Below are 72,089 nucleotides of genomic sequence, written 5' to 3' on the forward strand. Positions count from 1 at the left end.
TTTAACTGTATTTCTCTGATAAAGACTGACCATGCTCAAGGAAAACGACACATCAAGGCGAGTACATGTCATAGTATACATGATCGACCCCACAGCCGAAGCGTAAGGCACCCGACTCATATCAGCTATCTCTTCATCTGTACTAGGGCTTTGAGTCTTACTCAATTTGGTATTAATCTGGATAGGTAGCTCTCCTTTCTTGGAATTTTCCATACTAAACATCTTTAGTAATTTATCCAAGTATGTACTTTGACTAACTCCAATTAGTCTCTTTTTTCTATCTCTCAAGATTTTATCCTGAGAATATAGGAAGCTTCTCCAAGGTCTTTGATGGCAAAACACTTTCCAAGCCAAGACTTAACTTCTTGCAAAGTTGGAATTACATTTCCCATGAGTATTATTTCGTCGACATACAACACCATAAAAGTCACTATACTCCCTCTAGCCTTGATATACACACATCACTCATCTTCTCTCCTTAGAGAAACCAAACTCTTTGACCTTTTCATGGAAGCACAGATTCCAGCTGCGAGATGCTTGTTTCAATCCATAGATGGATTTCTTAAGCTTGCACATTCTATTGGGATACTTTGCATCTCCAAAACCATCTGGCTAACTCATGTAAACATCTTCAGCCAACTTCCCGTTAAGGAAAGCGGTTTTTGACATCCATTTGCCAAATTTCATAGTTCTAAAATGCAGTTATGGCAAGCATTATCTGAATAGATTTTATTTTGGCCACTTGTGAGAAGGTTTCATCATAATCAACCCCTGGGGTTTGAGTAAAAACTTTCGCAACCAATCGAGCCTTGAAAGTGTGTACCTTTCCATCCATGTCGATCTTCTTCTTGAAGATCCATTTGCACCCAATTGTCTTTCGACCTGGTACATTATCAACCAAATTCCAAACTTTGTTGTCATACATGGACTTGATCTCGCTGTCCATTGCCTCTTTTCATTTAGCATCCTCAGGGCCTGCCATTGCTTCCGTGTAGTTAGTCGGCTCATCCAAATTTATCAGTGTCCTATCACTGACAAATTTTTCACCATCTATAGTAATATGGAAGCCATAGAACTCAGGTGGCATGCTAACTCTACTGGAACGCCTAAGAGGTAATGACTTGTCTATCGGTTCAATAGGAACTTCTTCATCTGGTTGAGTGATAGTATCATCTAAGGTTCCTTCACCGGTTGACTCTCAAAATTCTTTCAGGTCAATGGTACTCCCACTGTCCTATTTGAATATGAGATCTCTCTCTTCCTCGAAAGACACCCCTCCGTGCTACAAAGACCATGTTCTCACTAGGTATGTAGAACAAATATCCAAAAGACTGCCTTGGGTAACCAATGAAATACACTTCTCACTTCTAGCTGTTATCTGGTCATGAGTCTCTTGTTGAGAGAAAAACTTGAGTAACACACTTGAACAAACCTTAGAACAAGTAATAATGCTGAATGAAGTTTAACTCAGTGGATCATAAAGCTCAACAATAATAATAAGTTAGAGTTAGATAGTTAGATAATTCGGTGTGGAAATATAAGAAAATATAAATGACAACAAGTATTATATCAAGAAGACACTATAAGCTGATTCTTAACAAAGATTGCAGACAATCCAGGTTAGTAAATGAGATCAATCTTAGTGATTAAGTCAAGCTGACTTGCTCCGAAGAGATAACGATCTTAATATTAGAATCTGAAGATCTTTTAAGACGAGAGTATGAGAGAGAATGTGATATTTCAAGATAGAGATAGAATGATCGATTCACATTTCATTAAGAATGAGAGAAATCTATTTATAGAGTCTCAAGGATTATAAAGTTGAATCTGTCTAAATGTTGCCATGCAAGGTACACTGGACAAAGAAGTGTAAATACATAAAACAGATAAAACTAAAAGTAAGGTTGATGACTTTAACTGCGGATGCAGTTCTTGATTGTGGTGTGGAGCTTGACTGCATATCTAGCTGATAGCTTCGGATCTCTTCAAGTTTAAGAGGGTCACTTTTATGTTTCAACAATTTCCCCCTAAGTGACCTCTTTAACTTTCCTTTCATTTGTCGAGGCTAAGGAATTTGATGAGAATCCACCAAAACTTCCTGACTTCCCTGAGCCAAACAATTCTCCTTGAGATTTCAAACTTTACTTCAGCAGTTGTGTGTTTTGACCTGTTAACTATAGTTTGAGTGATATCTAATTGCTTCCGGGTCATGCGGTTCATGGCAGTCATTGGAATGAAGTATTTTGTATCATCATTTAAACGTTTGAAAATAACTCCAAGATCTGGGAAGGTAGTTGCTCCAAGGGATCTTTCTTAAAAGCCTTCGGTCAGGACCGGAGCTGGTTCAAGAGGAGGGAGGTTGAAGTTCTAAGCAAGTACTGGGTGGATGTCCGTGTCAACTCTTGCAAAGTCACACACAGTCTCTTTTAGAAAGGTACATGCCCTTTCATACGCAGTCTTCATCTTTGGGTGCTTCTCACATTTGTTCTGAAATGCCTTTGCAATCAGGAAGATTTCCTCTGGGTTCATGCAAGGGAAATCAGCTTGGGTTCGGATGTAGTCTGAATTTCTTCTGGTGAGAGTATACTGGATGAATTCTGCTTTCATAAACTTTCTGGGCTTGTAGTTCTTGACTGCAGTCGGTCTGTCGTTCGACCAGATTTTCTCGATTGTAGAACCATGCTTGGCATGGAATCTGTTAAGTCTTTCAAATTCCAGTGGCAACCTCTGATTATCTAGGAGGTTGCGGTCAAACGATTCAAAAACGGTAAAGAACTTTGCGTTGGGAGAGATGGGAATGTCCCAATAACAGTTTGATGGAGGTTCCGCAAAGGCGAGATAGGGCTTGTAGTCATCATCGAGTAATCTTCGGATAGGATTAACCCAGGAATTGATGAAGGATTCATCCAGAGTGATGTCGAATCCGTGATCTCTTCATATTAATTCTGCAAATTTAGCTGCTCTCCAGTCAGCTTTCTTCTGTTTGGTTTTGGGAGAGTCGTAGGATTTTTCGGATGACATTTCTAGGGCTAAGTTTCTGAGATGAGGGGGAGTCTCCGGATGCTGGGAAGAAAGATGTTGAACATCTTGGACTTGTTGAACTGGAGATTGATGAGGAGATTGAATTGGACTTTTCTGAGGAGAGGGCACATGAGTTTTCTTTTGTGGAGATGGTTGCGGGGAAGGTTGCGGGGTACGAACCTTTTGTCGAGTGTTGGATGCTGACCGAAGTGGATGGGAGTTTGTAAGTGTTGATGCCGATGTGAATGTTGAGGTGAGATGTGGTATGAGCCATGGTCTTCACTTCCCCCTCTTGAGGAAGGAACATCGGGTTCCTCCTCAAGCCATTGCTTAAGACAATCAATTTTGGAACAAACTTCAGTGAACTGAGCTTTGATAGCCACACTGAGTTACTGATTGGTGGGGATTGCGTTGTTGAATAGTAGTTTGTGGATCTCCTTGGTAAATCTAAGAATCTCCTAGCCATGGAAGTTTGAGGATAAGGAGCGTCTAAGGTTGTTGATGGTTGATTGCAAGACTGAAATAGCGGACTCATAAGCATTGTGAGTTTCCTCAACAAGCTTCTTTGAATGAGCATCGTGACCCGCAATGACAGATTGAAGCTCAGTTTTGATTGCGGTCACTTCTATGATGAGTCGCTCCGCAATGGTGATAAATTGTTGATGATCTGCCCTCCGGCTTGTATCCAGGGCTCGGATACCCATTTCAACCTTGAGAGAGATTCTCTCAACAACAAGTCGTTCTCTTGCTTCCAGACGTTCTATTCTGTCAATCAAGGATTGCGGTCCAGGCATATCTTCCGGTTGCGGTTGGCTGGATTTCACTGCGGCTAAGATCTGATCGATCTTGTTTTCCAGGCTTAGAAACTCTTTCCTGGAAACAACCATTTTCTTCTTCTTCTTCTTTTCCTTGGTCTTTGAAGGAGAATGTTGGGATCCGCTTGATTCTTCTTCTTCATCAAATATCATTATCACATCATCTGATCGTTCCGGTTGGGTGACTTCATTCATATCAAAGTCATCAAGACCAAATGTAGGCCCGGAACTGACTTCGATTGCGGTTCCGTCATCTTAAGAGTCATGAACAGCTTGAGTTGGAGGGGGTTGGGATGGACCTGCACCATCTGGAACGGACTGAGCTTTGTGGATGGTCTCAGCCATTGCGGTCATCCATTCTTGAACTTTGAGAATGTTGGTTACGGTGTTAGCATTGTTGATTGCATCTGCCCAGTACTTAGCCACAATTTGAATTTCTTTTTCTTTTTGTTGAAGCTGTTGTGTTTGCCTATCTTTTGGAGCCTGAAAAGCCCTACGAAAAGCTTTATATTTCTTGATACCAGACTCGGTAGTGGGACGATCCCAAGTGAAGGTATCATCAGATTCATAACCGTCAAAACCTTGATTTCGCACCAAGGTGTCGCTCGGGTTCACGGATCCTTGCACATTTATGCTCAACGTGCCTAAACCACCTGTATGTAAGGTAAGCAGAGTAGGATTTCCTGAGATTCCTCGGTCTCCTTGACCCGTAGTCAAGTTTGGCCTCAACTCAGTTCTGGCAAGGACTGAAGAATTGTCCTGCGGTTGGGAAGGTGTATCAAGTGTTTGGAGTACAAAGTCAAGTATGGAGCGCAACTCCTATTCCTAAAAGAAATGAAGTTTGGAAGCCCTGGAGACCTTAGGGCGAGAAGAACCAATTAAATCCTCGTGGGATTTATCTGGGGGAGAGTCTCCATGTTTTGATGAAGCAGACACACTTACTGTGTCTGAGTGGCTAGGAAGGGTTGAAGCAAGTGGGCCTGCGGGGACCCCAAGGATTAATGGAGTCTTTTGAGAGACTTCAGTATTAGTCCGGTCACGCATTTGGCTAGAACTTTGGTTGGTTTTGCGTTTCTTGAGAACAAGGATGGGGACTGAGTCATCATCAGACTCATCTTCAACATTGACCGCAGGGATCTGAACTGGATCAAAGTCTTCATCTGAAGTGACAATGTGTCTGAGTTTATGTTTCTTGGATGGTTCGACTTCTTTGGATGGAGTGTTATTCTTGGACTTCCCTCGTGAGTTTTTTCTTGAAGAAAGCTTCTTGAGTCTTTGGGCTAAAGGAAGGTTAGAGAGAGTAGTAGAAGATGGAGCTGCGGTATGTGCAGGATCACGGGGTGCAGTAGAGGCAAGTATATTCTGGTTGGGTAGAGGCAGGGTAGAAAGGTATGGGTCAATACCTTCCGTAGCCTCAATGTGATCAGTGACATCTTTTGTCTCAAGGCCAACAGTAGTCAAGATATGTATGGGTAAACATCTTAAAGGTCCAAAAACAGATTGATCTTTGGAAGGAGGGTACCTTTTGAGATCACGAGTGACGAAGAAATTGGTGTCGCTGCCCATGCTGATCTTCGCATCGCGGTGAAGGTCTGAAATGCACAAGGACCAAAACCTTGCAAAAGTGAGCTCGGTAGGATTTGCCCTCGGATTCTACTTAGGGATGTACTGAATAAAGTCATCCCATAAGATCTGACCGTAGTTGACGTCGTGGCCTGTGAAGATACTCCAGACAAGCTCCAGCAGTTTGAGGCCCATGTTATGAGTGCCTCCGGTTCTTCCTGACAGACTGGGGATCACATAGTGACAGACGATCTGCCAGACCGCAGGGAGTTGGTTTTTCTTGAACTCTCATATTCCTTTGAGCTTCTTCTGGTAGCCCATTTGATAGAGTGAAGAGATGATGTCTGTCACGCTGGGAGAGATGAACTTGGTAGAGGGATGAACCAGTAGATTGATTGCATTCAGAAACTTGTCTTTGGTCAAGATAACCAGGGAATCATCCATTAAGTTCAAATGAACTTCTTGCAGATTGTTGAGGGCACGGTACGCCGAGAATGCACATTTGAAAAGTGTGGAAATTGGAACCACATCAGTGAAGGAATCAAAGGGTCCAAACAGTGGGTGATTGGTGATGAACTTGATCATGATTCGAATAGACTCATTGTAGGAGGCATGATCTTCAAAGATTGCCCTAAAGTTGCTTGAGGCAATGGATGGCGATTGGTTCATTGTGGCGGAATCAGAACCAGCGGGTTGAACGGAACCAGCAGCTTTGGATTGCTTCTTTGAGATGCCAGACTTCACCATTTTGAAAAAGATTTTGTAGAACTTGCAAAGAACTTGAGTGCAAGAAGGTGAAGAAGATGAACATCGTCTAAGAGGGTTCAGAAAGCGTAAAGCTTTCTTGGATGAGAGAAAAAAGGTTTTATAGGGGCGGATTTCAAAAGTTTATTGTTTTTACCCTATATGTGGCGGTTAAAGATAAAAACCCTTGAGTTTTTATTTTTAACGAAAAGGTTAATTTCAGCCACAAAAACGATTGAAAACAGAAAAGATTAAATGTTTTTGATTTTCCAAAAAAGTAGCATTTAATGAAGTGCCAGGCTCATTATCACACGTTTGAGGATCGTGTGGTGAGGGGCTTAAGTCCGTTGAATAAAAGTGAAATTTGAACGGATTTGACAGCTTGGGGCAAGATGGATAAGACAGTTTAATGAAAAAGATTTCTTAAAGATTTCTTTTATTGGGAAACTGTTTTATTTGATTTCAAACCCAAAATAGGTCTGACAAAAGGATCATTTGAAAAAGGAGAACTGAAACGGTGATGTGCTATACAAAGAATGTTTTTGAGAATGCTGTTCTAATTTAATGAAGAATCATTAAATATCACACAACGTCCTTTGGAATTTATGAAGTAGTTGAGAGTTCATTCAATGTGACTGCGGATTAGTTAGTCATTGCGGATTGATACATCAATGCTGAGAGATTTGTCATTGCCGTGGATGGTTCTTAGACTGTGGTAGAATGAACTGAGATAAACACTTGAACAAGATCAGAAATAACAAACAATAAGGACCGAAGAAATATAGGTATGATATATGGTTGTGGTACACAAAGTATACTGAAACCATGTATGATAGATATATTTTGTTAGGACCGCATTGGGGACCAGTGATGGTCTGCGGTACCTATCAATTCAAAAAGAACTACGGGTCCGGATTCATCATTCCTAACATTTGTAAGAAACTGTTAAGCTTTGTAGAGTCAAGTGCTTTTGTGAATACATCAGCAATCTCTTCATGAGTGTTAACAAAAATTAGTTCAATGTTACCTTTCAGAATGTGGTCTTTGATGAAATGATACCGTAATTCAATATGCTTCGTCTTAGAGTGATGAATTGGATTTTGGGAAATTGCTATCGCACTCTCTGAGTCACAGTAAATTGGTATCCGCAGCATCTTGTATCCGTAGTCCATAAGTTGTGTTTTCATCCACAAGACTTGTGAACAACAGCTGGCTGCGACCACATATTCAGCTTCTGCGGTAGACAGTGAGACACAGTTTTGTTTCCTTGATGACCAGCTGACGAGTCTTCCACTAAGAAATTGACAGCCACCGGAAGTGCTTTTTCTATCCAATCTACATCCAGCATGATCTGCATCGGTGAAAGCTTGTAGGCTGAAGTAATTCCCTGCGGGATACCAGAGGCCTAGAGTCTTGCTGCCCTTTAAATATCTGAGAATCTGCTTAGCTTCGGTCATGTGAGATATTTTCGGATCGGCTTGGTATCTTGCGCATACACCTGTTGCGAAGACAATGTCTGGTCGGCTTGCGGTGAGGTACATCAGAGAGCCAATTATTCCTCTATAAGTTTTGTGGTCTACTGATTCTCCGGAAGGATCAACAGAAATCTTATATCCGAAGGCCATAGGGACCTTGGCAGAGGAACAGTTGTCCATTGAGTATTTCTTCAGTAGTTCAGATGTGTATTTCTCTTGATGGATGAATATCCCTTGAGGGACTTGTTTCACTTGAAGTCCTAGAAAGAAATTAATCTCTCTATTCATGCTTATTTGGAACTTGTTGGTCATGAGCTTTGCAAATTCATCCACCATCCCCTGATTAGTTGATCCGAAGATGATATCATGCACATATATTTGTACAAGTATAAGGTGATTACCATTTGCCTTTCTAAATAAAGTGGGATCAATTACTCCTCTTTTGTACCCGGACGAGACAAGAAATTCGGAGAGAGTCTCGTACCACGCTCTTGGTGCTTGCTTTAGACCATAAACTACTTTCTCAAGCTTGTAACAGTGATTTGGGAATTCAAGACATTCGATGCCCGGAGGTTGCTGAAGATAAACCTCCTCTTTCAATTCACCATTTAGGAAGGCACTCTTTACATCCATTTGATGTACATTGATATTATTGTGAGCAGCATACACTAAGAAGATGCGTATGGCCTCTATCCTGGCTACTGGGGCGTATGTTTCATCATAATCATCACCTTCAAGTTGACTATACCCCTTAGCAACTAGCCTCGCTTTGTTTCGGACGACCGCACCAGATTCATCCAATTTATTCTTGTACACCCATCTGGTACCAACAACAGTGTGACCTTTTGGCTTCGGAATTAGTTGCCACACTTTGTTTCTTTTAAACTCTTCCAGATCCTCTTGCATCGCAGTTATCCAGTCGGGCTCCATTAATGCTTCTTTGATGGTTCTGGGCTCGACCGAAGACATAAATGCTGCATAGTGACAATGATCGGATAAATCTCTTGAGGATCGAGTTTGAATACCTGCGGACGGGTTGCCGATGATTTGACCTGGTGGGTGGTCCTTCGTCCATACATGTAGACGCGGTTGAAGATGATCAGTAGCCGCGGTGGATGGAATGTCTTCAATATCAAAAGACTCTGCGGCAAAAGACGGCAGTTCCCCCTGGACTTGTGAGCAGCCCGCTGAATTGTCTTGGTCTGGGAAAGTAGGATTAGAATTTTCTTGAGCAAGTGAGAGAGGTTCCCCCTGGATTGCGAATGGGAGTTCCCCTTCAAACTGAGAAGGTTCCCCCTGGATTGTTGAGATAGTGATAACCCTTGGATCAGTTTCTGTGTTAATGTTTTCTATATCTTCGTCGTCTGAATCTGAGGAGACATTTGATGGAAGAGTAATTATGCGGATAGGGACCGGAGCTGTTTCCTCAGGTACTGTAACCTCGATGGTTGTCACTTGATCCGGAGTGGAGCTTTCCCCCTCAATCGGCGAGGTGGAAGTATTGAGTGACACATCATTTGATAGAGTAGGACCAGAAACTTCGGCATGCTGCTGTTGAGCTTCCGGAGACACAAGAACTTCGGAGAGTTGAGCAGTCTTTACGGGGTCAAAGAGATCATCATAGTTTATTTCTACTATGTTTAGGGGACCCGGGGAGGCTGGGATATCACTTTCCAGGATTGCTTTGGTTTCATCTGAAGGAGTAGTGTTGCGGACATAATAGTCATCGAATTTGACGTCGAAGCTTTCCACTATTAGTCTCGTGCGTCTGATGAGAACCCTATAGGCTACTTTGTTTGTTGAGTAGCCAAGGAAAATGCCTTCATCTAACTTCGGTGAAAATTTGTTTAGATGATCCTTGTTGTTGATCACAAAACATCTACACCCAAAGATGTGAAAGAATCTGACATTTGGCTTGCGGTTGTTAAGTCCCTCATATGGAGTTTTGTTAAGACGCTTGCATACAATGCTTCGGTTTTGAACAAAGCATGTTGTGGCCACTGCTTCGGCCCAGAAGTAGAGAGGAAGATGTGCGAAGTTGAGCATAGATCTGGCTGCTTCTACCAGAGTTCGGTTTCTTCGCTCTACTACTCCATTCTGCTGCGGTGTGTAAGGAGCTGAGAAATTATGACTGATACCTTTTGAAACCAAGAAACTGTTCAGAAGAGGATTAGTGAACTTGGTTCCATTATCACTTCGGATGCGGCGTACTGGTAATTTGATTTGAAGTTCGATTTCTTTGATAAAATTGATCAGCATCTGCGGAGTTTCGGATTTGAGTCTCAGGAAGAAGACCCAAGTGAAACGAGTTAAGTCATCAACTATAACCAGTATGTATTTTTTGTGGTGGAGACTGGCTACGGTAGATGGACCGTAGAGATCAATGTGTAAGAGTTACAGAGGTTCAGAAATTGAAGAATCAATTACCATAGGATGGCTTGCTTTTGATTGCTTGCCACATTCACAGGCTGAGCAGAGGGTGTCATTGTTGAATTTGAGAATGGTAAGACCTCGGACGAGTTCTCCGGTGACCAGATTGTTGATATACCTGAAGTTAAGATGGGCTAGCTTTCAGTGTCATAGCCAGCTGACTTCGGATACTGCTTTGGACAGAAAGCACAGTTGTGGTTTCCCAATGATCAGATAAATGTCCAAAGGATACATGGTCCCTTCGGACTTGGATTTGATCAAACAGGTGCTTCTATCGCTTGTTATTATGTAGCAGTATTCATTATCAAATTCAACCTTGTGGCCTGCTTTGCACAGTTGACCTACACTGATGAGATTGTGTTTGAGGCTTTCTACGTAAGCAACCTTATAGAGAAGTTTCATGTAGTAAGTACATCGTATCCTCGGATTATTCCATTCGCATTGTTGCCGAATGTGACATTTCCACCATTGCAAATAGGCCTAAAATCTCGACGGTACTCTAACCTCCCGGTCATGTGCAAGGAGCATGCACTATCTATTAACCACTCCTCTTCTTGATCCTCCTTGCACATTGCCTGAAAATTACACGGTTAGTTTGGGCACCCAAACAAGTTTGGAGCGCGAGGCGACTGGTGGTTTTTTTAAAGATGCATGAGTCGAGGCTGCAGGGACAGGTTTTATGTCAATCTTGAGACCTAAACCTGGGTGTTTGTGAACTTTTGAAGTGTTGTGAGATTTAGAAAAGTTACGTGGTTTTTGAAAAGTGCGAGATTTGACTTGAGATGATCCCTTTTGACAATGACATTTACATGAAAAAATTTTGTCATTTACCCTGACATTCTGCTTGGTCAGTGGTCTGAAGGGTGTGGGAACAGTTTTGTGACTAGTCCGAGAAGAGTGAGATCTGACAGAGGTGCTCTTGGAATTTGAAAAAGTACGATTTGAGAGTGTATGAGCACGTGTAGATTTCCTAGGATGTGATTTCTTAAAAGTTTGAGGTGACTTTAAAAGTGTTGGAGTTGGTAAAATCCCCTTCCATTTTGGATCATCTGAGGAATAGACCTGAAAACCATTGCTTCGAAAAGACTTTACTTTCTTTTGGATTGTGTCAGAAGAGTTTGAAAAAGTTTTAGGAACTATACATCCCTTTTTGTTGGTTTTCTTGACTTCAGAGTTTTTAGAAAAGTAATTTGAGAAAACAAGTTTTTCTGGACTCTTGGGTTTTGAAACTTTGATTTGTCTTTTGTTTTTTGAAAAAATTTCCCTCTTTTGACCACGAGATTGACGTTCCTCTTTGAAGGCCATTTTTGCCTAAGTTTTTGGAGAACCGCAATCATGGAGATTCAACTGCGGTTTCTTAGATCCATTAGATTGCTTTTGAACATGAGGACTTGATTCATCTGAACTAGAATGTTCAGGATTCTGGGAGCATTGACCATACTCGAAATTTTCTATGGGCAAATCTTGATGAATTGGCTGAATGATCACTGAACTCTTAACTGTGGGTTGCGGTAAGGAAGATTGGACTACCACAACATAAGTCTGAGTTGGTTTCTTTGTGGTACATTTGATCAGAGGCAATTTGTCTGACTGCGGTTCAGAATTGCAATAGGTGGTATTGCAGTCTGAAGGCAGTGATGCGAAGTTCATGAGAACTTCGGGTTCCATAAGAATTTCTTCATCAGCAACTGATGAAGTCTGAGAGTTGGGATAAATTGTGCCAGAGATAGAAATTTGATCACTTGAGTGACCCGAAATTTCAGGAAGAATTTCCTCAATAACACAATTATTACTCAGATTATAAAGTCGACCAAAATGATTTTTGATGTCCTCAGGAAAGGTTTTTTCATTGACTGGGAAATGGAACTCTCGGTCAGGAGGGACATAAAGTCGGTCTTTGTTAAACCGGGGTGAGGAATCCTTTGCGGTAGGATACCCATTGGACCAACCCCAATTATAGGTGTTATCTACGGTTCCATTGTTCACAAGATTTTCAATAGCTTCACTTTCATTGAATAGTTTTTCTATTAAAAGATTTAAACGTACAATTTCAGTTTGAGCTAAATCTCTCTGATCTAATGCTATGCCTAATTGAGTTTCACATAACATTCTTGCATCCTTTTCTAATTCTAAGTCCTTTTCTAGCATGGAAACTTTGAGTCTTTTGTCTTCTAATCGTCCTCTAACATGAAACATTCTTGGTATGAAATGTTCTTCTCATCTAAGGCTTTGTTATAGTCTGAAAAGACGGCAACACATGTGTCATTAAGGTTGTCAAGAAATGGTTGACAATCATGCATGCTATAATTAAGAGTTTAGATCATACGTTTTACCTGCTCAACGATGCTTAGATTTCCATCCTTTGCCATGTAGCAGTAATTATTTTCCAGTTTGGTTGATCCATCCTCGTCCGCAGTAGCCGTCATGCAGATTTTGCCTTTTCCCTTGATGTCGTTGATATCTTCATCCTCATCTCCGGATGACCACACTTGATGGTCTCTCTTGACTTGGGCTACATATGCCCTTGCTTTCTCTTTTTCTTCCATTTCTTGAGCCATTCTGAGATAGAATGCTCTATCTTTCACAACATTTTCTTTGCAATCTTTAGCGAAGTGATTTTCCTTGTTGCACTTGTGACAAATTACAACATCAGATTTTTCTTCTACTGAGGTACCGGAGTCAGTTGTCTTGACAGGCTGCGGTGCCTCTTTGGGTTGAGTGTTTTGAGATTGCGGTGCTGGGTGAGGATTTTTAGGATATCATGAGTGAGTGTTCTGAGGATTAAAGTTGCGGTTGAAGGGAGGTTTAGTAAACTGCTGATTTTTGCGAAAATATGAGGGTGGTAGTCTGTTGAATTGTTGACTAACTAGAGCAATAGCGTTTTGAAATTCTTCTTCATCATCGTATTCTGAATCTGCTTCGTATGACTGCGGAGGGTTTTCATACGAGGGTGAATAAGATTAAGTGTGAGGTGCTTGTGCTACAAGAGCGAGTGGTCCTCCGAAGTCAGCACAGTCTTTGAGTACGGTTGATTCTTGTGCTTGCAGTTCACCATATAGTTTGTAAAGAGATAAAGAATGAATTTTCCTATCTCCTTGTACTATCATCTTAGCCATAGTCCAATGTCTACCCAACCCATTGAGAAACTGAAGATTTGTCTCATGGTTACTTCGGATGGTGCCCGCATTAGATAACTTTGTGACAATTAAGTTGAACCTCTTGAAGGAATCTTCCAGACTTTCACCAGCATGAGCTTTCAAGTTGTTGAATTCGTTGAGTGCGGTTGTAAGCTTATTATCTTGAGCTTGTTCTGTACCTTCATATAAGTTCTTGAGAACATCCCAGATTTCTTTGGCTGACCTGCAATTTATGATGATGTTGAAGTTGTCAGGAGCAACACCACAAGATATCTCATAAAAAGCAATAGCATCGTTTTCCATCTTATCAAGATCATCTTTGGTGGGATGATGCATGGCTAGTTGACCTCCTCCCAGTCTAGCTTGAGTGCCATCGTTCTGAACTGGAGTAAGAACAGGGACATGAGGTCCTTCTTCTACAGATCTCCATACATCTCTCCCAAGTCTTCATAGATACCTCTCCATTCTTTGAGACCAGTGATGATATTCGTTTGCCACCAGTATTGGAGCTCTATTCGAACCTCCAACACTGTTGGAAACATTGAGAGATAATGCTTATGCCATATTTCCTTGTTTTTGAAAAGATTTTTTGTTTTTTCTAAGAAATGAGCTCCAATGGTATAGAAGGCCTTTTAAAATCAGAGTTCTTGTTTAAAAAGCAACCACTTTGGCTCTGATACCAATTATTGAGAGAAAAACTTGAGTAACACACTTGAACAAACGTTAGAACAAGTAATAATGCAGAATGAAGTGTAACTCAGTGGATCATGAAGCTCAACAATAATAATAAGTTAGAGTTAGATAGTTAGATAATTAGGTGCAGAAATATAAGGAAATATAAATGACAACAAGTATTATATCAAGAAGACACTATAAGTTGATTCTTAACAAAGATAGCAGACAATCCAGGTTACTAAATGAGATCAAGCTTAGTGATTAAGTCAAGCTGACTTGCTCCGAAGAGATAACGATCTTAATATTAGAATCTGAAGATCTTTTAAGACGAGAGTATGAGAGAGAATGCGATATTTCAAGATAGAGATAGAATGATCGATTCACATTTCATTAAGAATGAGAGAACTCTATTTATAGAGTCTCAAGGATTCCAAAGTTGAATATGTCTAAAGGTTGCCATGCAAGGCACACTGGACAAAGAAGTGTAAAGACATAAAATAGATAAAACTAAAACTAAGGTTGATGACTTCAACTGCGGATGCAGTTCTTGATTGCGGTGTGGAGCTTGACTGCGGATCTAGTTGATAGCTTCGGATCTCTTCAACTTTAAGAGGGTCACTTTTATGTTTCAACATCTCTCGTCTCATGAAAGCTTCACAACCCCAGACTTTGATATGTGCTAACGAGGGAACTTTCCCTGTCCACATCTCGTGAGGTGTTTTGGCAAACTTCTTTGTAGGGACAAGATTGAGGGTGTGGGCGGCTATCTCTAAGGCATACTCCAAGAAGTGAATAGGAAGAGAAACATGGATCATCATGGAACGAACCATGTCTAACAAGGTCCGATTACGTCTCTCAGCCACACCATTCAATTGTGGTGTCCTAGGAGGAGTCAATTGTGAAACTATTCCACATTCCTTTAGATAGTCGTTGAACTCGATACTAAGCTACTCTTTCGAATCTATCGGATCTAAGCATATTCATATTCCTACCCAATTGATTCTCAACTTCTTGTTTAAACTCTTTGAACTTTTCAAAGGTTTATGACTTATGCTTGATTAAGTAGATATAACCATATCTGCTATAATTATCATTGAAATTCATATAAAATCGATTAGCATCCCTTGTGGATAATATGAAGGTTCCACACACATCTGTGTGTATGAGATCCAACAAACCTTCACCTCTTTCACAAGATCCAGTGAAATGTGATTTTGTCGTCTTTCCCAAAAGACAAGATTCGCATGTATCATCTGACCTTAGGTCAAACGATTCCAACACTCCATCCTTTTGGAGTTGGGTGATATGTTTCGTGTTAATGTGTCCAAGACGACAATGCCACAAGCATGCTTTGTCTACACCATTAGACGAATCAATATGAAAGACATTATTGCCTAAATTATCAACACACGTCACAGTTTCATACACACCATCACAAGTAAAACTTCAAATATAATAACACCATTTTATAAGCAGGAATAGAACCATTCAAATCATTAAATGAATATCTAAACCCTTGTATGAACAATGCATGAAAAGAGATAATTTTTCTTGTCATTTCTGATGAGTAGCAACAATTTATTAAATCTAAACAAACACCATTACTAAGCACTAGACTATAAACTCCAATCTTGGTAACATGAGAAGATCGCCTATTCACCGTGATCAAGTTCATTCTACCGTGCTCCACCTCCTCACTTCTTCTTAGACCCTGCAAATCATAACAAATATAAAATCCACATCTTGTATCAAGGACACAAGAATGAGAAGATAATGAGTTATTAGATAAAATAGTGTATATACCTGCAGAAGATGGCTTCACCTTGCCATCCTTGATATATTACAGATACTTTGGACAGCTTCTTTTCCAATGCCCTCTGTCGTTGCAGTAAAAGCAAATTGCCTCTTTGGGATTAGAAGGAGGTGGGGTATCAGAACTGGACTTTCCTTTAGGGCCACTACTGGATGACCCTGCATGAGACTTTCCCTTCCAGTTTTTCATGGGAGGACCTTTCCTCTTTTTACCCTTTCCCTGTCCAATGGTTAAGACGAGAGCACTAGCAGGAGTGGAGGCTAAACTTTTTCCCTTTATTCATGCTTCAACTGTCTGCGGAAGGTTGTGCAATTGAGCCAAGGTGGTCTCAATGTTGTTCAGATGATAGGTCAGAATGAACTGATCATAACAACTAGGTAAGGAGTTTAGGACTATATCAATAGCCAACTCCTCATCAAAATGAACATTTATCCTAACAATGCGCTCCACATAACTTTGCATTCTTTGCACGTGGCCACAAATAGATTCTCCCTCCTTCATCTTGCACGCCATGAGGGACTTAACCATTTTGTACTTTTATTGACGAGCTAGCTTATGGTAATTTTCCATAAGGTCCTTGTTGATCTCATAGGGCAGTAGTCCTCATAAAACCAATGTAACTCAGGGGTCATGGTGGCTACGATGATGCAAGCAACATTTGTTTCATCATCGTAGTGCTTTTGGTAGGAGGCATATTCTTCAGGAGTAGCTTTGCCTTCTTCGACTTCAATGAGTTCCTTTTCGAGAACATACTCTTTGTTCTCAAAACGAAGGACCATCTTTATATTTTGCATCCAATCATTATAACTGGAACCCTCCAATATGACTTTAGAGCAGATAAAGAGCAAAGAGAAGTTATGGTGGTTGAGGAGAAGGAAGCAGAAGCATCAGTTGGAGTAGACATCTGTAAAAGGAAGGTAGTTTTAGTTAGATAAAAATAATCCTTAATATAATAACCCAAAATAAAATATTAAGGCTAGGATCCAACTATACAATTCAGAACTTAGAAAAGGGATGTCGTATCTAATTGTAAATTTTATAAAGGTAGGTAAATGACGATTTACCAATTCCACCAATAGGAAACGAAATTAAGTTAAGTGAAATTCCTAGGTCTTTTGAGATTCATCTATTCAATGGCATGTTTAATCTCATATTATGCTCTTCTATTTGTGATTTGGATACTGAGGGTCACAAACAAGATGTGAATAACCATGCAAATGTACTTGGTAACCTCATTGTCATTTATCATCCCAATTGATGTGTTGGTAAACCACACACGCTCCATCAACAATGATAATTTATGAGATGCTTATTACAACTCTTTATTAGTCCCTATTAGTGTGCTGGTTAACCACACACGCTCCACTAACGACTTATAAAGTGTATTGTGCAATTTCATGGGTTAGCATACTAATTCACATTTTTCCTAAAGTAACTAGATTTGGGATTTTAATAAAAGAAGGTTCTAGTACTTTTCAATATCATTATACTTTTAATGAGAATTGATGTCATATCAAGTCCGTTCTGCTAACGACCTTCCACCAATCAAGGAAGCGGTGGGTGAGAGTGGACACCCATCCAACTACCATTTTATAGGCAGTTTCCTTATACCCACTTATAGACCGGCTTCGTGAATAAGGCATACTAGTGACTTGACTGACTTAATCTTATATATAATATATTAACAATTAATAATAATATATAAGGTGTATTTTAAACTTTTCAAAATACTAGGTTTATTTAAATTTTAAATTTCAAAAATTAATAATTAATTAATTTAAATTTAAAAATAAACCAAATTATTTAATATTTATCCATTAATTAGAAATTAACTAAATATATTAAATCAATTAGGGAATAACTAATTAAATTAATCAAATAATTTAATCACAATCCTTACCGTCTAAATTTTCGAAAATTATAGGTATAAGATTTATCCAATTTTATAATTATCCATTTTAATCAAATTAAACTAACAATTATCAAAAATAGGAAACCCTAATCATTTAGCAATTTTCGAAAACTTAGGGAGGAAGGTTAGGGTTTCAAAACCCTAACCTTAATTTCGAAATCCAAGGGATGGGCTAGGGTTTTGAAAAACCCTAACCATAGTCGAATTTCTTAGCCTTTTAGGGTTTAATTTCTATAAACCCTAATTTGATCGAATTCAACAATTATAGCAATTCAATTGAAAAAAACCAAACGCTCTGATACCACTTATGGGATTTAGGTAAAACAAATAAACTTAAAACCCTTAAGTTCACATGCAACCTAAAGGATCTATGTTTTCACTATTAAGCCTATAACTATGAACATCAAATAGGAAACCCTAACAACCCTAGGTAATTTTCGAAAAACATAAATTAGCGTTTGTGATTACATACCTTAATTGTTATTGTAGTAAATAACAATGATTCCTTCTTGTAGATCTCTTGGAAGCAAGCACCACAAGTGTCATGCCTTTAATGGAATCACACCCAAGCTAGCAACAAGATGTCTTGAGAGAGAGGAGAGGGGAGGCTTGAAATTTCGGCTATCCCTTATGAAATTAGAGTGGCCAAAAAATGAATGCCTTAGGGTCCTTTATATAGTGATACAATGAAGCCTTGGATAACCCTAATTCAAATATAATAATAATATTTTAAATTGGTAATTATCCAACTCCTTATTTATCCACGTGGGATATTCTAGAAACCTTAGAATATCCTCCTAAAGCCATCCACCACCTTTGTGGAAGGTTCTGGAGCCTTTTGTTCAATTATTGAAGAGTTGCACTTTAGACCCTGCACTTTTATTTAATTCTTTTAATCCCGAAATTAATTCCATTTAATTTTTGATTAATTATTAACTAAATAATACTGTTTTTAACTAATATATTATTTTCATAATATATTAATAAACTTTTTATATTAATTTATTAATCACATAATAAATTAATCTCTCTCTCTCTCTCACTCTCTAAAAGTCATCATGTCCAATTGCTAGGTTTGAGGGCAACCCAAAAGGACTGTGCTACTATCAATTCATGTATATACCAATTATAGTTATAGGCTTAGACACTTTATCTAACAGATTGTTCATAGAGATAAACATAGCTAACTCTTGCAACCAATATTGATGACCATGTGAAAATGGAGATTTTAAGTATTGGAGTAACCACGCTTAAAGATTACTTCATGAATCATGTCATGAGTAAATTAAGATGCCTATATTTCTTATTCTTCAAATGGAGATGCATGAGGTTTTGTCCTACAATCTGTTGTATCTTGATTTTTTCCCAATGTTATCAATAAATGGCAGCTATATAGGGTTTGACTAGATATTGCATGAGGAATAGTACTGACCTATGTAGTCAAAGTTTATTTGATCCTTCTGCCAGAAATGGAGAAGTCGATATCTTTAGACCCATCGATGATTTGGTGCTGACATCTAAAGTGCTCAGACGAGCCATGACTAAAATTGATGTTTCAATTTAGCAGTTAGAATCAGTCGTCACAAATCTATGTCGGGAAACATAATCTTGACTTATGTGACTGGCTATTATCCATGTCTCGAATTCATGCACATTTCATGAAGATCAAAGGAATTTTAAGTCAATAGTTTTAGGACTGTTTATAGCATTGTTGTGATGAGTACAATAGTTGCATTGGACTGCCACTCACTATTGTTTAAAGTAAGTATTGTATCGACCAATTGTTAATTCCTAAAAGCAAGTGGGAGTTGATGGAGAATAGTGCTCATAGCCATAACAAGCCCTATAATATTACTATAAATAGCAGTGTCCTTTTGGGTTAAACGCAATAACAAAATAAAGCAGAACTGAAAAGATATTTATTTGAGGGACTTGTTTTGTTAATTAATTAATAGTGTAATTAATTAACAATAAATAAATGAATCCTCCCTAATAAATGAAAATAATTTTTGACAATTGTACTCTTCTAATGCATTATGCCACATGGCTTTTTCTTATTATTTTCATTTTATTTTTTCTCCACAAGTCATTTTATGGTTTTTCCATTTTATTAAATTCTACCTAATATTTAAATGTAATAATAAATGCATATTAAATTCATTAATGGACTTTCCTTCTAATTTTAAAATTACTAAATTAAAACCTCATTAGTTTCCTTTATTTATTTATCCAAATTATTTGTTTAAATTTAAAAGAGAAAAATCACTTTAATTTTAATAATTCAATATTTTTCTATTTTTTTATAAATTTAAATTTCAAATGTTTAGAATTTCATATTTAATTAATAAACTCATGTAATACATAGGTCTCACACCTAGTATGAAATATTTCATAATGATTTGAATACCATAGATAATTATTATTATATTTGGTAATTATCTTCAGGGTTTCAAATCACCTCCCTATAAATAAAGGGCTCCAAATTTGGTTTTGATATATGAGAAAAATACCTTTCTACGAATAAAGTTCGAAACCCTTCATAAAACCCTAGAAAAATGGAAGTCTTGATACCACGACGTGACCTTATATGGCACGACGTGGTGATGATCAGATTCATCATTTTGGATTAGTTTTGTGTTGGTTCTTAGTGGTACTTTTCTGCTTGTTTTTGCTTCTTGGGTGCGATTACAAGAGAGGAACTCTACGTTGGGTTCTCAAGTCTGATCAACTACGTGACTCGTCAAAAGAAGAAACCTACAAAGAAGTCAAAACTATGTTTATGTTCTATTGAGTTCTAATAAGTTGCATAGATTAGTTGAGTTTAGATTCATATGTTTCGAGTGTCAGATTAAACTGTTTGTTGTTTCCGTTGTCGTTTTGTTTGTTCTAATAAGGCTCAGAACCCATCATTTTGTTCAAATCATAATGATTATAAGATTGTGCGGGCATGGAGATGTTTTTTGCCGCCGGTATTATGATGTAGCTATGTTTTCCGGCGGCAAACACCACACCTGGATCCATATTATTGTGGACGACACATTTGAACGATAAACCTTTGCCGTTTTCTCTCTCTCTATTCTTACAAGTTGAATTGATTGACCTTTTATTTTTATTTTTATTTTGTGGATTTGATAGCAAAAAATATATAATATTTTATCAAACGTCATTTAACAACTCACTTTTTCCTTTGTAATTAGATTTTAAAACAATTTTTTTTTCCTTTATCACATGTTATTATTTTCTAGTTATTTGAGGGTTTTTTTTGTCTTTTTTTGAATTCAAATGATAATATTAAATTATAATTTGGAAGACAAGAACATCATCACATCATTTTCATAGACAAATAGTAAAATCTCCAATAAAGTCTTAATATTTTAGGTCAGTTTACGGTTTAATCCAACATTAAATTTTGTTTACAAAAAAAGACAGAATACCGGCTAAAACTTCAGAATAACCATTTGTGGCCGGTTTCGTAGATTTAGCAAGTATTCCTGCTTTTTCGTCAATTCATCAAAATATCGGGACTTTTTCGTTAATTCGGCTAAAACTTCGGAATAACCTTTTTATCAATATATTTAAAATGGTTTTTTTTTTCAAATAGTATATTTTCATTTCTTTTTATACAACATTATATATTCAGTTTTAAAGTCACGAAATTTGGAAAAAGTATCTATACAATGCAAAAAACTAACAAACTTCATAAATTTTCTGAAAAGCTTTACTGGAAAATAAAATGCTCCTTGATTGTAGATGAAATTCATACAAAATTATTGTATATTTTCTTTTGATTTCAACATTGGTCTAAGTACTGAGATAACTACAAAACATATGTAATAATATTAATCGGGTATACTTAAATCTATAGGATAACCTTTCTCATTAATGAACTCCTCTATTCTTCTTCATTCTATTGGTTGTTTAAAACTTTAATCCATCTGCCCTATTTCTCCCTCTATTTCTTTCTATCTATTGTAGAATTGGGAAGGATACAATAAGGGATACATACACACACCCCTTAGATAGATCGTTGTCTTTCTTTTTTATGTGTGCACACACACATCAAAGTTTTTGATCTAGAACATGTGTGCGTGTGTGAAATGATGGTATCAACGTTCACGTGAATCTTCGTTTTGTGGTCTAGCGAAGGCAAGACAGATGCTACCAATATGTTGCTACTGTCCTTGGCAAATTAAGGTACAAGTTCAATATGAGCGTGTTGAAGTGCATGATTCAACAAAAAATGAGTATTAACAAGAAAGGTTATACCATAGATTCAGGTATAATCGATTAGTATTATTACGTATGTTTTATAGTTATCCCAGTACTTAGACCAATGTTGAAATCAATATATATATATATATATATATATATATATATATATATATATATATATATATATATATATATATATACAATAATTTAGTATGAATTTCATTTTGCAGTCATGGAGCACTCTATCTTTTAGTAAAGTTTTTCAGACAAGTTTATGAAGTTTGTTAGTTTTTTGTATTGTATAGATATTTTTTCTAAATTTTGTGACTTTAAAACTGAATATATAACGTTGTATAAAAAGAAATGAAAAAAAATACACTCATTGAAAAACAAACCATTTAATATATTGATAAAAGGGTTATTCCGAAGTTTTAGCCGAATTAACGAAAAAAGTCTCAATGTTTTGACGAATTAATGAAAAAAGCCAGAATACTGGTTAAATCTACGAAACCGACCATGGAAGGTTATTCCAAAGTTTTAGCCGGTATTCTGACTTTTTTTGTAAACAAAATTTAATTTGGAATTAAACCGTAAACTGGTATAAAATATTATGACTTTATCGAAAATTTCCCTAGACAAATATTGACAAAATGATAAATACTTATGTAACACCTAATTTTGATAGAATATCACCATACCGTTTAGCCTAAAATTCTTGAAATTCCTACAAAGACTTTGAAATTGCACCATGTAAATATTATTGTTTTGTTACCACAAAAAGTGAAGCGATTTATCCTAAGCATAAAACATGGAGATTCAATCGATCTAGGCTAATATCATACCGGAGGGTTACTATTGACAACTTGTGACAACCTTAAGGTAATTTTAGTAAAATTCTCACAGGAGAAACTTCCCGGTCCTAGAAAATTCAAACAGGTGGTTGGTGTAATGAAAATAAGGGGTTTCTTGTAAAACATTATAAGATAGGGGACCACTACGTACAGTAAATACAAGTTGAGGGGGCCTAAGATCAAATATCATGATCTTGATAAAACCGCCATAAAGTAAACGACCTTGTATTCCCTTTCGAAGACTTGAGAATTTGTCTCTGACTTTAAACACTTGCACAGAAAGATTAGATATAGAGATCTGTGTGAAATCGTTCATAGTGATTGCTGTACGCCAACCCTTTTTGACAAAGTAAAACAGTTGATCGATTCTAAAGATATAAAACCGCGGGAAAGAATTCCGTTTTGATTTCATGTTTTAGAGAGAAATTAGCGATGGAGAAGAGATATCCCGTTGCAACTGGTGGAATCCTCCACAAAATCAAGGTGAATTTCGTGTTTGTGAAATCGTAGTAATGAATAGTTTTTTTTTTTTTATTTGTCATCGAACAATTTAATCTCATCATTTTTACTCGTTTTGTTTGAATTTTTGGTGTTCCGATCGCTAAAATTTGTGCATAAACGGTTATGATCTTCGAGTTTGGTTTGCTATTCATGTGTATAGTTTGATTAAACGAACTGTAAATTCATGATTTGCTTCCAATGAACACGTATACTTGTTTGTAAGAGTGGTTGCAACGGTTTCACCCGTAATTCATTATCCCTTTGGTTATCGAAAAAATCTGATCTATAGGATAAGATAATTTTCTTATTAGTCTTTTCGATTTGAATATTTTAATCTACTACTTACTGAATTCAATTCGAACATATCATTTTTAACGATAAGAACTTTAATGCTTTTGCAGTTAAAAAGTTCAAAAATTGACGTCTAAAACTCGAAAACGACTTTTATCGCAGGGCAGAAAATATATTTTTATTGTTTCTGGAATGAATGCAGATGAACATACAAAATCATTTACCATATGAATTTTATTGAAATCGAACTCGATCAAAGGCATTTTCGTTTACTCCATTTCAAGGAATCTGTATGAAAATCTAATACAAGTTTATAAGAAAATTAAAGATCTTACAATTTTAGGCTTCACTTGAAACTTGAAATAAATGTTTGATCAATCAACATGTGTTACAACTTCAGAATTGGGATTTTGTACCCTTTTGTTATCTTATACTTGTACATATATGAATAGACATTCTGATTTAAAGTTTTGTCTTTTCCCTTTATTAATGATTCCTTTTATGATGGAATGACAGAAAGCTGCTTGCCTTGATGCATCATCATCTGACACTGGAAAAGGAAAAAGTAAGTCATCTGATAATCAAGTGTCTCATGGATTCCACTTGGTTGAAGGGCAATCTGGTCATGACATGGAAGATTACCACGTGGCAGAATACAGAAACATAAAGGGTCATGTTCTTGGACTATTTGCCATTTTTGATGGCCATTTGGGTGATCGTGTGCCAAGTTATTTGAAAGATAATCTTTTTAACAACATTCTTAATGAGGTAAGTTTCATTTTACATTTCTCCCTTTTATTGTTTCATTCTTATAACACAACAAAATGTTGTGTTAATCTTTATGAATTTCATGAAATGGAATTATGTGTGAGTAATATTTAAATTAGGGAAAAAAGTAACTTAGCAAACCAAGGAATAAATAAAGTACATGATATAGGAAACATAAGGTTGCTTAGGTTATACTTAGCTATGTGATTGTTTATCTTTTCAATATCAAAATTCTAGATCCCAAAGCTTCTATTGTCCTATGGAAAGAGAAGATGTTTAATGTTAAAAATTAAAATAAGCAAAAGTCTGAATATTTTAAGTGAATTTAGATATGGTGATATTTTCCATAACTATGCACAAGCAAGTTGTTATGTATTAATCTATATATGAAGAAATTCCTTTTCAATGGTATTAGTATTGGTAGCAATTAAAGGTGGCAAGTTTAATACATTTACTTATGAATAATTTTATTTGGATTATACTTTAAATTATAACGGGTCCAATGAGCAAAATAAAAAATTGCTAAAATGAAACGGGTTGAATGTTATCCAAAATATATTTTTAATGCATATAACCTGTTGTATAGCTTTCTTCAAGTAGTTAAATTATTATTACTACCATAATATAGATGTTTTGATCATATTTAATATATTGATTATTTACAAAAAGAAAATATACAAAAAGATACTTTCACCTCAAAGTGAAAGCTTTTGTCATATAGGCTAAAAATGGCTATAAAAGAATTTGTTTTGCTTTTTTTTTTTTAGATTTTTTAAAGTCAATCCTCATAATTTATTGGACCCGGATGGAAATTTGGAATTGGTCTACTCCCTCCCCTTGAAGATTTTTTATTTAGTCAATGGCCAAATTTGACTATGAAATTTTCCAAAATCAGTCAGAAAGAATTGCCACGTGGACCATACTCTAGTGGCAATTAGACGAAGAAAAAAAATTACAAGCCTTCAAAAAAATTTAAAAGCCCTCAAAAATTGGTAGAATTTAAGATAAATCGATCATGATCCTTGGATCAAATTTATAGAGGCTAATCAATATGCAATTTAGAAAAAAAAAAAAAAAAAAAAAAAAACTTATTAACTTTTGTATTCTCTTAAACATTCTCTAGCCAAGTTTTTGGAAAGATCCCATGAAGGCAATAAAAGATGCATATCGTTCTACCGACCAATTTATCCTTGAGAATGCCGGGCAGTTAGGTCCGGGCGGGTCAACTGCGGTCACCGCAATTGTTATTGACGGTAAAGATTTGTGGGTGGCAAATATAGGCGATTCTAGGGCGGTCTTGTGTGAGAGAGGTTCCGCCAATCAGCTTACTGTGGACCATGAACCGCACATAGAAAGAAAAAGGATTGAGAAACAGGGTGGATTTGTCACTATTCTTCCAGGTAAATATTGTCCTGTTTTTTAAAAAACAGATAATGTCATAACTGAGTAACGAACTATTATTTTAGGTAAGTAACTGAAAACATTTTTTTCACAAAATGTCATTGTTTCATGGTATATTGTAGGGTTAATCCCATAAAAAAAACTTATATTTTGTGTTTTTTTTTCGAATTAAACCTCAAACTTATTTTTTGTCCGAAAAAGACCTTGTATATTTTCGTATTTTCCGATTGGGCCCTTTTAGTCATTTTTTTCTAAAATTGGAAAATGTGAGGGTTTTTTCGAGAAAATTTGAAAAGTTGAGGGTTTATTTGGAAACATTTAGAAGGTTGATGGTTTTTTAGAAAAAAATACAAAGTTGAGGGATTTTTCGTAAAAAGTAAAAAAAATACAAGTTCTTTTTAAAGGAAAAAATAAATTTGAGGTTTAATCCGGAAAAAAAAACAAAAAAAACAAAAAAACAAAAAAAAAAAAAATAAGGTCTTTTACGATATTAACTCTATTTTGTAAACAAAATAGTTGGTTATATCTGATAGTATATTTTTAAAAAAACTATGGTGTTCTATAAAAAAAAAATTTAGGACTAGACTGGCGATCTAGTTCTTTCTCTCATTTTTCTTTCAGTATTTTCAGGCTCAACAGTCCAGTTTTGTACTTTTTCGATCCGGATCAATTTTTGTTTGTCAAAAAATAAAATATTTTAATTATTTTCCGTAAAACATTTTCTATAATCATTCTCGAGACAAAGTGGTATTGCTATCGGCCACATAAATTTGTTGTTACTATTTTCTTTAAGGTGATGTTCCTCGAGTGAATGGCCAGTTGGCGGTTGCTCGTGCTTTTGGGGACCAAAGCCTAAAAGCACATCTAAGTTCAGAACCCGACGTACGACATGTACCCATCGACCCCACCATAGAGCTTGTGATATTGGCAAGTGATGGCTTATGGAAGGTCCGTTATATTCACTCACTTTTAATTTTATATTATCTGGTTTCGGGGTTGTATACTTTTAGACTGAACAAGGGTTCGAGTCTCAACAGCTACAATGTCAGAGTTTAAGTTTATCCCAACTACTTGAGACAGGGCAATGTAGGTCCACACAGTGTTGCTGGAAAAATAACCTTTTTGTTTTTCTCAAATATCAATGAAAGTACGTTGCTATTTCTACTAATTAACCATTGACATAAGTTTTTATTGGTATAGGTGATGAGCAACCATGAGGCCATTGAGATGGTGAAATCCATCAAAGATCCCTTAGCAGCCGCCAAGCGTTTGACCTCAGAGGCATTAGCAAGAAAAAGCAAAGATGATATTTCAAGCATCGTTATTCGATTCGGTTGATAACACCCATTAACATCTTCTATTATTCGCATATTCGGTAATATCTTCCTTTACTTAGAATAAATATGTCGTATATAATAGGCGATGATTTAGTATTTTATTTTATTTTTTCGTTTTTTCGGATTGTATATTTTATACATAAATAAGAATTGTAGCAGACCATGATGTATAGTGTGTTAGGTTTAATATGTTTGTTTTAAAGTGTGCTTAATTTGTCTTCATGTCTTTTACAAATTAATAATGCATCATCAGATTTGGTTGGACATTTTTAATGGTAAAATAATTAAAGAAAATATAATGAGGAAATTGAATGTGTGTAGCTGGCATAGTGAATGCAGAAAGTAGAGTAGTGAGTGTAGTGTGTATAATTTGAAGAACAGATGCATGTGATGAAGCACATGACTTGTTATAAAACGGTGGGCAGGTATGTATGGGAGCACTACAATTATTCATCTTTTATTTTCACGTGTATTCTACCGTTGCAAATTATCATTTATTATTTACATCAACCCATAATTAAATATAAATGGACGTACTTGAAGATTATAAAATATTAATTATTAATATTTAAATATTGTTTTTTGAACAGATGCATTGTATCATTAAATATATATGTATGGGTATCTAATCTATCTAGTCGGGTTCATTTCTCTAAAAGATTTGTAAAGGTGACATTGCACCATCACAGAAGCAATGAGATGGAAAACAGAAGTTTATTACATTCATAATACATAGGTGTATACATAAATAATAATGAATAAGAATAAGCTAGGAATTCCTAATTTGGAAGCTGAAATTGTACATGATTATGATTATGATTATATCATGAAATGTAAAATACTTAAACAGATTAATAAAGTAGGCAAATCTTCTTGAAAAGAAGATTAAATCGATCGATCTCAGCCCCCGAATCCCCAAAAAGCTGCAGATTTAATCCATAATTCTCTATGTTCTTATTTTCCTTGATTTTCAAGGAAAATGTATGTATAGATAGATTAGGATATGGGTTTGATTAGTAGTACGGAATTACTGGTGGTGGTGGGGAGGCGTAGGATACACCGATCACTGGCGGAAGAGGGGTGTTGTCCGGTGGGGGTTGTGGGTGTGTGGATTTATGGGGTGGTGAGGGTGGTTGGGTTTGATGTGGAGGTGGTGGGGAATGATGATAGGTGGTGGGTGGCGGTGGAGATTGATGTTGTGGTGATGGTGGTGGGTGGTGCCATTGTTGTGGTGGCGGTGGAGGTGGTGGTGTTGGTAGAATGCATCCAGATGATGGTGGTGGTGGAGGAAGTGAATGGGATGATGGAGGTGGAGGCGAGGTGCTGACATGGCCGGGTGGAGAATTGTCCGGTGATGGAGCTGGAACATGTTGGGGTGGAGGTGGTGAGGTTTGGCTTCCATGTGGCGGTGATTGGTGGCTACCATGTGGCGGCGACTGGTGGCTACCGTGTGGTGGAGATGGAGTGCTTCCCTGTGGTGGAGATCCATGGCTTCCATGTGGCGGTGATGGTACAGGTTGACCTGCTGGTGGAGATCCGTGGCTTCCATGTGGCGGTGAATGGTGGCTTCCATGTGGCGGTGATCCGTGGCTTCCTTGTGGCGGTGATCCTTGGCCTCCATGTGGCGGTGATGGTACAGGTTGACCTGCTGGTGGAGATCCGTGGCTTCCATGCGGCGGTGACCCGTGGCTTCCATGTGGCGGAGATCCTTGGCCTCCGTGTGGTGGTGATGGTACAGGTTGACCCGTTGGTGGCGATTGATGGCTACCATGTGGCGGCGATTGGTGGCTTCCATGTGGTGGAGATCCCTGACTTCCGTGTGGCGGTGATGGTACAGGTTGACCCGGCGATTGGTGGCTTCCATGTGGTGGCGATTGGTGGCTTCCTTGAGGTGGAGAAGGTGTGCTTCCCTGTGGTGGAGAAGGTATGCTTCCCTGAGGTGGGGATCCCTGACTTCCATGTGGCGGTGATGGAACAGGTTGTCCAGTTGGTGGTGTGATCTGGGACACTGGTGGTGGTGGTGGATAATGAATTGATGGAGTAGTTCCCTCTCTAGGCGGTGGTGGAGGGTGTAACTTTGTATTTGGTGAACTCTCAGAAGTAGGCGGTGGTGGTGATGGCTGAACAGATGGTGGATGCGGTGTAGGCATGGGAGAAGGGGGTTGAGATGGTGTCGGAGTCGTTGGTGTCGTCGGAGTAGGAACTGACGACGGAGTAGGGGCCGATGGTGACGTCGGAGTAGGAGCTGACGGTGTAGTGGGAACGGAAGGTGACGTGGGAGAAGGATTTGAAGGTGAAGTCGGAGTAGGAGAAGATGACGGCGCCGGCGATGAAAAACCACCACATTGTAGCTTCCTACAATCAACAGGACGAGCATCTCCAGAGGAACACTCCCTCACTGATCGCTGGTTCGTCTTTCCAATAATACAATTCTTCCCGTCATCAAACACCTTACCACCACCACCTCCGGCAGCAGAGCACGACGGCGCTTCACCAGTGAAGTAGTTAAAAGAGTAAGTAAAGTTCTGCAACCTAGGCAACCTACAAATACTATCAGGCACCACTCCAGTCAGCCGGTTATGCGCCACATTCAGCTGCTCCACGCTTCTCATTCCGCCAATCGCCGCCGGCAACGGCCCTTGGAGATTGTTAAAGCTGACGTCAAAAACAGTCACCTGCTTCAACATTCCGATTTGCACCGGCAAACACCCAGTTAGATTATCATTCATGAGAATAATCTCGTTCAACGTTTTCTCCATTTGACCAATACTCGCCGGAATACAACCACCGAGATTATTGTTCGCTAAAACAAGAACAGACACCGGCGAGTTACCCAAGTTCGGCGGAATACCGAACTGAAACCTGTTATCATTCAAAAAAACCGCATCAAGATCCTTATCAAACAGCTTCGTAGGTACAGACCCTTCAAACTCGTTGAACCGGAGATCCAAATACTTCAACGCCGGCAAAGACAAGACCACCGTCGGGAAAACTCCGACGAAGCGGTTGTTACTTAAATCGAGCTCGTGTAGTAATGTAAGGTTCTTGAAAGTCGTCGGAACAGTGCCACAGAAACGGTTTGAGTTGATGTGGAAAAGGGCTAGGTCAGTGAGTAAGCCGAGCTCCGGTGGGAGATAACCGGCGATATCAGCATGGTTGAGGTCTATGCCGGCGACGACACGGATAGAGGGGTTGGGTAGGGAGGGGGCGCAGTAGACACCGCCGTAGGAACAGATGTTTGAGCCTTTCCAGTTGGTGGTGAAGTTGAAGGGGTCGGAAAAGATGGCGGATTTCCATGCTTGGAGAGCAATGTAGGCTTGCCGGAGCCTTGGGTTCTCGAAAACAAGACTGTTTACGTCGTCGTTTTCGGCGGCGGAGCAGATCTGGAGGGTGGCGGTGGAAATGAGCAAGAGGAGGAGGAGGGAGCGTAAGCGCGGTGGAGGCATGATTTAGAGGAGAGAGAGTGAGAGAGAAAGAGAAAATAATGAATAAATGTTGAAACAAAGCAATGTGGGATTCCTGTTTTATTTCCCCCCAATGTCAGAATTTAAAGCCTTTGGTTTTATTAACATGAATAATTGATATTTGAATTATTATGGTACCTTTTTAAATCTTATTATAATAGTATTTAACTTGAATAGGTAAAAACTGCTAAAAGTATGTGTAATATGATTTTTTTTTATAGTCTTTTGACCTTTTTAACCACAAAAATCTCATTAAAATTGGAAAATCTATTCAAAAAAGTTTTTTTTTTTTTTTTTCATAAAGATTTCACAAAGTTGTTAATTAAAAAACTAAACTATCGTCATAACTATTTTCAAAGATTTGACTCAACCAATTATAGATTAATAATAATAATAATAATAAAACAGATTAGAAAACTATTTTTGTTGTGGAGATTTTTTTTAATGGTTTTTTCATAAAAAGAATCACACCAAAAACCATGCCTTTACTTAGATTAAATTATATAAATGGTCCGGATGTTTGGTGGAAACTGCAACTGGTTTTCAGCATCAATTTTTTACAAGAACGGTCCCTTTTATTAATACCGAGTTTCTAAAAAACGGGTATTAAATACTTATAAAAAAAACTAACTTACCACTATTTTTTAATTTTATTTTACTATTTATTTATTAATAGCCAAATCACAACAGCATGTTCTTTGAGAGCGGAACAAAAACAAATATTTGGTGCTTTTGGGATTTTTTTTTAAGGCATATTCAACCTACTCCAAACTTCATTTTTTCTCTTATTTCTTTCTCCATTCTTCTCTAATCCTATCTCATTTTCATCTTTATTTTTGGAGATACGAAGAGTATTCCCCAAATATGGGGGAATACTATTCATATCTCCAAAAATTGAGTTAAAGTTTCAGTTGTTAATTTTAGTTTCTTTCATTTTTATCTTACACAATTCTAATTTATTTTTATCTACTATATATAATTTAAATACAATATTTAATATTTATAATATCATGTTATATACTAATTTATATTAATTAATCATAAATACAGTGTTTAATATTTATTTATCGAATTCATATAAAAATATTAAATATATACTAAAGACTTGAAACATGATAACATAATTCTTGATATATTTATTATAAATATAACCTTATTTATTTAATAATTATTTATAATAAAGTAATAATTAATTTAAATTTATTATATATAAACATTTTATTTATGATAATATAATTTGTAATATTTTTGTAATGAAAAAAATATAATATATATTTGTTAAAATCTAATTAGTAGAGGGATTTATTTGACAATATGTATAATTTATAAAAATAAAATATTTTAGGAATATACATTTTGGTAAAAAAATGAGGTAGAAAATTAAGTAGGGTTAGAGATGAAACACTATTTACCTCATTTTTTACTCCATTTATAGGAAAAATAAAGATAAGTTGCACATGGTATATGGTTACGACCGTAAGGGGTGTTATGTTGGTTGTAGAAAAGTGATAGATTAATTAGACAGAATTACATATTTGGTCCTTGTGGTTTAACCACAAGAAGACCACTGTATGTCCTTTTGAGAAATTGTGCATATAAATTGTCATTTTCACGTTTCAAATGAACACGGAAGGTCCCTTTAGCTAACGTGCTAACAAGGTTAGCTTTTTTAATTAAGTCCAATATGAAATGAAACATTTGTCTTTTCTATCGCATAGACCATTTATGTAACTTGTGCTTGAGACAAGGACCATTTATGTAATTTTATCTATTATTTAGACAACTGCAAAAATGGTCCCTATGGTATGCATTTTTTCTGAGGTTTGGTCCAAACCTCGACTTTTTTGGATCGATAGTCCTTTTGTCACACCCCCGAACCAGGACGGCGGAAACGTCTGGGGGCGGATGACGTCATTGTATAGTATCATAACAATTGAATATGAATGAAACATAGCAACCAAACGACATACATTGAGATAACAAATTTACATTGTGTACAAATTGTATTTGTTCAGGAATTACACAAAAGTGACAGAAATGTAATTTTTAAAATGCAGCAAAATATCCAACATCCATAGCTCAAGTACCTGCTTACTGTGTTCCTGAGAATACAAGTCATTTTGAAAAGCGTCAACATAGGATGTTGGTGAGTTCATAAGCATATTTGTATGAAAATATTTGTAACATCTTTGTTTGAAATGATTTGTATGTTTCTAGAAAATCCGATATTTTCTTATGAAAATTCTTTGTAAGTCTCATTCCAAAACTGTGAATATATGCATGCATGTCCTTTGTTTTCTTTTGTTTGTAATTGTATGCTCTCAGAAAATCCTATATTTTCTGTTGTATGAAAAACTGTGGTTTTAAACCCTAGACCAGTAGTGAAAAACCAATAGTGAACCGGGAGGAAAAATGCAGTTTTATATTTTATAAAATCGATGAAGTGTAAGCTTCCCGTAAATCAAAATAGTATTGTTAATCCCTAAGTGAGTTATTATAACCATGTTTGATGTGACTGTTATGCATGTACGACGTTCTTCAGGCGTCGGAATAGGTAAGATATTTGTCCCCCTAGACTGGCCCCGTCTAGCTGTAGCGAACAGCTCATGTGTGGGGGTGTCAATCCCCGTATAGATCTATACACAACTATCTCGCTCTCCCTCCAGGAGACTCTGGTTATAATGCAGGACTTAGAATGTACACTAGGTAGGTACGTTGAAGATAGTGTCTCACTAGAGCCTTAACGGATTTCCGCAAATTTCGAATCTCTTTATTGTATAATGAAGTAACTTTACTAGTGTAAATTCGTGACAGATGTTTTATGACACGCATTTTACAGATTTTGATAACATGCTGTTTATGACACGCGCTTTACTGATTTCATGACACACAACTTATTACTCATGCAATATGATTTTTATGACAGACAGTTTATGACACGCACATTTTTCTGTCATAAAACTGTTTTGTGTATGATTTCAGTTAAAATATTTATAACATTTTATATAAATAGACTTTAGTGAATATGTCTAGTTGTGACATATGTTGCAAAAATACCATATTATCTTGGGTTATAAACCATCTAAAAATGATGACGATAAGTTTACGACTATTTTACCAATAATATTATTTTTAGTAGAATATCAAACTTAATATTTATGTTTAACATCCATTTTTACCGGTTTTTGCAAGTTTATAACACCAAATATGTTTTCTAAGTTTAACTCAAATATGTCACGACTTTTGTAACACCATAAATGATAAACTCAATATTTTATCCAAATATTAGTGTAGATTTATAAAAAGGGGAGTATGTATGTATCTAAAAGTACATGCATATATACATACTATGATTTCGAAAATTTTGAGTGACCAAACCCATGTCCACGAATTTTTGTATAACAAATGTGTTAATGAACATGTTCATCACGATTTTATGAAACTATATAAGATAAATACCTTTTTACACAAGTATTTCAACACATAACTATGAAGCATGCAATTGTCCAAAAGATAAACTTAATCTAGCAAAAATGAGGCTTGTAAATCTCAAGTTTATGGTGTATCAACATGAGATATTCAACATTATAAGCTCAAATTGATACATAAACATGTAGGTGCATGCAAATATCCAATGGTTAAATAAAACTTGACTTGTATTCCCCCCCCCCCCCCCCCCAAAAAAAAGTATGAAAAACACGAAAATAGTGGGGTATGAAGGTCACCTTGATTTCGTGTGACAGGAAGAAGAAGAAAGAAGTTGTTGAGCCTAGCTTTGTATAACTTGAAGGCCACTCGAAAATGGGGGATGTTCTAAGAATCATACACACGAAAATGGGTGTGTAAATGGAATGATCTTAACACTAAGATGCATATAAGCACTAGAGTTTTACAAGGAACATACCAAAATGCCTAGGACCGATTTTGTGGTGATGATACTCGAAATTTCTTGAGAGAAAAGATGAGAGGAAATTATCTTGGAAGCAAAGTGAGTGAAGTGAATTTGTGAGGTGTGTGTGTGTGTGTGTGTGTGTGTTCGGCCGCAAATATAAAAAGGGAGGAGGGAATTGAGTGCTTTGATGCATGGTGGTCTATAAGGTGTAGTTCATGGGTGCATGGTGGGTAGTTACATGCATGGCTTGGTTGCCCTATGGTTAAGAGAGGGTAAACCATTGAGGTGGCAAGCTTTTTGACTTTTGTTTTCCTTTTTTTTACTCATGCCCTAACCGAAGCCTATATGGTTTTCGGCCATAGTGGGCTAAATTCATGGGCTTTCGGGTTTTGGCTTGGCCCATTAAGAGGTTTTCGGTCCATTAAAGCCCAAGGGTAGAAGGGTTTTCGTTTTGGAGTATGTATAGGCTTTTTTGGTTTAATTAGGTCCAATAAAAGGGTTTTTGGCCCAATAAGGCCCAAGGTAGAGTTTTCGGTCCAATAGGGCCCAAGGAAGAGTTTTCGGTCCAATAAGGTGTTGGGTCGAGAACTCTTGGGCAAAGGCCCAAAAGACTTTGTTTAGCTATTTGATCCATCTTGGGCTTACGAGAGGCTATTTCAACTTGACTTCTAATTGTATGCTCATATGATTTCATATAACATTGTAGTTTTGAATTTCACTAATAAGATGCAACAAGGTTACATGGAGGAAGTTGTTGTGTACAAGCTTCAAAATATAAGCTCTAAATTACTAGTTGTGACATCATCCCCCCGTTAGAGGGAATTTCGTTCTGAAATTCGTTCTAAAGCAGCCTTCAGGAATTAGTGAAAAGATGGGGGTACTTTTGCATCATCTGGTCTTCGCGTTCCCATGTGAATTCAGGTCCACACTTGGCACTCCATCGAACCTTCACAATGGGAATACGACTTTGCTTTGTCCACTTCACTTCTATGTCCATTATTTCAACGGGTTCCTCTACGAAATGAAGGTTTTCATTCACCTCAATCTCATCAACCGGAACAACGAGAGTTTCGTCAGATAGGCTTTTCTTCAGGTTTGACACATGAAAGACAGGGTGTATATTGCTGAGTTCAGGTGGTAGCTGGAGCTTGTAAACCACCGGACCGATCTTGGCGACGATCTTGAATGGTCCGATGTATCTTGGATTCAACTTTCCCCGCTTTCCAAAGAGTATTATCCTTTTCCAGGGAGAGACCTTTAGCAATATGTGATCGCCGACTTCAAATTCCAGAGGCTTCCGTCGTCTGTCAGCGTAGCTCTTCTGTCGGTCTCTGGACGCCTTGAGTCGTTCCCTGATCTGAACAATCTTCTCAGTTGTTTCCATGATAATCTTGGGCCCAGTAAGAGTGTTGTTTGGTACCTGCCCCTTTGCCAATTATATATCCCCCACCTCAGCCCAACATAGGGGTGATCTGCATTTTCGTCCGTATAGGGCCTCAAATGGAGCGACTTGATACCTGTGTGATAGCTATTGCTGTATGAGAATTCAACCAGCGGAAAGTGGGCGTCCCATGCCTTGCCGAAATCTATCACACAAGCCCTTAGCATATCCTCCAATGTTTAGATGGTCCTCTCACTCTGCCCATCTGTCTGGGGATGGTAGGCTGTGCTCATATCGAGCTGGGTCCCCAATGACCTCTGGAGTGACTGCCAAAATCGTGATGTAAATCTACTATCTATGTCAGAGATAATAGATATCAGTACGCCATGTAATCTCACAACCTCCTTTATGTAGATCCGGGTGAACTTTTCCATTTTATACGTTTCCTTTATTGGTAGGAATGGACGGATTTAGTCAACCGATCGATAATCACCCAAATGGTGTCCAGCCCGTCAGCCGTTTTAGGTAATTTGGTTATAAAATCCATTGTTATTCTCTTCCATTTCTACTCGGGTATTTCAGGTTGTTGCAGTAGACCCGAGGGCTTCTGATACTCTACCTTAACTTTGGTGCAAGTCAGGCACTTGCCCATGTAGGTAGCAATTTCAGCTTTCATATTAGGCCACTAATAGTGTTGTTTGAGATCCAAGTACATTTTATCGGAACCCGGATGGACGAAGTACTTTCTTTTGTGTGCTTCATTCATAACCACTTCTCTGAACCCACTGAACTTTGGTGTCCAGATCCGGTCCATGAGGTAGTAGGCTCCATCCTCTTTGATCGTAAGATTCTTGTCCATCCCATGAAAGTCTTCGTTTGCGATGTTTTTTGGCTTCAAGGCTTCCAGCTGAGCCTCCTTGATTTGTGAAGACAAGTGGGAGTGGATGGTTATTGTTAACGTTCTTGCTCGGCGACCCGAGTACTCTTTCCGGCTTAGGGCATCAACCACCACATTGGCTTTGCCCGGATGGTACCGGATCTCACACTCATAATCATTCAGCATCTCAACCCATCGATGTTGTCTCATGTTTAGTTCTTTCTGGTTCAAGATATGTTGGAGGCTTTTGTGGTCTGTGAAAATAGTGCATTTTGTCCCGTAGAGATAGTGCCCCCAGATTTTTAGAGCGAAGACTACAGCTCCAAGCTCAAGATCGTGAGTGGTATTGTTCACTTCATGGGTCTTTATTTGCCTTGACGCATATGCTATAACCTTTCCGCGTTGCATAAGTACACAACCTAACCCCTGATTGGAAGCGTCACAATACACCACGAAATCTTCCGTCCTTTCTGGGAGAGTCAAGACAGGGGTGCTGCATGAAGCGTGTTTCAAGGTTTGGAAAGCAGCTTCTTGTTTCTTCTCGCAGATAAAGGGTACACCCTTTTGGGTTCAAGCGGTGAGTGGCTTGGCTATCTTGGAGAAATTCTAGATGAACCTCTTGTAATAGCCAGCGAGGCCTAAGAATTGCTTGATCTCCGTAGGGGTTCTTGAAGTTGCCCAGCCTTCTATCGCTTTGACCTTGGAGGGATCCACATGTATTCCCTATTTACTGACCACGTGACCCAGAAAATCCACTTTGTGAATCCAGAACTCGCATTTGGAGAATTTTGCGTACAACTTCTCTGCCCTTAGTGTTTCCAAAACCTGCCACAGATGTTGGTTGTGTTCTTCTTTACTTCGTGAATAAACGAATATATCATCGATAAAAACGATCACGAAGTTGTCGAGGAAAGGTCGGCAGACTCGGTTCATCAAGTCCATAAACACCGTGGGTGCATTTGTCAGACCAAAGGGCATTACTACGAATTCATAGTGCCCGTAACGAGTTTGGAAGGCGGTCTTGGGAATATCCTCCTCTCGAACCCGTAGCTGGTGATAACCGGACCTCAAATCTATTTTCGAGAAGTAACTTGCTCCTTACAGCTGGTCAAATAGATCGTCAATCAGGGGAAGAGGGTATCGATTCTTGACGGTGAGCTTGTTGAGCTCACGGTAATCGATACACATGCGAAACGAACCATCATTCTTTTTGAAAAACAAGACTGGAGCTCCCCAAGGAGAGAAGCTTGGCCTTATGAACCCCTTGTCTAGTAATTTACTCAATTGACTGAAAAGCTCTTGCATTTCTGCAGGAGCTAGTCTATATGGCGATTTGGCGATTGGCGTGGCTCCAGATATCAAGCCGATCCGAAATTTGACTTGTCGTGCGGGAGGTATTCCCGTATGGTCTTTGGGAAACACATCGGGAAAATCGCACACCTCCGGGGTGTCTTTGATGCTCTTTTCTTCCTTCTTTTTATCGACCACATGAGCCAATAAGGCATGGTTCTTTTTATGTAAACACTTTTGGCCTTTAATGTACGAGATGAGACGGAGGTTTGTACCGGGTTTATCACCGTAGATAATCAGGGTTTCGTTGTTGGGTAGGTAAAGGCGAACAACCTTCTCGTAACACATAATATCTGCACGGTGGGGGCATAACCAATCCATGCCGATGATCACATCAAAACTCCTTATAGTAACTGGCATTAAGTCGATTGGGAAGGAGTGGTTATTTAAAGTTAGTGTGCACCCTATGAATACATTGTTGGTTGTTTCTATTTTTCCGTTAGCCATTTCAACAATAAATGTTTTGTTTAATGATTGAGGGTTTTGATTGAGTAGGTGCTTAAACCTATGACTCACAAAGCTCATTTCTGCCCCACTATCAAATAAAATGCATGCATAGATGTTGTTGAGGAGGAACGTACCAGTGACTACTACCGGGTCCTTTATAGCCTCCTCATGTCCTATCGCTAGGACTCTACCTGTTCCCCCTGCATTCCGATTGTTGGCCTTGGGACAGTTTCTTTTGAAATGGCCAGTCTCTCCGCACCCATAACACGCTTGACTTGCCCCAACGTTGTTGGGTTGTTGGGTCTAAAATATGGTTTATACTTTACTTTTCTACGCAATTGTAGTTTTCGGTCTAGGACCAAACACAGCCTTGTGTTTATGGTTGGGTGGCATTTACGGTTGTAAACGCGTTTATGGTTGTAAACACATTTTGTAAACGTGTTTACGGCTACTGTTCCTTATAAATAGTGTCAGTAGATGTCAGAAGGGAGAAAAGTATTTTACGGTCAAGTGTGTGTAAATCAAGGTGTTCTAGAGAGAGAAACTAGAGAGAAGAAGAGTGTGTGTGCGTGTGTGGATCTTATATGTATGGAACATCATTCATATTATTGAATACACCATAGATTCATCAAGTTCTTATTCTTCTTCTTCTTCTTCTTCTTCTTCTTCTTCTTCTTCTTCTCCATTCTATCTTGCATCATCCGCTTGATTGGGATTCCGCACCATCAAGTGGATCTGATTGATACATCAAGCTAATTTTTGGGACTTACAGTTGGTATCAGAGCTTGGATTGTATCAATCTCTTTGGCAAGATCTGGAGCGTTTTTGCATTTTTTTTCTTGCAGGATTTTACGTTTTTGGATAGTTTTTGAAAAAATATTGAGGGTTTGTTCTTCATGTTCTTCATAAAAATGAGTTTTTGATCGAATTTTGGTGCTAAAAAGTTGAAAATTTGTGTTTTTGGCAAAAATCTGGGCGTTTTCGGTTGTGATCTGTTCATTAGTTTACAGATGTAAACTAATTCTCGGCTGTAAACGTCTTGTATTTTCGGCTGTGAACCGCTTTGACTGTGAATCGTTTCCGGTTGTAAACTGTTCTTGGCTGTAAACCATGTACGACCGTAAACCCTCGTCGGCTGTAAACCACGACTGTTTGCGGTGGAACGTCTCGGATTTTCGATGGAGAGTCCGTCGGTTTGCGGTACACGTGTTCGCTTCGTATTTTCGGCCCACCACGTGTTTGGTCCAAGCGAGCTTTCGGTCAGAACGCGTTTACGGTCCTCGTGCGTGCAATCCTCGTTTGCGGACAACAACTAGTTCATAAAAAATCCGGGGTGTAGCAAGATTCGAACCCGAGTCTCTCCCACACACAACCCACACCCTTACCAATCCGTCTAGCAATCCTCATGTTATATGTCTTCCCGATTTAATTCAAATAGCTTCTCTTTTTCGGTTCTATTTTCGGATTTTTGACGATTTTAGCCCAAAAATCAATTTTTAAAATTTCGTTTTCAGCCCAAAGCTTTGACTTTAAATTTTTTACTATCATTTTTGACTTTTGACCTTAAAATTTTAAGTTTGATTTTTTTAACTTGATTTTTAAGGTTGATTTTCTTGGTTTCAAGTCAAAGGGCATTTTTGGTAAACAATGAGTTCCTCGAACATCCCAGTCAATGAAGTTTCATGCTCTCAATCTTGTGAAGCTACGGTTAAATTTCTTCGTGAACAAAATGATTTGCTAAAAAGGGAAAATGAGGACCTGAAATATGAAGGATATACTCTTAGGAAGGCCTAAAAACCTTTGAAAACACAACTAGAGGCCAAAACTAAGGATTTTAGAAAACTCCAAGAGGAATATAGCAACAAATGTGAAAATTATGACTATATTAAGAGACAACTTGCTAGCTTGACTGGCGAACTTGATACATTAAAAGCTAAATATAAAGATGCAGATTTTACCTTTAAGAAATTTGATGTGTCAAGTGAGGTAGTTGCATCTATGATAGAAAAACAACTAAAATTTAAAGATAATAAAAATAAGGGTCTAGGGTATAATAGTGTTCCACCTCCCTTCAATGACAACTATAATCCACCCCTTGAGACCAACGAGGAAGAAATTCCAGCTCAGTTTGGCCAAACCCCTGAACCAACTTTAGTTAAGACTGAACAATATGGGCCAACTGAGAATATTAAGGTGAACGTTTTTGATGATTCTACTTCCTGTGCAAGTAAAGTAGCGGAAGATGAGAACAAGGAGAACACTATTGAACAAACTAATGACTCCTTGAACTCTAAATCTGTTGCTTCTAACTCAGTTACTTCTGAAAAACTTGCTATTGGCAAGTACATGCCACCAAAACAAGTGAAACAAACGGTATGCTGCAAGTGTGCTTGTGGGACCAATTAGAGACAAGGCAAGTATACGCCACCAGGGGCAGGCAGAAACAACTCATACGTGAAGAAAAATACATGTTTTCGCTGTGGAACACCTGGACATATTGCCAGAAATTGTCAAAATCGCGCATATGTTCCCTACTACACACAAGGATGGCAGAACGTGCAAAGAGGAAAATTTTTCAAAGGAAACCCTTCAATGTCACAATCGCGCAATGGTGACTGGATCGCAAACAAGCCCAAAAATCAAGCTCCCAAGAGCAAGAAGGGAATGCCTGCCAAAAAGTCCAATTCAAGAGATGCTCCAGTGAAACCAAGACCAGTTAGGTCAAAGTCATCTTGAAAATTGGCTTCAAGTTCCAAAGCAAGCGATAAGGCACCCAGCCGATCGAACAAGAAATGGGTTAAACCCGAATACAGATGGGTACCGAAGGTTCACACTCCCAAATATTCAAATTATTCTAACATTTCTTCATCTTCTGTTTGTAATAAACAGGATATGTCATGGGAGAGAGTGCCTTGCAAAGATGACAAAGGTCAACCCAGTTTCAAAATGGACTGGGTTCCAAAGACCAACTAATCCCGCACTGTGTTGGAGCAGCTATGGCGGAATATCATCAGACTCCGGTTTGTTGATAGTGGTTGTTCCAAGCACATGGTAGGGGACATCTCTCAACTGTACAACACTCAGAACTTTAAGTGAGAGTATGTGTCCTTGTGGGAAAGGAAGGAAGGAAAGGATCACAAATGGGGTATGTGCTTAATGATGTGAAGAATTTTTGGATCTGTTCTGAGATTGAAACACAGCTAAGGCTGAATTCGTTGCTGCTTGCGTCTTCAATTGCTGACTTTCGGTTTGAATTCTTTCGATGCTCCTGAGTTTTTCTTAAAATGATTCGTTTCAAAGAGAAATTTCTTTTTAATTTTGCGCATTTATTTTATTTCTTCCCCGTGCTCAATTTATGGGGAGAAATCAAAATACAAAAAAATTAAAAAATCAAAAATAAAAAATTATGTGTCTTTCTTTGGTAGGTAATCATTTGGGAAATGATATGTGATTTAGTGATAAAGGGCAAGTTAAATTGCTTGACAACTTTGATCCCAAAAGTTTTTGTATTTTTACTTTTGTTTTTGTTAAATTTGTTCATATTTTCTTATATGCACAAATTTAGGGGGAGAATTTAAAAAAAAAAGACAAAACAAAAAATTCATAAAATTTCAAAAATACAAAAATATGTTCATTTCTGTTTTTATTTCTTTTTCAGAAAAATCAAAAATCCAAAAATATCGTTTTTAAGCATATTTTACTTTTATATTTTCTTAGTGTGCTAAGTTTACTTTTATTTTTTATGTTTACCTCAAAAATTTTCATTTGTCTTGAAATGTGAATCCAGAAGAAGATGAGACTCAAGGAGACTGTATCGAAATATTCTGAGCAAGGAGAAGAAACCTGAAAGTGGAAAGGAATTGACGGTCATTACACTTCACACTACTTTCACAAGGAATTGACGGAAGATTCAAATGCGAGTGATAGACTCTTCTATATTGAGACATATACCAGTCTTAATAGGAGTCTTCGCATCAAATGTTAATGATCAAAGGTCATTTTCACCATGACCAATGTGAAACACCCAACCATTCTTCACCCATATCTAAAATTTTCTCCATCAAATCACTTCCACGTACCGGTACCCCTTGAGGTTCGAGTATAAAACAACTCGGCTGACGGTTGCCAAAAAGTCTGTGTTTATGATCTTAGATGTAGTTGTCACCATGACTCTAAGTGAAACCTAAAATTCAAAACCATTTATTTCTGAATTGACGGTGAACATTATTTTTAATGTTCTAGATTTCACCCATGAATTGACAGATAACGACTCATACTTGGTGTGACATTGTACAAAATGCCAGTCAGGCAGCTTCTTTCTAAGAACTGTCGTATCTAAGGAATTGAAAGTATGAAACGATACAAATTTTCAGATTGGTCTTTTCTAGTTTGTTTACCTAAGAACAGTCACGTCACCAGGGCGATTCACCCATCAGGGAAACAGGTATCGCTGAACGTCTCGCCAAGGGCCAAGTTAACTCGTTAACTTGATAACTGTATTGAGATCTATGATCAAGCATATATAGGGGCTAACATCAAAACTAGCCACGATTAGTTCTCCGATACTCAACAAATCGCAGTATGTTCCTCCGAGTTGACATAGATACTGCGAGAAGTCTCTTTCTGAGCCAAGGATTCATCCTTGAACAACTGTGGTGAGAAGGGTCTTTATGATTCTTTTTGTGATCCACAGGGACTTTCTAGTCACGTTTACTTCTCAAGACGCATCGGTGATCATTCAAGAACATTCATTCGAAGGAACTGGAAGTGAAGATCATTTTTCAACATACTATTTTTCAAACCCCAGAAGCAAGGTGAAGCTGACTTGAAGATTATGTGACAGATTGCATTGAAGCCGCCTCAATCAACTTTTTGCTATATATGTACCTACTGAAGTGATCCAAAAGTTCGTTCTCTGTTCTCTCTAAAGATTCTCAAGCTGAAAGTGTTGATTTTAAAGAATATCTACATGAAGCCTCCACACCCAACGTTCGTTCAAAGCCAAATTCTGAAGAAATGCCCATCCATTCAAGATGAAGTCATTCACATAGAAGATTCATTTGTTCATCTTGAAGCTTTGAAGAAATCGAAGATAAACGCTGAAGCCAAGCTCACAGAGTGAAGACTGAGAAGAAATGCAAGCCACAATCCTAGGGGGAGTTTGTTGGGTCAAAAAGAAAAGAAAGTTATAAACCAAGGGGGAGATTGTTGGGTCTAAAATATGGTTTATACTTTACTTTTCTAGGTAATTGTAGTTTTCGGTCTAGGACCGAAAACAACCTTGGGTTTATGGTTGGGTGGCGTTTACGGTTGTAAACACGTTTACGGTTGTAAACGTGTTTACGGTTGTAAACGTGTTTACGGCTACTGTTCCCTATAAAGAGTGTCAGTAGATGTCAGAAAGGAAAAAAGAAGTTTACGATCAAGTGTGTGTAAATCAAGGTGTTCTAGAGAGAGAAACTAGAGATAAGTAGAGTGTGTGTGTGTGTGGATCTTATGTGTATGTAACATCATTCATATTATTGAATACACCATAGATTCATCAAGTTCTTCTTCTTCTTCTCCATTCTATCTTGCATCATCCGCTTGATTGGGATTCCGCACCATCAAGTGGATCTGATTGATACATCAAGCTAATTTTTGGGACTTACATGGGTTGGTTGTTCTGTTGGGCCGGTGACATGCAGTATCGGGCAGTGTGCCCTTTCTTGTTGTAGGTCGTGCATTGCATCTCCCTGCAGGCTCCGTGGTGGTGGAAGGGGCATTTTTTGCACTTTGGCAGATTAGCGGCATACTGCTTTGTGGGAACTGATGTGGCAGGAGTAGTAGCGGCATGAACCGCCACTATTTGTTGCTTTTTGGAGGATTTCTATGTTTGTTTCCCTTTTCTCTTATTTCCCGTGTTTTTCTTGTTATCATTCCCTTTCTTTGGTTCAGTGACGGAAGTCCTCATGCCCTTTTGTACCCCATGGTCATATAGCTTTTGCACGAGTCGTTTGGCGCTGTCGAATGTTTTTGGGTTTGCAACGATCACATTCCCTTGAATTGGGGAGTTAGCCCCCAAATGAACTGTTCGACCTTCTTACTTTTAGAGGTGATCATTCCTAGACACAAGATCGCTAGATCGTTGAACCTGGCAATGTATGCTTCAATGTCGGAGTCCTTTACAATGAGATTCCACAATTCTTGCTCAACTTTGTGTACCTCCCCTCTAGGATAATACTCATCAAGCATCATGGTCTTGAGGTCCTCCCAATACATCGAGTTCGCCACGGGTAGCGTTAGAGCCTTGATGTGGCCATTCCACCACGAGAGAGCTCTATCATCAAAGGTACATGTTGCAAATTTCACTTTGCTTTCTTCTGGACATCCGCAGATTTCGAAGACTGATTCCTTCTTCTCAAACCATCGAGTTAGGGCTATGACACCCCCGCTTCTGTTGAATGGTCTTGGCTTCCCGTTTGTGAAGTCTTTAAATGAGCATACTCGTTGAGTCCCTTGATTAACCTCGTGGTTGGAACTGCCCGTTCCATTCCCACTTCTGCCTCCATTGGCACCATTGTTGTTGATATGTGCCAGAGCTGCAGTAACTGCAGCTAAAACTGTCGCGTGCAATGTAGCCGAATCCATTTGTGGTGGAGGCGGCGGCGGCGGTGGTGCTGTCTCGTTGTTCTTTCGTCGGATGTACCTCCGGGGCGGCATTCTACTTCCACAAGTGGAATTTGGTAAGTTTTTAATAAGGGTTATGATGCAGATACTATTGTAATGAAACATCGTTGTCATGTATAGTGATTAGCGAAATTATTTTGTACATACAATTGAAGCCTTGTTTTACCAAATAAAAATGAATATATAAGACATAGCAGATAACAACATCTAAAAATTGAAACATATATTTGTTTCATTAACGATAAGATTTTAGTACATGGTGTGAGAAAATTGACCTTTGAAAAGGTCTATAATACATCATGATAATAATCCGACAGCATAACGAACCTGCGAATAGTGTAATCACTTAGACGTAGGGTCGATCCTACATACATAAAAGAAAAGAAAAGGGGTAGCACTAACGCATACCCAAACATCTAGTCTATCATCTGGTGAGTAGGATGGATCTTACTCACGTCGATTCGTCCCCTACGGTGCCTGGGATGATGTAGAGGCGCCCTGCAACTCGGTCAAACGGTGCTCGGCTACCCGCACCCTCTCCTCCAGGGCAACATGCCTCTCCTGGTATTCCCTCACTTCCGCTCGCGTGGTAGTAAGGTCCTCGACGAGCCAATCCATAGGGTAGTAATCCCTCTGGGATCTCGAGTGCGAACGGCTATGACCTCCATGGCTGCCCTCATCTCCATGACTTGGTGGACTGTCGTCTGAGCCTGATCTCCGATGTCTGATATCCTCTGGACCATGACTGGAAGTGCTCGGTCCGCAGGCCCTCATGACGAAGGTCGTAAAATCCTCGCTCCATCCCGAAAGGTGGGCGCTGCCCCTGATGCCGGCTTCACCTCTCAATGTCATAGGCCCAGGGAGCGTAGGGCCATTGTAGCACCATCGGTGTGCTGGTACCCTATCCATGTAGGGAGGCTCGATGACTTCGGACTCTGCGTCCGAATCATCATCCTCCTTCTCCTCGTCTATCTCCTCATCTACTTCCTCCTCGACTTCCTCCTCTGATTCATCCTCCAGAATCTCCTCGGGATCCTCCTCAGGATCCTCTACTATCCACCCCGTGTTCCCCTAGTTGGGGGGGGGGTAAGGATCTCCTGGGTGATGAAAGTCTGATGGCTTCTGCACGAGAATATATAAGAACAAGGAAATAGATAGAATACCAAAATACCCTACAATATTTTATGTATTTATGTTTTGTTCTTAGACCCTTTTGGTTCAAGGTTGGTAAGTTTTAGATTTGTCGTCCACCTCGACCACTCCTAAGCAAATGTTGGTCATATCTCGAATAAATATAGTTGAACATGCTATATTTACCCTAGATTTGATTACATAACTGTCTAAGTTTAGTCGCGATGTCCAACTCCTCTAAATACTTTTTTTATTAGTTTCTTTGTTATGACATTGTCCTTATTATGAACACATGTATGTATACTTTTTATAAAATACTTATATTTTAAAAGTATACTTTTAGTCAGAGTGTTTTTAGTCCCATTGTATTTATAGTTGTATATATTGTATGGTTAGATATACTAGTTCACTATAAACAATGCTTTGATACCAATCTGTCACACCCCCGAACCAGGACGGCGGAAACGTATGGGGGAGGATGACGTCATTGTATAGTATCATAACAATTGAATATGAATGAAACATAGCAACCAAACGACATACATTGAGATAAAAACTTACATTGTTTACAAACTGTATTTGTTCACGAATTACACAAAAGTGACAGGAATGTAATTTTTAAAATGCAGCAAAATATCCAACATCCATAGCTCAAGTACCTGCTTACTGTGTGAAACATCCCAAAAATATAGTCCAAAAATTCCGTTTTAATTTGTTAAGGAAAAACCCATAACTCATAAAACAACATAATAATATCACAAGTCATGTATCTCAAAACATCATGCCAAGTACTGTATCAAATCATGTGAGAAAAATATCAGAGTCTTAACATTCTAGGCTGAAGCTGTGGTGTGTGTCATGCGATCATCCCGAGCCCTTCCCCTTGCTAGTGGAAGTACCTGAAACCAAAACTGAAAACTGTAAGCACAAATCTTAGTGAGTTCCCCAAACTACCACATACCATACTAATATCATGCAACTAGGAGATACGAGCCCCGCCCACTCTAATGGAGATTCGGGCCCCGCCCACACTCCGCTGTCTAGGAGATTTGGGCCCTGCCCACACTCTGCTGTCTAGGAGATTCGGGCCCAGCCCACACTCTGCTGTCTAGGAGATTCGGGCCTCGCCCACACTTCGCTGTCTAGGAGATTCGGGCCCCGCCCACACTCCACTACTAACATGCATACAAGTATCACACAGACAATAAGTATACCTACCAAACAATCACATATCTATACTCAAATAATACTATGAGAATAGGGCCCCGCCCACTCTAGGCTGCTACGAGATTCGGGCCCCGCCCACACTCAGCTACTAATATATCATATATACGGGCCGGCCTTGGTGCCTTCAACCTGTCCCTACTGAAAGGAAACTCACCTCGTAAGACTGACTGCTGAAAACTCGAGTGAGAAATCCCTGTCTGCTGCTCCGGCGACTTTCCGGCTATCAATTCCATAACAACACGTAATCAAAATATGCTAATCCTCCATAGGGTAAAATGACCATTTTACCCCTGGTCAAAGTCAAAGTCAAGGTCAACTCCCAGTCAACCCAACTCGGCGAGTTCATGAAATGCTTAAACTCGTGGTCAACTAAGTCAACTTGTCGATTCCCTTAATAGACTCGTCGAGTTCTTTCTGTCATAAATATCGGGACAGCCCCCTTCAACTCGTCGAGTCCTTCCCTGGACTCGCCGAGTTCCCCTTTCTGATTGAGCCATCTCAATGGATTAAGCTCCTACCATTCAGATCTATGTTCCAAACTTCATCTACATACTGGGAATAAACTCTTATGGGTAAAGTTTCCAACTTTACCCGTCCTTAGTCGTTCCTAATGGGTTTAACCCAAACCCTAACTTCTTTAAGACATAAATCTTGGTCCACAAGCCATAATACCCTAAACCAAGGCACAATATACTAGATATAGGCTCTTATCATCTGTGGGACACGTAAAGTCCCGAGCTTTCCTCCCATGCATGGTCTTTTAGGGCTAAAAAGGCCATGTTCTTGCATGAGGCCTCCATGGTCATAAAGTTTGCACCTTTATACCATGAAACCCTTCCTAAACCCCAGATCTGAGATGTAAATCACTTGGGACATCCCAATCCCAAGGACTAAGGTTCTTGAACCAAATCCTTCATAAATTGAAAACAAATGGATCTAAGAGAAAAAGGATCAAGTTAGGGACTTGATTACCAGAAAATGTAGTAAATGGGGTGTAGTTCCTGGATCTACTTCTTCCCCTTTGAGCCTTCTATCTTCTTCTTCTTCCATAAGCTTCAAAAGGCACAAATAACACTCAAAATGGCAAGAAATAGCTCAAAATCGCTCAAGGTGGATTAGGGTTTCGAGATTAGGGTTTGGAGGTGAGAGAGGCTGGGGTGGAGGCCATATATGATGTTTAAATAGGGTGCAAATCCTAAAGATTAGGGTTTCCTCCTAATGGGCCTACTCGTCGAGTCAAGGCTTCGACTCGTCGAGTAGACCACTTAAATCCAGCGTCCAAGTTGGCATCTACTCGATGAGTTAGGGCTACCAACTCGACGAGTAGCTCTTACAAAATGAATACTTTAATAGATTAAATGCGTACCAGGAACAAGGCGTTCAATTCTTCCCCACTTGTTTTAGACTTCGCCCTCAAAGTCTGCTGCATCTGAAAACAACTATGGGTAGTGCTCCCTCATCTCCTCCTCGGGCTCCCATGTCCACTCTGAACCCTTATGGTGCTGCCACTGCACCTTCACTAACTCAACCCTCTTGTTCCTTAGCTCCTTCGTCTTGCTATCTAGAATCGCCACTGGTCTCTCAATGTAGTTCAGGTTGTCATCAACCTGAGTATCCTCAAGGGGTACCACTGCTGAATCATCCACCAAGCACTTCTGTAGCTGGGAAACATGGAAAGTGCGGTGGATCTGGCTAAGCTTGGCGGGAAGATCCATTTTGTACGCTACCTTGCCCACCCGGGCTATGACTCGAAAGGGGCCGATATACCTGGGACCTAGCTTTCCCCGTTTCCGGAATCGTATGACACCCTTCTAGGGTGACACCTTCAGGAGAACCATGTTGCCCTCTCGAAACTCCAAGTTTGAATGCAGCTTGTCGGCGTAACTATTCTACTGACTCTGAGCGGTCTTGAGCCTGCTTCAAACCTACTGGATCCGCTTGGTGGTCTTGAGTACTGTAACGCCCGTAGATCCGGGCTAGTCAATTTAGAGACGATAAGCATCAAAAATGACTTTTTGATGGAAGATTATTTAGAAGGAGTAATCTTAACTAAGTTGTAGTATATGTTACAAGGATTCTGTACATATAAAGAACGCCGAAATCCGAGTTATAACGAAGAAGTTATGACCTGTCGAAGTTTCGCGACAGAACCGGCACGACACTGTATGACGTAAAATACGAATTTAAGATAGAGCGATATCTAGCCTTAGTGATCTAAAAGGAAGTTGTAGAGTTCGTTAAACCGAGAGCATGCATAAAAAGAACGTCTAAATCTGACTTCGTATGAGGAAGTTATGATTTTTCTAAGTTTCAACTTAGCGGTATGCAGCCCAAATCTCGAAATTGAGATCGAGTGATAACTGGCCGAAACAATCTAAATGAGAATCGAAGATCTCGTCGATAGTAGTCCAACGGTGAAAAGACAGACGAAAACGGACGTCAGATGAAGAAGTTATGATTTTATAACGGAGTTTTCCTGTCCCGGCCTACTAAAAATAATATAATAAAAATAAATTCAAAATTAGCCGATGGAGTCTAAATGAAAGTTGTAGAGCAGAGTCTCACCTACGCGTGGATATAAAGAACGTCGAAAACGGAGCTTGTATGCGAAAGTTATGAATTTTTGAAGTTCGAGGCACGCATACCAAAGCTTATCCGAAGAGTACGCCCATCGTAACCGAAGTACGCCCATCGTACTGCTTGTAGAGGCATTACGCCCAGCGTAATCAGGATTACCGCCCAGCGTAAATCGGGTTTTCAGCCCCAATAAATAGAAGTCGTGGGCTGCCGAATTTAGTTGCTCATTTCTTTCTCTCTCACTCGTTTTACCTCGTTTTACGTGCAAGCTTTACCCCCGAAGCCCCGGTATCATTCCCTACACCCGAAGCAAGTCCCGAAGCCCCGAGGATCCCGAGAAGTAAAGTTTTTGAGCCGAGACTCTGCCCGTGTAAAGCCCGATTTTGGAGAAAATGTCCCGTTTTATCGGAAAAGATTATTTTAAGAGACGAGGTGTTGTCCGATCATCGTGTTATCAAGTGAGTGTATATTCTTTTTCTTCTAACACATAGATATGAAGTATTCTTTATAAAATACGTGCTATGTGTTTATATATTATTTGTTTATTTGAACTAGTTGTTGAATGGATGTTTTGTACATGTTTTAAGCTGTATATAAATGTATATATTTTATCTACTAATATGTTGGGTAGAACATGGGTAGACAGTTGGTGTGTGATGAAATAAAATGATGAGATGCCTCGATGTTGTTGTTGATCTAGTCATCTAGCGGAGTATGGATGACGACCACTGACTCTTTCTAGACAGTCCAGTGGAACGCTAGCAGGTTCATAACCTGTAGGTGTTGTGAACGATGTGTTCACCGGTGTACTCCGTCCCCCTCATGGTTGCCTTTAGGACATCTATTGTTAAGGAAACCCCTTTGCAGTAATGTCCGTCCCGATGAAAATCCTAGATTAGGTCCCTTGTAATAGTTGTTGTCATAGGGATGTAAAGTGAGGATAACGAGAATGGGTAATCGGGTTATTGTTGGTTGGTGAAATCAAATATAATTATTTATTGTGGGTTGAAAACCCTATATGCTCACCAGGCTCCCAAGCCTGACCCATTCAGTTTTTTTTTGTATTACAGGTAGTGGCACGAGAGCGTAAGTTGGATGACATTGTCAAGATATTTTTGGATTATAGACCAGTAGTTATATGTAACTGTTGTAAGGTCTATTTTGTATTGTTTATGCTTTTGGTCTGTATCGGAACATGACATCCCGAGGTTTTGTTATATAATGAAAATACATTTCTTTATGAAATGCTTTGATAAATTCTTATCATATTTTGTTTTGGGAACAAATTCCGCAACTCTTTTAATCAAAGGATTACTCTGATTTTATTTAAAAGCATAAATTAAATCGGTGTTTTCTAGCCGTGATTTTGGGGATGTCACAGTTGGTATCAGAGCATTAGTTTAAGCGAACTAGGAATTTGTAGGATTTCTAGACTTAAACTTATAATGCTAAGTGAAGATGGTGAGATGAGTGTCTGTTATATTTAAGACACGAGCACTAGTTTATTTTAGGAAAGTTGCCTAAAATGCTTTTATGTGCTAAATGTTATATGTTTGCCATATATGATATCATTTGTTCGGATCTATGGTTTGTTGCCAACCGGATCTGGAGACCTTATGTGTTTAGGATTCTAAGCGTATGACGACGGTATTAGAACTAGCATGTAAACGTTTCGGAGTGATAAGGATGATTTGATTTTATATCGTAATTGAGGATCTAAATTCACCTTATTCGGTGTATAGATCAAGAATGGCAAGAACAAGAAGCGGAGTTGGAAACACGAACGAAAATAGGAATCAACTACCTGTAATCGAGCAAATACCTGTTGTAGCTACTGCACCTGAGCCAATGACAATGGCTGGTGTACAATTGATGATTCAGACGATGTTGGATCGTCAGATGGAAGAAACGAGACGTCTGCTTCAGCAGAATCGTGAAGAACCTTCGATGCCGATTGTTCAGCCCGAATTAAGTGAAGGGCACTCGGAAGGAGGGAACTTCAGTGGGACTATTAGTCAAGCCAACCCACCGATTGTTAGACAAAACAATCATGATGGAGGAAATGATGGAAGAGGATGTAAATACAAGGATTTTATGGCATCTAAGCCACCGTGTCTATCCGGAAGCCCGACGCCGGTGCAAGTTATGGACTGGATCTCCGAAATGGAGACAATGTTTGAAAGTTGCGAATGCAGCAACAGGCAGAAGACCGCTTTTGCGATCCCTTTGTTAAAATCTAGCGTGTTGAGTTGGTGGAAGCTGTTAGCTGACTCTATGCCCAAGGGAGAAGCGAGCAAAATGTCTTGGGAAGACTTTGTGGAACAACTGAAACTGCAATACTGCTCCGAGCAGGACCTTATGGAAATCAATAATGAGTTTCAGAATTTGAAGAAGGTAAAAATAAGCGTTACTAAATACGCTGCAAGTTTCACAGAAAAGATGAAGCTTATCCCATACCTAGTTCCAACAGAACTCTCAAAGGTCAACAAGTTTGCCCTCGGACTACCAGCGGCTATGGTCCAATGGTTAAGAAAGCAATCACATTGAAAGCCACCATCTGGGCTGCTAAGAATGTTGAGACTCAGATCAGGGAGAAGGGTCTGGAGAGATCTGAGGTTGGTGAGAAGAGGAAGTTTGATGGGCCTTCAGGGTCCAACAAGAAAAATAAATTCTCGAAATCTGGTTCGAGAGGAGTGGTGCGACAAATGCAAGAAGAAGCATCTTGGGAAATGTGGCGGGGAAGCCACATGCTTCAAATGTGGAAAGCCAGGGCACTATGCCAACGAATGCACCCTTACTAAGAAAGTCTGCTACGGGTGTGGTGAGGAGGGGCACATCTCGAGAGACTGTCCTAAAAAGAAGGAGGCAGCAAGAACCAATATTCCACCAAAGCCAAGGGCATTCCACATGATCCTCGACGAAGCAGACAATAACGCGAGGAATCAGGAATAAGGATTTCATATCCAAAGATCAAATTATGAAGTAACATATGGTGTAGCCTATTAGAGGCATAATATAGGGTGAACTTGAACTTTTGTGTAATAGTGTCAAGAATTGATATAAACCCTAGTTTTGTTATATTATGTATTGAGTGACACCTATCAGAAGATGTCGAAGGTGGTATCTTGCCTTTAGTTTATGTCTGATAAAATAACAGTACGTTTAAAGGAGTACAGTACGTCTGAAGTACACCTTCGATTGGCAAGATGATGGAACGATTGGTGTAATTCTTGAAGTTGTCCCATAATCCGGAATTTCCATCACCAATCGAGTTAAAGTAGAATTGATGATTGAAGATACGCATGGAAGAAGTCCTAGTAGAGTCTAGGAAAATTTCTATGATTATTTGGACACATTCGTATGTGTTAAATTGTTTTGTGATTTTAGGACTTGGGGACTACGAGACAATACTTGGGACGAGTATGAGTAGGTGTGAATAGTAGTAAAGATCTATACTACTGGAAGCACAGGACTCACGCTTGGATTAGGAAAAGTCACAAGGTTACCAAGAAGCTAGTAATTGATTCCGTTTTATTCAAGTATGTCATTACCATTATTTCGGTAATGACTAGTAAGATGGTTGTTATTCCGACCCTAGTGGTCATATCGAATTGAGTCCGACTACAATGAGTTTGTTACGTGGTTCGGAGAACCAAGCTCGATGTAACATCTGACTTAAGTCAGAAGGGTGAAATCAATGCGACCAATTGTATCGCGCTCGTTGTTAAAGAAGTTAGTAGCTAGAAATGCTACATGTTAAAATGTGGTTATATCGTATTAGAATATGAAGGAAGGTATATTCCATTCTGGAATTTGACTCTAAGAGACTTGAGTCTAAGCGTTGCATCATACGATGAGAGATCATTAGAGCATGACCCATCGGTATGTTACAATAAATAAAGGAAAGTATTTATCCTAAGAAGAAGAAGGAGTCCACAATAAGGACTTATTGTGTAACTCGAAGGTTATGATTGAAAGTCCAACATAGTACGAAAAGCAGATGCAAGATTGAGCATCGTCTGCAGCCAAGAAGCCCTAGAGTTAGATACTCTTTCGAGGAAACATAGAAGTTACGGTTATTACTTAGGATGGAAAGATAATGTATGGAATCATTATACAACTCCTATTTTCGTTGATGATTTCGGGACGTAATCATCCTAAGGGGGAGATAATTGTAACGCCCGTAGATCCGGGCTGGTCAATTTAGAGACGATAAGCGTCAAAAATGACTTTTTGATGGAAGATTATTTAGAAGGATTAATCTTAACTAAGTTGTAGTATATGTTACAAGGATTCCGTACATATAAAGAACGCCGAAATCCAAGTTATAACGAAGAAGTTATGACATGTCGAAGTTTCGCGACAGAACCGGCACGACACTGTATGACGTAAAATACGAATTTAAGATAGAGCGATATCTAGCCTTAGTGATCTAAATGGAAGTCGTAGAGTTCGTTAAACCAAGAGCGTGCATAAAAAGAACGTCTAAATCTGACTTCGTATGAGGAAGTTATGAATTTTCTAATTTTCAACTTAGCGGTATGCAGCCTAAATCTCGAAATTGAGATCGAGTGATAATTGGCTGAAACAATCTAAACGAGAATCGAATATCTCGTCGATAGTAGTCCAACGGTGAAAAGACAAACGAAAACGGACGTCAGATGAAGAAGTTATGATTTTATAACGGAGTTTTCCTGTCCCGGCCTACTAAAAATAATATAATAAAAATAAAATCAAAATTAGCCGACGGAGTCTAAATGAAAGTTGTAGAGGATAGTCTCACCTACGCGTGGATATAAAGAACGTCGAAAATGGAGCTCGTATGCGAAAGTTATGAATTTTTGAAGTTCGAGGTACGCATACCAAAGCTTATCCGAAGAGTACGCCCAGCGTAACCGAAGTACGCCCAGCGTACTGCTTGTATAGGCACTACGCCCAGCGTAATCAGGATTTACACCCAGCATAAATCGGGGTTTCAGCCCCTATAAATAGAAGTCGTGGGCTGCCGAATTTGGTTGCTCATTTCTTTCTCTCTCACTCGTTTTACCTCGTTTTATGTGCAAGCTTTACCCCCGAAGCCCCAGTATCATTCCCGACACCCGAAGCAAGTCCTGAAACCCCGAGGATCCCGAGAAGTAAAGTTTTCGAGCTGAGACTCTGCCCGCATAAAGCCCGGTTTTGGAGAAAATGTCCCGGTTTTATCGAAAAAGATTATTTTAAGAGACGAGGTGCTGTCCGATCATCGTGTTATCAAGTGAGTGTATATTCGTTTTCTTCTAACACATAGATATGAAGTATTCTTTATAAAATACGTGCTATGTGTTTATATATTATTTGTTTATTTGAACTAGTTGTTGAATGGATGTTTTGTACAGGTTTTAAGCTGTATATAAATGTATATATTTTATCTACTAATATGTTGGGTAGAACATGGGTAGACAGTTGGTGTGTGATGAAATAAAATGATGAGAGGCCTCAATGTTGTTGTTGATCTAGTCATCTAGCAGAGTATGGATGACGACCACATACTCTTTCTAGACAGTCCAGTGGAACGCTAGCAGGCTCATAACCTGTAGGTGTTGTGAACGATGTGTTCACCGGTGTACTCCATCCCCCTCATGGTTGCCTTTAGGACATCTATTGTTAAGGAAACCCCTTTGCAGTAATGTCCATCCCGATGAAAATCCTAGATTAGGTCCCTTGTAATAGTTGTTGTCATAGGGACGTAAAGTGAGGATAACGGGAATGGGTAATCGGGTTATTGTTGGTTGGTGAAATTAAATATAATTATTTATTGTGGGTTGAAAACCATATATGCTCACCAGGCTCCCAAGCCTGACCCACTCAGTTTTTCTTTATATTACAGGTAGTGGCACGAGAGCATAAGTTGGATGACATTGTCAATATATTTTTGGATTATAGACCAGTAGTTATATGTAACTATTGTAAGGTCTATTTTGTATTGTTTATGCTTTTGGTCTGTATCGGAACATGACATCCCGAGGTTTTGTTATATAATGAAAATACATTTCTTTATGAAATGCTTTGATAAATTCGTATCATATTTTTTTTTGGGAACAAATTCCGCAACTCTTTTAATCAAAGAATTACTCTGATTTTATTTAAAAGCATAAATTAAATCGGTCTTTTCTGGCCGTGATTTTGGGGATGTCACAAGTACTACCTCCATACTCCCCATGACCCTCTGACCGACCTCACCCCAACAGATTGGGGTCCTACACTTCCTCCCGTAGAGCATCTCGAAGGGAGGCCGGTCTATACTGGCGTGGTAACTGTTGTTATACCAAAATTCCGCTAACGGAAGATACATATCCCAACTGCCACCGGAATCCAAAACACATGCGCGAAGCATGTCCTCGAGAGTCTGAATCGTCCTCTCGCTCTGTCCGTCCGTCTGAGGGTGGAAAGCGGTGCTGAAGCGGAGACGAGTACCCATCTCGTCATGAAACCGCTTCCAAAATCTGGAAGTAAAACGGACATCTCGGTCTAACACCACCGAGACAGGCACTCCATGACGTGCCACTACCTCTCAAACATAAATCTCGGCCAACTTCTCGGCCGAGATGCTCTCCTGGATCGGTATGAAGTGGGCTCTCTTGGTCAACCGATCCACGATGACCCAAATCCATCAACCCCACGTGCGGTCCTGGGAAGCTTAGTGATAAAATCCATAGTAATGTCCTCCCATTTCCACACGGGGATGTCTTACGGCTACATCTTGCCGTGAGGCCTCTGGTGCTCTGCCTTGACCTTCCTGCAGGTCAAGCATCTCTCTACATACCAGGCTACGTCCCGCTTCATGCAGGGCCACCAGTAATCGGGTCGAAGCTCTCTGTACATCTTCGTCGCCCCAGGGTGGATAGAGAACCTGGACTTGTGGGCCTCGTCCATCTGTATCTGTCGTACTCCACCCCAGTACGGTACCCAAACCCTCCCATGCAGGGCCAACAACCCACGACTGTCATAATCGAAGGAGGCCACTTGGCCTATAATCCGCTCGCACTTCCGGCGCTCCTCCTTTTGTCCCTCAACCTGCGCCTCTCGGATCTACTCCAGTAGTGGAGTAATCACTGTCATTATCAGACAGATGTATCGGATCGGGACCGCTACCGCCTTGCGGCGTAGGGCGTCAGCCACTACGTTGGCCTTGCCCGGGTGGTAAAGGATCTCACAATCGTAATCCTTAACCACATCTAATCACCGACGCTGCCTCATTTTCAGATTCGACTGATCCATGAAGTATTTCAAACTCTTGTGATCCGTGTAAATGGTACAACGGACCCTATAGAGGTAATGCCACCAAATCTTGAGGGCGAACACCACAGCCCCCAACTCTAAATCGTGCGTCAGATAGTTAGCCTCGTGAGGCTTCAGCTGTCTCGAGGCATAAGCTATCACATGACCCGTTGCATCAATACTGCTCCCATGCCTGTGATCAAAGCATCACAGTAAACTACGAAGTAATCTACACCCTCTGGCAGAGTGGAATCGGAGCCTCGCACAATCATTGCCTGAGCATCTCAAAGGCTGTCTGCTGCTCAGGTCCCCAGCGAAAAACTACCGACTTCTTGGTCAGTCAGGTCAACGGAACTGCAATCTTGGAGAAGTCCTGAATAAATCTCCTGTAATACCCTGCCAGACCCAGGAAACTCTGAATCTCAGTTGGAGACCTCAGAATCTCCCACAACATCACGACCTCTATCTTGGCCGGATCGAACAGAATACCCTTCTAGTTGACAAGATGCCCAAGGAACTGCACCTCGCGCAACCAGAATTCACACTTGAAGAACTTCGCAAAAAGTCTCTCCTTCCCTAGTGTCTCCAACTGTTGGGTCAAAAATATGGTTTATACTTTACTTTTCTAGGAAAATGTATTTTTATGTCTAGGACCGTAAACAGCTTGGTGTTTACGGCTGTATATGTGTTTACGGTTGTGTTTACGGTCGTAAACAGGTTTACGGCTGTAAACCCATTCATGGCCCATGTCTACTATATATAGGGTGAGGAGTGCATGTGTAAGAGTGTAAGACAAAGTGAGAGCATATTGTAGAGAGAAAAAGTTAGAGAGAAGAAAGGAGCTTAAGTGTGTGTGTTTGTATGTGAATCTTGTATTTGGATCTTCATTCTAATCAATTAATACAAGATTCCTCATCTTCTTCTTCCCCTTCTTCATTAGATCTGGCATCATCCGTTTGATTGGGATTCCGCACCATCAAACGGATCTGATTGATACACAAGCAGATTTGGGACTTACAAGTGGTATCAGAGCTTGGATTGTATCAATCATTTTTGTCAGATCTGGAGCGTATTTGATCTTATTTTTGAAGGATTTCTGCGTTTTTTGATAGATCTTGGCAAAATAGGGGGGTTTGTTCTTCGCATTTTTGATAAAAACGAGTTTTTGATCGATTTTGGAGCAAAAAGAGGTGAAAAACGCTGTTTTTCACGACATCTGAAGCATTGTTTACGGCCATTGAAGGGTTTACGACCGTAATCAGTTTGCGGCTAGGGTTTCTCGGCGGCGGCGGCGTTTGCGGCTAGTGTTTCTCAGAGTTTACGGCCGGAGTTTACGGCCTCGGAGTTTACGGTCGGAGTTTACAGCCTCTCCTCGGAATTTACGGCTCAGCATCGATTCCAGCTTCGGACACTCCTTGCTAGCAGCCTCGTGTGCGCAGATTCCCCAAGCAGCAACGTCTATTAAAAAATTGTTGAGTGTTGCAAGATTCGAACCCGGGTGCTCTCCATATTGAATCCTCCGCCTTAACAACTCCTCTAGAATCACTCGTGTTTCATTCCTTTCGATTTTAATTCAAAAGCACTCCCTTTCGCACCTATTTTCGCAAAATTGACACTTTTAGCCCAAAATTCAAATTTCTTTTAATTTTAAATTCTATTTTCTTCCAAAATTTTTAGCTTTTAATTTTTGAATTTCTAAATTGACCTTTGACCTTAAATTTGACTTTGACTTTCAAGTTTGACCTTTGACTTTAAACTTTGACTTTTTCGTTTGACTTTCAAATTTTCAAATTTAATTTTTCGGTTTGACTTTTAAGTTTGACTTTTAAGTTTGATTTTTAAAATTTGACTTTTAAGGTTGACTTTTGAGTTTTTAGTCAAAGGGAATTTTTGATAAACAATGAGTTCTTCAAACACTAAAGTCAATGAAATTTCTTGTTCTCAAACATGCATTGATAATGTTAAAAATTACTTGAGCATATCAAATTATTACGCAGAGAGAACGAGGACCCAAAATACAAAGGATATCAACTTAGGAAAGGTCAAAAACCCTTAAAATCACAATTAGAAGAAAAAAAAAAGATTTTAGAAAACTTCAAGAAGAATACAGCAATAAATGTGCAAACTATAGATTTGTGACAGAACAACTTGCTGAGTTAACTGCTGAACTTGACACATTGAAAAATAAGTTTGAAAATGCAGATTTTAATTTCAGAAAATTTGATGTGTCAAGTGAAGTAGTTGCGTCAATGATAGAAAATAGTTTGAGATTTAAAAATAACCAACAAAAGGGTTTAGGGTATGATAAAGTGCCTCCTCCTTTTAATCACACCCATCAGTATAATCCTTTGACAAAAGAGGAAATGGACAGAGAGGCACATCTCAAATATGGAAAACCTGTTGTATTTGTGTCGGGATGTGGTCCTCAGGTTGCAAGTACTAATGTTTCTACTTCTTATGCAGATCAACCACTAAGTCATTGCAAGCAAGCAGCTGAAGAGAGTGTGTCTGATAATAAAATTGTATCAAAGTCTGATGACTCAAAATTTTTCGATATATTTGATGATATCTTTGATAATTCTGTCGTGGTTGTGCCAGAAAGTGTTGAGCTGAACGATTCTAATGCTTCTACTTCTTGTGCAGGTAAAGTAGTAGAGGATGAGGACAAGGAGAACAGAACTAATTCTAGTTCTGCAAATTCTGATGATTATCAAACAAATGACTCCTTGAACTCTGAATCTGTTGCTTCTAACTCAGTTACTTCTGATCAACCTGCTGTTGAAAAATACATGCCACCAAATCAAGTGAAACAGCCAGCCTACTACAAGTGTGCATGTGGGAACAACCAGGAACAAGGCAAAGATACGCCACTAGGGGCAGGAAGAAACAATTTCCCAGTGAAGAAAAATACATTTTTTCACTATGGAACACCTGGACACATTGCCAGAAATTGTCCAAATCGCGCATACGTTCCCTACTACGCACATGGCTGGCAGAACGCACCAAGAGGGAGATTTTCCAAAAGAAATCCCTCAAGGTCACGTTCAGACAATGGTGACTGGAATGCAACGAAGGGCAAGAGCTCAACTCCCAAGGCCAAGAATCCATCTCCCAAGGTCAAGAAGGGAATGTCGGTGTAACAACGTAAATTTTCAAACAATTTTTCATTTTTAAAACATAATTCATTCATAACAAAACCCATTGTATCACATAATATCTCAATAAACAACCCCAGAATCTCAAGTACATAAATCTTCATCAGTGTGTACAGACCATGCCGGCGCCTTCCCGCGATCCTTGCTAGTACCTGAAACACATAACACAACAACTGTAAGCATAAATGCTTAGTGAGTTCCCCAAATATACCACATACAACACATACGCCTTTCCAGGCCATAACTCTGTAGGATCTTCCGATCCAAGTGTCTCAGGGGACTTCCGTCCCGAATTCCGGTAGACCTTCCGGTCCTACCCGTATCGACCTTCCGGTCCGTAACCACCTGACCTTCCGGTCCATGTCATACATAACATACGTAACATATACATATCACATAATAGCATATAGCACATACATCTCATAGCATACAAGACCTTCCGGTCACACATAGGTACCACTCTAGGTACAGTATAGTGAGAAGACTCACCTCCATGAAGTCGGATAACTCTCGTGCTCATCGTCCCGACCTAGCCTCCTCCTATCATTCAAATAACATCCTCAATCAATAGTCTCTCATAGTCTCATCTCTAAAGATTGGGTAGAAGGCCATTCTACCCCTCCCTGAACTTTCTTGAATCAGTCTTGACCAGAACCCTAAGGTCAACGAAAGTCAACGGTCAAACTTTGACCCTACTCGTCGAGTGCACACGGGCGACTCGGCGAGTCCATGCGGGTCCTCTGAATCCTTCTGGCCTCTCTTGGCTCGTCGAGTCATCCTTCCACTCGACGGGTTCCTCCTGTCACGAATCGCGGGGCAACCCCGACTCGACTCGTCGAGTCCACTTATGAACTCGGCGAGTTGCGTCCATGTTCATACTCAAATGACCTTCTAAGGTCAGATCTGCTTCTCTAGTCTATAGATCTGACCTTCCCAAGCATGATAATCACGTAAAGGTCGAATCTTGGTACACATGCAACACACCCAAAGCTTCTTTTGGTGAAATAACCACTAAAATGTCCTCCTAGGCTCATAACTCAAAAGGTATGGCATAAAGCAGAGTGGTAAGGACTCTCTGGACCTCTTAAGGTCCAGATCTATGAACCATCTCGTCTTGGGACCTCACATACTCCAGATTCAACTAAAAGAGGCATAAAGAAAACCCTAAATTTCACTAGGATCATTATAAACACGAGAATGGCACAGATTGTTACCTCCAACAGCTTCCTCTGATAAAATAGAAGTGGATCCAAGCTCCTCAACCCGCTTAGCTTGTTCTACCTCCTTCCTTCTTGCTAAAACACACAAGAAATGGTGAATTAGCCTTCCTCTTGCACCACAAACGATCTCTCTGCTCTCCAGGGTTTCTCAGGGGTGAAGTGGCCGCAAATGGAGGCCATAAAGGCCTTTAAATAGGGCACAGACCCCGAGAATTAGGGTTTCAATCCACAGCGCGGACTCGTTGAGTCCATCCTTTCCGACTCGTCGAGTCCGTTCATTAATCCAGTCAGCACACGCGATCCTACTCGACGAGTCTACGCCTCAACTCGTCGAGTCCCTCCTCATAACTCAAAAAGAAATACTCAAATTGTCATGCCTGGAAATCCAGATGTTACAATTCTCCCCCACTTGAAATAGATTTCGCCCTCGAAATCGCTCCTCAACCACATAGATAGAAACCAAACACTCGAAAAGCACCACTGAAAGGTTCTCACACCAAAACGATATCTTTTTCCATGAATACCTGGATCCGACCAGGAACTCCAAATTTGGAACAAAACCGGTCCCTCTTCTCGATACTCCTAAGTTTTTCTTAAGCTGATTCGCTTCAAAGACAAATTTTTGTTTTAGGATAGTTTAAATTTGCGCATTTACTTTCGTTTCTCTCCTATGCACAAATTTAGGGGGAGAACTAAAAACAAAACAAAAATTTTAAAATTTTAAAAAATCCAAAAAACATTAGAAAATCAAAAAATCCAAAAATATGTTGTTAATGATATGTGCTTGCAGGTGATGTGTTGGGAAGTGATATATTCATGTGATAACAGACAATTTGAATCCGTGTAACGTACCAAAGTTGAATTGTCTAGGCTCTATGTTCGATGCGCTGGTAGGCACGAAAGATTTAAATGGACTTGACTAGGTGTAGATGAACTTAAGGAATCTAGAGATTTGGAAAATCTTAACGTAGATAGTTCCATTTGGCCTGACCATACGACGCTTGGGTAGATTGAGCAGGGAGATATACATGAGAATCCACCGGTCACACTAAAGTAATTCGTATCTAGAACCGTGGTTTAACTCTTCCTCGATGTACAGAATCTGTCCTTATTTCCGATATTGATGGGGCGACTGGGGAATTCCGATAAAGTAGGTCTGTAGGAAATTATTTTCTTGCTTTCTTTCTGTTAGTCATATGTTGCCTCCTCTGTGCGATTGAAATACATCCGACCTGGACTGCAACATATGCAATTCTATTTCTCTGCATCTTCTATCTATGCAATTCTTCCTGTCTGCTAGTCATATGTTGTCTCCTTTGTGTGATTGAAATACATCCAACCTGGTACACATCATATGCACCATTCTACTTCTTAATCCCTCTAAATCTGGTTAGTCATATGTTTCACCCTCTGCGAGATTGGAAGAGATCCGACCTGGGTGTATAGCATATGCATTCTAAATATGACTTCTCTCATAATAATTGTCTGCTCACCTAAAGTAAGGAGTACTTTGGAAGTTCCTGATTATTGGGGTATGTTAGGAAGCGGGAAACATGTTCTAGTACATTTAAAATTAAACAATCACTAGGTTCTCTGTAGATCTCGCTGCTCAATTTAGGTGGACAACAATATCTTTGGTCGTCGTCAGCTGAATGGTCCTTTAGGAATATTATCTAGGAACATAGGATCACATTGTCTTGTCACTTGTAGTATGTCCTAACTTTGTCACAATCTCTCGTGTTTAAGCGGACCACAATACCAACGATTGACCAGATCTATTCATGAAGGGAGAGGTAATGATAAACGGATAAAGGCTGTCTAAAAACTTTGATCCCAAATCACTCTTAAAGTTAGCTATTATTTTTGTTTTTGTTAAATTTGTTCATAGTTTTCTTCTAATTTAAAAACTAGGGGAGAATTAAAAAAAAATTTAAAAACCAAACAAAAATCAGAAAATTAAAAAAATCCAAAAATAGTGTTATTTATGTTTTATTTCTTTTTCAGAAAATATGAAAAATACAAAAATATTGTGTGCTAAGTTTTATTTTAGTTTTGTTTCTATTTTTAGCTTTGTTTGTCTTGAAAAGTGAATTCAGATGTAGATGAGACTCGTGGAGACTGTGTCAAGAATTTCTGAGCCAAGACTTCATTCGTAAGTGTCGAAGAATTTTCATTCAAAGGAGCAAGAAATGAAGATTATTCTTTCACCATTCAATCCTTCAACCCCAGAAGCAAGGTCAAGCTGTAATTGAAGATTATGTGACAGATTGCATTGAAGCCTCCTCAATCAATTTGCTGCTATCTAGTACCTGCTGAAGTGATCTAGAAGTTTCGTTCTCTATTCTCTCTGAAGATTCTCAAGCTGAAAGCGAAATTTTCAAGAATCTTTTCAAGAAGCCTCCTCACCCAACGTGCGTTCAATGCCAAATTCTGAAGAAAAGCCCAAGTGCTCAAGATGAAGTCATTTATTGAAGATTCATCATGTTCATCTTGAAGCTGTGAAAAATTTGAAGATTAATGCTGAAGCCAAGCTCCCAATGAAGATTAACAAGAAAGGCCAGCTACTTTTTAGGGGGAGTTTGTTGGGTCAATTAGAAAAGAAAGCTATAAACCAAGGGGGAGATAGTTGGGTCAAAAATATGGTTTATACTTTACTTTTCTAGGAAAATGTATTTTTATGTCTAGGACTGTAAAAAGCTTGGTGTTTACAGCTGTATATGTGTTTACGGTTTTTGTTTACGGCCGTGAACAGGTTTACGGCCGTAAACCCATTCATGGCCCATGTCTACTATATATAGGGTGAGAGTGCATGTGTGAGAGTGTAAGACAAAGTGAGAGCATATTGTAGAGAGAAAAAGTTAGAGAGAAGAAAGGAGCTTAAGTGTGTGTGTTTGTATGTGAATCTTGTATTTGGATCTTCATTCTAATCAATTAATACAAGATTCATCATCTTCTTCTTCTCCTTCTTCTTCATTAGATCTGGCATCATCCGTTTGATTGGGATTCCGCACCATCAAACGGATCTGATTGATACACAAGCAGATTTGGGACTTATACCAGCACCTCCCTCAGGTGCTCCTCATGCTACTCCTGAGTCTTGGAGTAAACCAAGATGTCATCAATGAAGACTATTACAGACCGATCTAGCATCGGTTTGCACACACAGTTCATGAGGTCCATGAACGCGGCTGGAGCATTGGTGAGCCCAAACGGCAGCACCACAAACTCATAATGAGCATAGCGAGTCCTAAAAGCTGTCTTCTGCACATCATCATCCCTGACTCGCATCTGGTGATATCCTGACAGTATATCAATCTTGGAGAACCAAGATGCTCCCTGAATCTGGTTAAACAAATCATCTATCCTCGGAAGTGGGTAACGGTTCTTCACCGTTACCTTGTTCAGCTCCCGGTAGTCTATGCACATACGATATGACCCGTCCTTCTTCTTCACAAACAGGATCGGGGCTCCCCATGGTGAACTGCTCGGCCTAATGAAACCCTTGTCTAGCAGCTCTTGCGGCTGCGTAAACAACTCATGCATCTCGGGAGGAGCCAACCGATATGGTGCCTTGGCTATCGGAGCCACACCAGGGACCAGGTCAATCCTAAACTCAACCTATCTCTCCGGAGGTACCCCAGGTAAATCCTCCGGGAATACGTCTGGGTACTCTCGCACTACCGGTACATCATCAACTGTCTCCTTACCCTTATCTCAGGTATCCATGACATAGGCGACGTATCATGTGCAACCCTTCTAAAGGTGGCACCTCGCCCTCGCCGCTGAACATAAAATCGGTCCGCGTTGTGGCCTCTCGCCCTGAATCACTAGCTCTCCCCCACTAGGAGTATGAACCCTCACTAACTGCTGCTCGCAGTCAATCACTGCCCCATTAAGGCTCAACCAATCCATACCCACTATAACCTTATTCCCACGCAGGGGAATAGGAACCAGATCCACTGGAAACTGCTGATCGAATAATTGTAGCGTACATCCTCTATGAACCCTCGCAACTCTGACGGTCCTATCATTGGCTATCTCTACATCAAGTGGGCAATCCAGCTCCCCCGGAGCTCTACTAAATCGCTTGTTAAGTGCGAGCGACACAAAAGATCGGGTAGCCCTCGAATCAAACAGTACCATAACTGATATGTCGTTCACTAAGAACGATCCTATAGACAAATACACAAACATGAGTAATAATAAAAAATAATAAAGAGATAATGGAGAAGATACATACCCGTAACCACATCAGGGGATGCACGTGCCTCCTCTGCTGTTAACTGGAAGGCTTTGCTCTTCGCTGTTGGCGCTCTGCCCGACCCTGACGGCCGTTTGTAATCCTCAAAGTGGTAGGAGCGGGTGCCACCACCTGTCCTGCTGATGCTAGAATCGGACACTGGGACTTTTTGTGTCCCCTCTGATTGCACTGAAAGCAAATCAGATCAAATGTTGTAGTGGTGGTGGTAGTAGCAGTACAATCCCTGCTGACATGTCCAGTTCGACCGCACTTGAAGCAACCCGAACTACCCGCGCTACACGACCCCTCATGCCCCCTGCCGCACTTGCCACAACGGCCTCGGCCCTGCTGGCCCTTCCCTCGGGAATCTACCTTGGGCTTTTTGCCCGAGCCCTTCGTGCCAGACACTTCCTTTGGCTTCCTCTTCCTCTCCATCTCCAAATTAATCTCCCTCTTACGAACTCTCGCTATCATATCCTCCAGCGTCTTGCAGCTGGAATGGCTCACAAACTGTCTGATATCACTCCTTAGCATCTCATGGTATCGGGCCTTTTTCATCTTCTCGTCTGCCACATATTGCGGAACGAGAAGAGCCCTCTCCGTAAACTTGGCAGTAATCTCCGCCACTGTCTCTATCGTCTGCTAGAGATCCTGGAACTCCCTAGCAAGCTACTGCACCTCAATAACAGGTGCGAACTCGGCCCTGAACCTGGTCGTCAAATCACCCCAGGTCATCGCATCCAACACTGTATCATCACCAATGGCTCGTCTGACCTCCTCCCACCAATTACGTGCCCTGTCCTTCAAAAGACAGGACGCAAGTCCGACCTTGTCCCCCTCGGGACATCTGCTGGTGCGGAATGCGTTGGCGACATCTGCCAACCATATGGTACTCGCAATGGGGTCCTGAGCCCCATGATAGTCGGGAGCTCCATATGCTCTGAACTCCCAGAAGGTAAGTGTGCGCGACCCCATCATGGTCGCCACCTCATTGTGGAAAGCACTCAATCTCTCATCCATAAGCTCCAGGACACCCTCCTTGATCGAACCGAAGATCACAGGAGTCTGCTCAAGAATACTGTGCGTGATCTCTGAGGAGATGAACTCCCTAGTCTGCTCGTCTAGCTGCTCAGCTACAGAGCCCGAGCCTGATCCCTCACCGACGCATGAACTGCCAATTACTGGCCTAGGGTGTAAGACCACCATTCTAAAAAACACATCAGAATACTAAACATAACTCGAGGGATGACATACACTACAAGTTTCCTGAATTCATCTCAGCCTTCCTTGATTCAAGTACGGATCCTCTGCTTTCAGTAGTATGGGCCCATACTACCTTCCACATCTATCCGCACTTTCCTCAAGAACTGTCTTGACTCCACCAAGTCCCTTCTACTACTACTGCTTCACGCGCTACTCTCATCCTAGGCTTGCCCTAGGGTAATCACCATCCCACTCTCCGCCATCAGCTGCATAAGAAGTCACTGCTATCTTCCCCTAACTAGCTCGCAAATACTATTACATAACACTAAGACTAGATAATTCTTCAAATGAGAGGTTCTACCCTACAACGGTTAGACTCAAACGAGAGCTGTGAAATAAGGCTAAACCTAACCTTATGAAATTATTTAGTCCTCGCAATATGTAACTTAACATATTCGTTTACTAGTTAGTAAAAGACAGCTAGAACTCCTAAAAGCACAAAGCAAGTAGCATTCGGGCATTGAGTACACATTATCAAGCATATACTACTATGGCTATCATACTGGCTGATCTGTACTAGCATGCATTTCTCATAAAGCTGATACACATATAACAGGCACATAAGGCATCCTTCCTAGATCCTTAGTCCTAATCTAGCATGTTGTTCTCATAAAGCTGATAAACATAACATAACATAAACTTGTATGGGTAATTTGGGAGTACTTCCTTGAGCCCGGCTGATTGCATGCACCACACCCTTTTCTCTTTTTCAAAGTTTGTTTCTCTTTTCAAAATTCTTTTCTCTTTGTCAAAGTTCTTTTTCTAAAAATGATTTTCTTATAAAAATTTTCATACCAATTCCTTAGTTTGAGTTCAGACACACCCGAGCGCGTGCCTGAATCCCTCAAACCAAGGCTCTGATACCAACTTGAAACATCCCAAAAATATAGTCCAAAAATTTCGTTTTAAATTCTTAAGGAAAAACCTATATCTCATAAAACAACATAATAAAATCACAAGTCATGTATCTCAAAACATCATGTCAAGTACTATATCAAATCATGTGAGAAAAATATTAGAGTCTAAACATCCCAGGCTGAAGTTGTGGTGTGTGCCATGCGATCATCCCGAGCCCTTCCCCTTGCTAGTGGAAGTACCTGAAACCAAAATTGAAAACTGTAACCACGAAGCTTAGTGAGTTCCCCAAACTACCACATACCATACAAATATCATGCAACTAGGACATACGGGCCCCACCCACTCTCATAGAGATTCGGGCCCCGCCCACACTCCGCTGTCTAGGAGATTCGGGCCCCGCCCACACTCCGCTGTCTAGGAGATTCGGGCCCCGCCTACACTCCGATACTAACATGCATACAAGTTTCACACAGACAACAAGTATATCTACCAAACAATCACTTATCTATACTCAAATAATACTATGAGAATCGGGCCCAGCTCACTCTAGGCTGCTACAAGATTCGGGCCCCGCCCACACTCAGCTACTAACATATCACATATACGGGCCGACCTTGGTGCCTTCGACCCGTCCCTACTGAAAGGAAACTCACCTCGCAAGACTGACTGCTGAAAACTCGAGTGAGAAACCCCTGTCTGCTGCTCCGGCGACTCTCCGGCTATCAATTCCATAATAACACTTCATCAAAATCTGCTAATCCTCCTTAAGGTAAAAATGACCATTTTACCCCTGGTCAAAGTCAAAGTCAAGTTCAACTCTCAGTCAACCCAACTCGTCGAGTTATCTCCCAACACGGCGAGTCCATGAAATGCTTAAACTCGTGGTCAACTGAGTCAACTCGTCGAGTCCCTTAACAGACTCGTCGAGTTCTTTCTGTCATAATGATCGGGACAGCCCGCTTCAACTCGTCGAGTCCTTCCATGGACTCGTCGAGTTCCCCTGTTTGATTGAGCCATCTCAATGGATTAAGCTCCTACCATTCAGATCTATGTTCCAAACTTCATCTACATACTGGGAATAAACTCTTATGGGTAAAGTTTCCAACTTTACCCGTCCTTAGTCCTTCCTAATGGGTTTAACCCAAACCCTAACTTCTTTAAGACATAAATCTTTGTCCACAAGCCATAATACCCTAAACCAAGGCACAATATACTAGATCTAGGCTCTTATCATCTGTGGGACACGTAAAGTCCCGAGCTTTCCTCCGATGCATGGTCTTTTAGGGCTAAAAAGGCCATGTTCTTGCATATAAGCTTGCATGGGGCCTCCATGGTCATAAAATTAGCACCTTTATGCCATGAAACCCTTCATGGACCCCAGATCTGAGATGTAAATCACTTGGGACGTCCCAATCCCAAGGACTAAGGTTCTTGAACCAAATCCTTCATAAAATGAAAACAAATAGATCTAAGAGAAGAAGGATCAAATTAGGGACTTGATTACCAGAAAATGTAGTAAATGGGGTGTAGTTCATGGATCTATTTCTTCCCCTTTGAGCCTTCTATCTTCTTCTTCTTCCACAAGCTTCAAAAGGCACAAATAACACTCAAAATGGCAAGAAATAGCTAAAAATAACTCAAGGTGGATTAGGGTTTCGAGATTAGGGTTTGGAGGTGATAGAGGCTGGGGTGGAGGCCAAATATGATGTTTAAATAGGGTGCAAACCCTAAAGATTAGGGTTTCCTCCTGATGGACCTACTCGTCAAGTCAAGGCTTCGACTCGTCGAGTAGACCGCTTAAACCCTGCGTCCAAGCTGGCATCTACTCGACGAGTTATGGCTACCAACTTGTCGAGTAGCTCTTACAAAATAAATACTTTAATATATTAAATCCGTACCAGGAACGGGGCGTTACACCGTGTTCCTGAGAATACAAGTCCTTTTGAAAAGCATCAACATAGGATTATGGTGAGTTCATAAGCATATTTATATCAAAAGATTTGTAAAATCTGTGTTTGAAATGATTTGTATGTTTCTATAAAATCCGATATTTTCTTATGAAAATGGTTTGTAAGTCTCGTTCCAAAACTGTGAATATATGCATGCATGTCCTTCGATTTCTTTTGTTTGTAATTGTATGCTCCCAGAAAATCCTATATTTTCTGCTGTATGAAAAACTGTGGTCATAAACCCTAGACCAGTAGTGAAAAACCAATAGTGAACCGGGAGGAAAAATGCAGTTTTATATTTTATAAAACCGTTGAAGTGTAAGCTGCCCGTAAATCAAAATAGTATTGTTAATCCCTAAGTGGGTTATTATAATCATGCTTGATGTGAATGTTATGCATGTACGACGTTCTTCAGGCGTCGGAATAGGTAAGATATTTGTCACCCTAGACTGGCCCCGTCTAGCTGTAGCGAACAGCTCATGTGTGGGGGTGTCAATCCCCATATAGATCTATACACAACTATCTCGCTCTCCCTCCAGGAGACTCTGGTTATAATGCAGGACTTAGAATGTACACTAGGTAGGTATGTTGAAGATAGTGTCTCACTAGAGCCTTAACGGATTTACGCAAATTTCAAATCTCTTTATTGTATAATGAAATAACTTTACTAGTGTAAATTCGTGACAGATGTTTTATGACACGCATTTTACAGATAATGATAACATGCTTTTTATGACACGCGGTTTACTGATTTCATGACACACAGCTTATTACTCATGCAATATGAGTTTTATGACAGATAGTTTATGACACGCACGTTTTTCAGGCATAAAACTATTTTGTTTATGATTTCAGTTAAACTATTTATAACATTTTTCATAAATAGACTTTAGTGAATATGTCTAGTTGTAACATATGTTGCAAAAATACCATCTTATCTTGGGTTATAAACCATCTAAAAATGATGACGATAAGTTTACGACTATTTTACCAATAATATTATTTTTAGTAAAATATCAAACTTAATGTTTATGTTTAACATCCATTTTTACCGGTTTTTGTAAGTTTATAACACCAAATATGTTGTCTAAGTTTAACTCAAATATGTCACGACTTTTGTAACACCAAAAATGATAAACTCAATATTTTATCCATATATTAGTGTAGATTTATAAAAAGGGGAGTATGTATGTATCTAAAAGTACATGCATATATATATATATATATATATATATATATATATATATATATATATATATATATATATATATATATATATATATATATATATATATATATATCTTTGGTGTTTTACAAATACATTCAGAACACACTTGTATAAAATTATATTATTAATGCAATGGATGATGTTGTTGCTTGTTTTACTATTGTGCATTGTTATGATACTGAACATGACGTCCTCCGCCCCTAAACGTTTCCGCCGTTCTGGTTTGGGGGTGTGACAGATTGGTATCAGAGCTTTGTTTATAGTGAATTGAGTATATCAACCCATAAAAGATATACAACTATAAACACATCGGGATTAAAATACTCTAACTAAGAGTTAATACTTTTAAAATAATAAAATATTTTAGTAAAGAATTTATACAAGCATTCATACTAGGATCAGTGTCATACTAAAACATAACAAAAGTATTGCGGTAGTTGGACAGCACAAGTAGGCTTGGGGACATATAATCAGATCTAGGAGTGATATAGCCTGATCAACTATATCTTTCCGAGAAGTGATTAGAATGTGCCTAGGAATGGTTGTGGTGTTGCAACAAGTCTAAAAACTTACCAACACTACTACAATGAAAACTTTAGAACAAAACATAAACTTAAAAATACTATAGGAATATTTTGTGTTACTATAATTACTTATGTGCAAACTAAAAGGTCTTTACTAGTATGTCAATAATTGCTGAGTGGACACGTTAAGGTTATATGTGACTAAGGTGTCATAGACTTAGAATCTGTGATCCTTGCTTTACTTTCTGTTCCTTGTTTGGTTGTGGACTTAGAGTTAGGGTCACTTATTCGAAGGTCTATTCTATCTTGTTACATATGATTGGTATGCACTATGCAAATATGGGAGTAACTAGTAAGGATCATCCTATAATTATCTTAAGTAGTACGTCTATTAACTATCTTTTTTATCCCTATTATCGGGTAGATAACATGGC

The 72,089-nt window shown here is 39.4% G+C and overlaps 2 protein-coding genes across 2 annotated transcripts; one reads left to right on the top strand and one right to left on the bottom strand.

Annotated features, from left to right (window-relative positions):
• Positions 1–22,867: 22,867 nt before the first annotated feature.
• On the top strand, positions 22,868–27,212 carry LOC145124739 (putative protein phosphatase 2C 44). The gene is made up of 5 exons (XM_079060193.1): positions 22,868–23,131; positions 23,957–24,208; positions 25,332–25,608; positions 26,403–26,557; positions 26,810–27,212. Exons 1-5 carry the CDS (start codon positions 23,081–23,083, stop codon positions 26,945–26,947), a joined length of 873 nt encoding a protein of 290 aa, XP_078916319.1. The 5' UTR covers positions 22,868–23,080; the 3' UTR covers positions 26,948–27,212.
• Positions 27,213–27,641: 429 nt separating this feature from the next.
• LOC145124738 (uncharacterized) lies at positions 27,642–30,477 on the bottom strand. The gene has a single exon (XM_079060192.1). It carries the CDS (start codon positions 30,390–30,392, stop codon positions 27,960–27,962), a length of 2,433 nt encoding a protein of 810 aa, XP_078916318.1. The 5' UTR covers positions 30,393–30,477; the 3' UTR covers positions 27,642–27,959.
• Between the last annotated feature and the right edge of the window lie 41,612 nt (positions 30,478–72,089).

Source organism: Lactuca virosa, chromosome 7 (genome assembly GCF_052849685.1).
Source record: "Lactuca virosa cultivar CGN04683 chromosome 7, Lactuca_virosa_CGN04683_v6, whole genome shotgun sequence".
Classification (NCBI taxonomy): domain Eukaryota; kingdom Viridiplantae; phylum Streptophyta; class Magnoliopsida; order Asterales; family Asteraceae; genus Lactuca; species Lactuca virosa.

Excerpts from the sequence above, each read along its gene's own strand:
- LOC145124739 (XM_079060193.1), top strand. The coding sequence starts at position 23,081 with ATGGAGAAGAGATATCCCGTTGCAACTGGTGGAATCCTCCACAAAATC. Across the intron at positions 25,609-26,402 it reads ATTTGTCACTATTCTTCCAG|GTGATGTTCCTCGAGTGAAT; the intron begins GTAAATATTGTC and ends ATTTTCTTTAAG. Across the intron at positions 26,558-26,809 it reads CAAGTGATGGCTTATGGAAG|GTGATGAGCAACCATGAGGC; the intron begins GTCCGTTATATT and ends TTATTGGTATAG.
- LOC145124738 (XM_079060192.1), bottom strand. The coding sequence starts at position 30,392 with ATGCCTCCACCGCGCTTACGCTCCCTCCTCCTCCTCTTGCTCATTTCC.